At 37.0% G+C, this 55,548-nt stretch overlaps 1 protein-coding gene across 1 annotated transcript; it reads right to left on the bottom strand.

Moving 5' to 3' along the window:
• Positions 1 to 22,704: 22,704 nt before the first annotated feature.
• LOC143614289 (protein HOTHEAD-like) lies at positions 22,705 to 28,220 on the bottom strand. Its single transcript, XM_077087773.1, has 6 exons — positions 27,952 to 28,220; positions 27,025 to 27,406; positions 25,003 to 25,313; positions 24,318 to 24,703; positions 23,615 to 24,183; positions 22,705 to 22,991 (listed from the first exon to the last, which is right to left on the bottom strand). Exons 1-6 carry the CDS (start codon positions 28,034 to 28,036, stop codon positions 22,931 to 22,933), a joined length of 1,794 nt encoding a protein of 597 aa, XP_076943888.1. The 5' UTR covers positions 28,037 to 28,220; the 3' UTR covers positions 22,705 to 22,930.
• Between the last annotated feature and the right edge of the window lie 27,328 nt (positions 28,221 to 55,548).

Raw genomic sequence — 55,548 nt, 5'->3', positions numbered from 1 at the left:
GGCTTCAAGGTATTATCCCAAGCTACCCATTTGATTTTCCGTTTGTCTCTGAAGCCTCCCCACAAGAATCTCCTTCTGATCTTTTCAAGCTCTTCAATCGATTTTAATAGAGTGTGGACCATGGAAAGAAAGTATAAAGGCAAGCTGCTAAGGACGGCTTGAACGAGAGTGAACTTTCCCCCGAAGAACAACGAGGTAGCCTTCCACTCAATAATCAAGAAAATAGGTGATAGTGATTGATTGAAAATGAGAGAGCTTTTTCACCATCTTAAAAAACACCCAAGTTCAACATGGGGATGACACCCTAATACAGCACTAATCGCATAATTAAAATCTTGTAAAGTTGGTTCGTTAAGTTAAATGAGTTACCATCACAACAAATATAACTTAAGTAATGGCTCTAGGCTCAAATTCCATTGAAATGTCAACTCAAGGCTACAAGTTTTGCCACTTGTCACTCTCGTATTAAACCTCACAATTTTAACAAATTTATAATAGTAAAATAATATTTACCATTCTTAAAATTTATACTTCAAAATTTGTTAATTTAATATTTAGAGCATTCTCAGCCCGTTCCCTAAAAATATGTGAGGGGGATTTGTAAATTATATGGTATGGTTATGAGTGGTTGTGAGTAGAGGAGAGAGAAAATGTTATATGAGAAAATTAAATTTGAGGTTTCACTGTTCATATCGTATAATTTTTAATATTTTCTAAAAATGGTTGTGAGTGAATGAAAGAGAAAAGATAATGATAAAGGTATAAAATGTATTATTTAATTAAACAGGAGAGAGAAAAAACAGTGATTTTTAGTGTAATTATATGATATATGGTAGGGAATGGGCTGGGAATGCTCTTACTTCCTATTTTTTTTAAATATGATATTTATAATAATCTTTTACTTTGAAATTGTTTTAAAGACTATTGTACAACGACTGTGTATTAATAATGTTTAATAGGTTTATTGTTCCTTGTATATCGATTATTTATTAAACAGTGTATTTTCAATAACTACCCGTATAGTAAATGCGTGGGTCTCAAACTAGTAATGTAATATTCACAAATTCGCTAGAATACATCTTAGACATAAGAAAACAAGCCTGGTTTAAGTCATAATAATCCATTTAACTAAAACTGGTAGCTAATCATTACCTGAAGCTTGTAATAAGTTATAACATGTATAAAACATGTTTAGCAACATATACTTTTAACCAAATATGCATTACTGTCTGTTGGTATATCTACCTATACTAATAAAAAAAAATAATGATGATAATGTGCCTGCTTCATATTTTTTTCTTAGCTAAATTTTCCCGTTCAAATTCCTAATATCTATTTATAGACATTATAAAATCTTTCTATACTATAAATAAAGACTATATATTCTAAATTAGACAATTCTTTATAAAACAAATAACTTGGACAATTCATTATAAAACAAATAGCGTTTAATGCAATTTACATGTGAAAATATAAACCTACAATTGGAATTTAAATATTTAACCAATTCCAATTTTAATTTATAATATGTAATAATGTCATGCATAATAAAATAAAAAAATATACTAATAATAATATACGATTTCTTAGATTACGTGTATAATTAAAAATTAAATATGTTTCCTTAATATCTTAACTTTTTTTAATATCTATATTTTGTAACATAAAAACAAAAACATGTATGCAAATATATTATTTAATTTAAAAATTCTTTTCATATATGAAAAACGAATTTACATAAAAAAAAAAGAATTTTAGGAATTTGTGACATCAGTAGCTGATCAACACAATATTTATTTAATATAACAAAACTTGAATTGTTTCTAAAAATTCTATTTAGTGTTTCTTATTTGTTTCAAATAATTTATTGTATTAATTTGCCCATTGACAAATTCCGTGTAGTACATGGGTTCTAAAGCTAGTAATTATATATATATATATATTTAAATAATCGAAATTTTATATAATTTACTATAAAACGATTACAATAAAGTGGCAGGCAAACGGGCAACAAGCTGCGCCGCAACCCCCTTTTGAACAGGAAAGCCAATCCTGCTAAAAACGAAGCTTTGAGACCTAGAAGCTGAAGAGGTTCCGTGTACGACGCGCTGAACCCTACTCAAAAATTTCACAGCCTCTGGAGCCAGAAAACCAAATGTAATTATATATAAGTTTTAAGTCAAACTAAAGCCTTGTATATCAATAGAGTTTTGCCCATACTTGGAAATTTGAACTAATGACAAAACTATTTGAAAAGTATAAGCTTAAGGCAAGACTTTAAATTATACAGAGTGCTACAAAGTATATATATAGTTTGTTAATCGTTTAAAATGCGTCAACTACTTTAGAAATGATGACTCAAATGATATTGCTTGAAAGTGATTTTTACCTTGTTTACTGGTTCAAGCGTTACCCATTTTAACCTCTTCTGATGTTAAATTGTGAATCTGCCATTGTTTTGAATATATAAATAAAGAAATAGTTAGCTCATTTGTTAATATATAATATTAAACACTAAAGTTGACGACTACTTTTCTAGAACGGCAACACAAACTCTAACTCTCCACTACTATATTGTATTTTTTACAACCACGAGAACTTCCAATCATTAGTATTTAAACTAGTGGATGAAAACCTATGTGTCGTGATGGAGACATAAAAGTGTTCAATTGGTATTAGTTCGATTCACTACACTACTGGTACGATATCGGTGCTCACTTTAGCAACTAAAAGAGAAAACATTAAAAAAAATACAGTAATAATATAACCAAAAGAAGTCGACATGCATTTTAAACCCATTGGAAACTATAGAAACAAAATAAAAGGTAAAATTCAAATTAAAAGAAAAAAAATTGTTTGTACCGATCACTTGGGTGTTTAAAGTTGTAACAATCAATTTTGATGATTTGTATATTAATATTAACCTCGTAAAAAAATTTGATTTCAAAATGTCCATAGAAATAATTAGGACGAAAAGAAAAACAACAAAAAAAAGACAATGAAGCAACTTACACAACTTGTACCTGTGAGCTTCGAAGTGCTTCATTTACTTGTATAATATCAACACATAATTCTCTTTTGAATCAAACTAGTTTTGCACCCGCCGCGTTGCGGCGGTGCATTGGTATGCACTCGATTGTTATGGGCTAAAGTTAGTATAATACTGACACTAATTTATAAAAAAATAATTAACTCGCCAAACACAGAAAATAGTAGTGACACTTTTAGCTTCGTTAAGATACTAAGAAAATTAAATTAGTAAATGTCCAAAAGTTCGTTACGACACCGGAACTAAGACAAAAGAAACTCATTATAGCTTATGAGAAAAATGTAACATACTTAAAATGACTTTTATTCGGTCAGTAACACCTGAGTTATAGTGGCGCGTCGACGCCATTTCGATTGATTTTGGTTTAGTTTGGTACGGTATATGATACAAAAAAAAGTAACATATCTAAAATAAAATGATGTTTATTCGGTCAGTAAAAGTAAAAACTGGGTAAGTTCACGCGAATTTGATCGATTTTGGTTACGCTCATTACACTCTATGATAAAAAAAACATATTTAAAATGACGTTTATTTGGTCAATAAAACTAGGGGTTATAGCGGCGATTCTACGTTAATTCATTTAATTTCAATTATACTCGTTACAGTAACGGAACTAAACAAATTACATATTCCAAGATAAAAATAACATTAAATAAAAAAAATTGTCAAAAAGATGAAATCTATTAAAAGGAATAAGTGTAGTGGTCTAATGGATGAGAGAGTACAAATCTTCAATTGAGGTTAGATAACAAAAGTACATGTGCAAAGTTAGCATATTGTATGATAACAAAATTGTTGCAACATATAAGCATGAAGAACAATTGGGAAAGCATAATCCTCCCAATTTTATTATTATACTAGTAGATAGAACCCTCGTGTTGTGGGGGCGTATGACACAACCATATGAAAAGACTCATAACACCACATTAAAAATATACTTGTACATCATAAATCAGTCTTTTATCATATTAGAACCGCTCAAAATTTGGTGTAAGGCTAAAATGGCAAACAACAAATTAAAGCATGTCTTCCAGAATCTCTTCTATTAGTATTGAGGAAATGTGCACTCTAATACTACAACCTTCATTTAATGGACATGGTATAACCAAGCTCATAAGCTAATCGATCACTTGTGCTAGGTTTATCCACCATGTCATCATTCAAATTGCTAGCACTACATTCAGTTGCTACTTGCGCAGCCAAACCCAAAATATCCACCAGGGAGCTTACAATAAACAAACAACCAAAACAATATACCAAAAATAAACCTACTGAGTTAAAAAACTAAAATTATTGCCCCTATTATGCAGATGCCTACAGCAAGTGACCACCTTTGGAATGCAATTAACATAAAACTGTAGACGAACCTGCGTATATTCAAATTTGTGGAACCATTATCTGTTGTCGTTGCCAAAAGCGCACCAGCTTATTTGTTGGGTGAGATACTGGCCATGCTTCTAATTAATACAGGTACATTTTGTATCATGCAGATGTAAAGTGTGTTAAATGGGATGCTTTGGACTATATCTAATTGGTGGATGTATTTACCTTGAGTTGTCGTTGCAACCGCGGCTAATGCTAAGACATTGCTCCTGCTGAGGCGAACGATCTCTTTTCGCAAGAACCCAGGTTGACGATCATTGTCAAATGGCAACGGCATGTGTGCGCTTAAGAGAACATTTGTCAAAAACATGTCGTATGTAGCCTATCGTCTACCTAAAATCTAAATAAAATGCAAAACGTCAAACCGAATAGCCAGTGTAAGCATCGTTTACCTTTTAAGTCCCAAAGCTAAAGCACTCGATAAACCCAACGTCACGCGGAAGCTGCATAACATAGTACAACAGCAGGAAAAAAAAGAAAAAAAAATTAGCTATCGTCAAATCAATGTTGTCTATTGTATAGCCATCACTATTGTATAAAAATATCAAGGTATAAATATAGCTTCTTTACTAAAACCACATACAAATATTCAAATTATATAAATGACCTCATCCATGAGCGGAGTACAATCTAGTTTAATTTTTCTATTGGGTCCACCTTTTGTGAAAACTCTCCCAGTACAAATGGCTCAATTGCAAATTTTAGTATTCCTTGACGAAAGCCACTAAATTGGAAAAAGAAACATCTTATAATTATTTTTATAACCATAAAGATTTACATTATAAATGCAAAAGAAACCTTAGTGGACAGCAAGAAAAAGTATATTTGATCAAGTAGTTTTTAGTTACATCATCAAAGAGTTCATAAAACTTGACAAAAAAATAGATAAATAAATAAATCAGACAAATCACTTACAGTTTTCCCTAAATCACCTAAATAACGCTAGGTCCTTGAGAAGCCTCATCATCATCATCATCGTACTCAGTATATCCCACCAATAGCAATGCTATGGTAGGGTCTGAGGAGGGTAAGATGTAGACAGCCTTACCTCTATCCCATAGGGATAGAGAGGCTGCTTCCGGTGAGACCCCCGGCTCGATAGTAGTTTTGAATCAAGCCTTGGACATAAGACACATAACACTCAATCATCGGGACACCGGCTGATTGGTGCATGTGCCCTTGTCTTTCGGCTATCAACGCCACCACATGATGCCTGATTAACCTTCCGCCACTTTTAACGTTATTTTCACGTGATTAGTAAAATAACGTCAAAATTAGTGCAATTTTACTTTTGCCCACCCAAGGGTTCACACATATATACATTATATGTGCGCACCGCAAGCAGGGCGTGTCCTTGAGAAGCCTCAGGGGCCTAAATGTACCTGCGTAGCAACTAAAAAAACCAATGATATATGGAAGAATATTACCCGTGCGCTTTGGGCGCCTTGTAACATTTTTATTTCCTTTGTTTTGGTCGTACAAAATGCCAGCATTTGAGTCAATGACTCACCTGTTTTTCAACTGGGTTTTCTTGGTTACTTTCTTCCTCCCATTTGAGTCAAAAGTTAGGTTTGTTTTTAATATAATGTTAATTGGTTAAAATCATCACATACTAAAAGGCAAGTAAAGAACTAAATAGTAAATACAAACCTCAAGATGTTTTATGTAAATACAAAAATCCAAATCCCTACCCCTACCAGGCCATTGCAAATAATGTACAAACTAAGAAGCACAAACAACTTATAAAGCAGGTTGTACAACCTACTGAGGCACAAAACCTCCTGAAAATGTAAATATATAAATAAATGATAACAAAATTTGTAGCTTTCATCAAGTTTGACCAAAATACATTTAAGAAAACATTTAATCAGATGATTTTCCAAACATTAAAGCTAAACACTAAAATCTAAACCGTCCATTTCCAAATCTTGATCCGTAAATCCACCTTGCACTTGGAATTTGTCAGTCGTATCAACCGCCTTAACTCCATTACAAACAACCCTAACATGAGCTTTCTTACTTCCAATCTTCACCTTCACCTTGGCATTCATCTCAACCTTCACATGCAAACTCTTCTTCTCCTTCATGTCTGACTTCAAATCCACATTCTCCCCTCGCACAACCGTCTTCAACGTCGTCGTACTCTTCTTCCCACTCACAAACGCCGGAATCAAACCGTCACCAATGTCTACCTCATTCGAATATATCAACGGGATCGTAGTAAAATATCAACTTATTATTTGGATTACGAGCAACTAAAGTCAAGTTGAACCTAGTGAGATTGAGCTGAGAGATTTGGAGGTTGGAGACGGAGAATGAAGGAGGATGAGGCCGGTATAGGAGATATATAATGGCGGAGATGATGAGTAACAGCATGATGATGAAAATGATCCAGAGGCAGTAGAAGCTACGGCGGTGGCGGTGGGGATGTGGACGAGCAGCAGCATTGTGGATTTGATGTTTGGCGGTGCTTGTGGTGGTGGTTGGCTTGGAGGCAGGGAAGATTTTGTCTGCCATGGAGTTGATGTTGTGTTCTACTGGGAAGCTCTATTTATTTTGTTGATTATTTTGTTTTAAGTAATATTATAATATCTAAAATCTTGTAAATCGAGTTATATATAACATTACAAGTATTTAACAATGTGTTTTAAATAATCAATACTTTTAATAAAATACTGCAATTTTAACTATTGCGTCGCTTCCTTGTTAATCGTTACAAATTACGGCTTCTCTGTGAACACCAACACATTACTTGCCTTCCACAAGGAACAAATAGAAACCAAGGTGATAGTGTGGAAGACCTTGACATCTTCGCCTTCTTCATATGGAATTTTTGTATGTTTACAAAACTTGTCTAGCTTACTGAAACTAAAGAGCTTACGGCTTAACAACATGAACATAAAATTCAAGCTTGAGTAAAAAATCTCTTTATATTTAGTTGTGTGTGGTTATACTATTCAAACTCACATAGTACACAATCAACCATGTGATCATATCCAATTAAACAATAAAAAATATAGACTGCTAGAAACATTTTAGTTGCTCTTAATTAAAATTGAAATATTTTAATATTTAAGTACAGTGGCAAATTAAGAGGGTCTTACAGTTACCAACACTTCGTTAAACTAAAGAATCTATTGTTTTTTAATTGGCTAAAAGAGTTGACTTCCATAAATGCTACAGGTGCTCAAGACATTATAAATTAAAGCCCTTTCACTTTATGATAATTTACAGAAGTAGCCCATTATATACAGTTGATAGAAAGACAACTTAACCCTACAAACCGCTCTCTAACGACAACAAACATGGCTTAAAACGAATAGGGTGTCTTTCATGGGTGTCCAATTTAGCTCCAAGTGCTTATAGAAATACGTAACACTCCCCCAACTTAATTATTTTTATTACACATTTTAGTTTATGTATTAATCATATAGTATTAACACGCTTCCAACGTACAACATAATTGGTTTCGATGAGGATTTAATAGGAGTTAAAACTTTTATCACTTTCAACAAGAAATTCTTGCTTATCAAATTAATTATGAATCCTTTTGGTGAACTAACATATAAACAGGCTGCTTTGTGAGTCTAGTTTGCCATTCACTTGATGGGTCTAAGGGTTTGTCATGGCTTTGTTTAGACCACCAACACCACTACTAATCATATAATCAATAAAGAAATCACGTACGTAGCCATTATTCAAGAATAATATGTAATCATAACTATATAATCAATTCAAGAATCATATTCAAGAATAGCATACTCAATTATCATATAATTTATTTAAATTAAGAATCACATAAGCAGTCGACAATTTGGTGAAATAGTGATTTGAATTTCGTGAATTGAGAGATCGTTTGATTGAGTCATGCTAACTGTTGATAGAGTGAACTGGCCCGCTTTGTATTATGTTCTTAGGTGAATTGGTGATTGAGGAAGATAATTGCAATTCAAGCAATCACAATCAAGCAATGTGATTATTTCAAGCACATTAGCAATCAAACCTTGCAATAAGTTCATGCAAATTAGCTATCGACAGTTGTTTGATTCCTAGGACCTACTGTCTAGCTAATGGACTAACAAGTAATTGGGTTATTAATGGTCAAGTGTATTCTTATTTGCAAAGTTTCTTAGTTTTGTATTTTTTATTAGCTACTGTCCATAACAATAGTATCTTAGACCCAATGTAGTGGAGCGTCATGGGCCTCGAAAGCACCCCATATCGCCGGGAACACCACCCCTTGGGCGCTTTGAGGGAGGGGGGGGGGGAGGTTCACACACAACGTCGACCACACTCTGTTTTTCCTCTTGATTTCTCCACGGTTAATATGGCCGTTGAACCACGGCTAATAAAAAAATCAATTATTTTCCTATATATATAACCAAACATCTAAACTTTCTAAAACAATCTCTACAAATTCCTCACTCTTTTAAACTCTCTCTACAAACTTTCTATTCAAAACATCAACAAAATGGATCCCCCCTCCTCGTCCGACATAATCAATCGATATTTGCAAAATAACGAGCACACGGCCAATGACGAGGCGGAGGAGGAGGCAGTTACACTTGTGGCAAAGTATATTCAATCTATTTATTCTCCTCCTCAACCGGTTTTGAGAAGAGAATATGTTGCACGAGACCGTGAGGATGCCAACAAGCGTTTGATGGACGACTATTTTGTTGACTCGCTGACATACAAGAACCCGAAGACTTTTAGTTGTCGTTTCCGAATGTCTAAACGTTTATTTTTGCGCATTGCCAATGATTCGGAACGCCAGTATGATTACTTTAAATAAAAACGGGACGCACGAGGGCTGTTAGGATTCACCAATATCCAGAATTGTACATCAACGTTAAGCATGCTTTCCTACGGAACCATGACCGACATCAACGACGGGCACTTAAAAATGGCGGAAAAAACGACACGAGATACCTTGGAGTATTTTTGCTCTGGTATTTGTTAAACTTTTAAAAACATTATATTGCGTTTATTTTAAATTTGTTTATTTAATAATACTAATATAGGCATAATACAAATATACGGTGAACGTTATCTTAGAAGACCCACTTGGCACGCCCTACAACGGATTTACTCGGTGCATGAAAGGGAACGTGGTTTAGCCAGCATGATTGGGAGTATAGATTGCATGCATTGGAAGTGGGGTAACTGTCCAACTGCATGGTGATGTCAATATACACGTAGTGCCCAGAAAGTACCAACGGTGAGTCTTCAATCGGTTGCTTTGTACGACTTTGGGTTTGGGTGGCCTACTTTGGCAGCCCCGGGTCTAACAATGACATAAACGTTTTGGAGGCTTTGCCCGTGGTAGAGGATTACATCTCCGCCACCGCACCAATCGCATCGTTTTGGGCTAACAATAACTTCTACCCACACGGATACTATTTGGGAGATGTGATATATCCGGAATATTCTATTATTATCAAATGTTTAGAGACCCGATGGATGAAAAGAGAAACTATTTTAAGAAGTTACAATAGTCTTCGCGAACATACATCGAGATATGTTTTGGGGTTCTTCGTCAACGTTGACATTACGTGAAAAATTCGTGTCATGCATGGACATTGGAAAAAATGAGAGATGCTATGTATACATGTATCATATTGCGTAACATGATTTTAGAAGACGACGGGAGAGCAATATGTCAACATTATATACCGGGGCTTGTCCAACAACAACAACCTCAAGCAACTACGGGGGAGAGGGTGCAAAATGCTTATCGAATGCGTTCACGTGAAATACATAATGTGCTTACGGGTGATTTGGTTCAACATGCTTGGTCAGTTCGGTCAATTCTAGGCGAATGTGAAAACGTATCAAGCGAGGATAACGATGGAGACCAGGAAAGTGAAGACGAGCTCGATGGAGATGAAGATCGCGAAGAATACGAAAACGACGAAGAATACGATGACAACGAAGAAGACGGAGAAGAGTAATTTCTAGTTGTTTTTCAATTTTAATGTAAAATTTATTTATTTTATTTAATAAAATGTTATTTGTATTATTTTAAATAAAAAAGAAAAAAAATAATGATGAGGTAATGATCGGAAGGAGCTCATCCACTACACCCCTTTTAGCCAAAAAGCACCTATGCTGACGTGACGTCACATGTCGCACAATGATCACAAAGGGGCTCCATCTACTACGTATGGTCTTATATATGCTTATTGATTTTAGGATTAACGACATTAAAGACACATTTTGGAGCATTTGGATGTATGTGGATTGATGATTGGAAGCCTATGTTAAACGAGCAACACTTGTGGGTTAAAGGGTGTTTCGGTTTGATCTCAAATGGATGGGTTGGAGGAATTCATAACTAAATGGACTTATATAGGAAAATTAAGTCATATTTGGTGGCTAAGGTGGTGTTTGTTTTTGCTTAAAACATCTGCAAGAGGCTTATGTCTGCGCGCCTGAAGACTGTTTTTTTTTAAATAAGATCTGCAAACTGCTTTTATGGTCTTAAAAAAGAAGCTATTGTTTAACATCTTCACACTTCTTAACATCCTACCAACACCCAATGTCCAACACCACCACCACTCATCGTGCGCCGCCACCACCACCACCCACCGTCCGCCTCCACCACCACCGTCGACCACCACCACCCACCGTCCATCACCACCACCACCCACCGTTCGCCACAACCACCACCACCATCCACCACCCACCACCACCGTCCATCACCACCTCCCACCACCACCACCCACCCACCCGTCGGCCACAACCATCGTCCACTACCACCACCCACCGTCCGCCACCACCACCAACTATTTTACTAGTCTACAGACGGTAAATGACTTATATCTACTGTGATACGTATGATAGATAACTAATTTTCAGCTTATGCAGACGATACCCAGTTTATAAAACAAACAGTATTATATTTTCAGATTGCAGACCTTCAGACCACATCTTCAGTTGCAGACATGAAATCAGATGAAATCAGATTGCAGACAGTTTTTGTCTTCAAAAACAAACAGCACCTAAGTCTTTTTAATAGATAAGTTTTCTTTATTATATTTTGTGTAAGTTTCAAAAGTCTAACTAGCTAAGTTTCTTTACTAGTTAAGTTTTTGTTTGTCTATATAAGTGTTTAGTTGTTGAGATCATCAAGTATTTCTTGTATTGAGTATAAGTTTGTCTTATATCTCTCCTTTCTTGTTTTCAAATAATAAGAAAACGCTCGTGTGTTTGAGCAAATATTGTTCGATCGTGTATTAGGTCTTGGATTTGTTTACCGATTCACTTGTTTAAACCTAACAACCTAGGTGTGCATTGAGATTAAAATGGAAGCAAAACGAGAACAAAATCAGAGGTTGGCATCCTGGACACTAGTTCTAACATCAAGGACGCCGAATGGTGTACTGATGTGGTATTTTTGGCATCCTATATCACACATTGTCGTTTTTGTCTTCGGCGTCCTGGACCCACTTGGTTAAATTCGGGTACGAAAATCGTGAAATCTTCTTTTTGACTAGTTCTAATGGAGTGTTTCATTCTACTTTTCGAATAAAAAACAAATTCTTACACCATTTTTAGATTATTCCACTAATAGTAGCCAAACTCAAAATTCGCAATCTTCGATTAAAATTAAGAAACAAAGTAAAATATAAAAGATAACTTGCTTCAATTTTTCCGTTCTCTTATTACTCTACCTAAGTTAAGGGAAATGTGCCACTAGGAACAACAATAACAAACATGCATGCATAGAAATGGGAAACATGGAAACATGGTTGAAATAAACGTGGGTACAATCTATAACTGGTTGGTTACTGTAACACTCCGGCTTTAAGCGGAATACGCCCGGGTGTAATGTACAGATCACTTATAAGCTCGTAACGCTATGAAAGTGACAATAATTATATTTATTTCATTTCATTAAATCACAAATACACAATTTGACATTAATCAAATAACAATATAATAACCTTGGATTTCATTATGATATGTTTCTAATAATCTAATGGTCCAACTAATCTAGTCTTCAATCCTTAAATTAAACTTCAACCTGCAGCACGTTTAAAATAATATATTTTGTCAACAATAATGTTGGTGAGAATTCATGAAGTTTGGCATATGTATATAGTACGAAAAGTGTAAAATTCACAAGTCAAAATGTATCGTCTCAGTCATAAAGTAAATACATGAATTCCCGTTCGTTTGAAATAAGTCAAATCTACTAAGGAATCCCCGTTCACTGAGCTACTTGGAGTATAGAATATGATAATGATACCGCCATTTGTTAACAAAAGTTGAAAAAATGGACGGCGCAGGTACCTCCCGTCGAACCCTCCCGCTTACGTTTGAGTATGTGTATGAGTCTCTTCCACCGACAAAAACAATAAACAACTAGCACATAATCACATAATTTACAAGCAATATGATACGAAACAAATACATACAAGACACGTGTGTGAATTTTAGCTTACAACACGAAACACTAAATATCAAATAAAAATTAGACCCGTGGTACGAAAAGATGCAAAACCTCCCTTTTTTACGGAACTCTAGGTGTCACTGCCCTACTTCAGTGGTACGAAAAGATGGAGAGCGTTGTCTCCATATCGAGTGCCCTGATGATAAGCGAACCCGATTCACTTCTAGTGTTTTTGAGAAGGGTGCACTCACTTGGTGGGTCAAGGAAAAGTCGACCCGTGGTGCCGAGATTGCTATCGCCTTGCCGTGGAACGAACTGAAAGACCTGATGACCCGACAGTTATGTCCTTCAAATGAACTCATGAACTTGGAGGCAAAATTCTGGAACCTCAAGCAGGAAGGTGGTGAGCGCACTGCTTACACCTCCCATTTCATGTTCATCTTCTACAAAACAAACCCTAGGTTCTTAATCTTTCGATTCATTCAATGTTCGATGAAATTGAGTTAGCGTTTTTGTTTGTTGGCTAAAAACTAATCAAAAGCATATAGAAATTACCCGTAATGGTTAAGGAATGACGGTGAACGATGATGGTCGGAGGACGAACTTAGGCGAACAAATTTGGTGTTATAGAGTGTGTATTATGATGATTTGAAGTTGTGAACAAGTTTAGACGAGTTTTAGTATGCTATTTGTAGGTCCCGAAGGGGGTCGGATCTAACAACGTGTCTTGGATCAACCAAACTTGTTGCTAGCGGAATATCACACCAAGCGACCTTTGGTCTCGGATCTTTGAGAATTATTTTGGTTTTCTGGAGTGAGAGTGAGAGAGAGAGAGAGAGAGAGATTGAACAAAAAGCTTATGTTCTCATGGCATGCTTCCTATTTATAGGAAGCATGCATGAGAAGTTCTTTCATATCATAATGCCCAATGGGCTTCTTTACATGGCCTTAGGCCCAATAACATACAAAAACAACACACTTAGCCTGATACATATATTTCAATACAAAAGACTTAAATGTAAACAAAACGGGACCTAACAATCTCCCTCTAATCTTTAGTATTGGAAGCCGCCCGTGTCGTATTCCAGGATGCCCTCCTCAGATAGTGGAATCTTAACAAGTCTCTTGACGAACTTGTTGAATGCATCAACTATCCGGTTGTCACACCTCAACTTAAGGCGGAAATGTCGAGGCGTGATCCGATTTCATGTTCATCTTCTACAAAACAAACCCTAGGTTCTTAATCTTTCGATTCATTCAATGTTCGATGAAATTGAGTTAGCGTTTTTGTTTGTTGGCTAAAAACTAATCAAAAGCATATAGAAATTACCCGTAATGGTTAAGGAATGACGGTGAACGATGATGGTCGGAGGACGAACTTAGGCGAACAAATTTGGTGTTATAGAGTGTGTATTATGATGATTTGAAGTTGTGAACAAGTTTAGACGAGTTTTAGGATGCTATTTGTAGGTCCCGAAGGGGGTCGGATCTAACAACGTGTCTTGGATCAACCAAACTTGTTGCTAGCGGAATATCACACCAAGCGACCTTTGGTCTCGGATCTTTGAGAATTATTTTGGTTTTCTGGAGTGAGAGTGAGAGAGAGAGAGAGATAGAACAAAAAGCTTATGTTCTCATGGCATGCTTCCTATTTATAGGAAGCATGCATGAGAAGTTCTTTCATATCATAATGCCCAATGGGCTTCTTTACATGGCCTTAGGCCCAATAACATACAAAAACAACACACTTAGCCTGATACATATATTTCAATACAAAAGACTTAAATGTAAACAAAACGGGACCTAACAATCTCCCTCTAATCTTTAGTATTGGAAGCCGCCCGTGTCGTATTCCAGGATGCCCTCCTCAGATAGTGGAATCTTAACAAGTCTCTTGACGAACTTGTTGAATGCATCAACTATCCGGTTGTCACACCTCAACTTAAGGCGGAAATGTCGAGGCGTGATCCGATTGTTCACAGCTCGAAGATACTATCATAATATAAATGTGACAATATCTAATTAATTATTTGATTTCAATTATACACACAATATCCAAATACAATAAACAATTTAAATAACAAATATAAGCTCAATAAAGTTTAACTTGATTATATCCTAAAGTCTTGTCTACGTGTCCAAGCTTTAATTTTCAATATAAGCAACCTGCATATGCGTATAAAATGGAGTTTTGTCAACATAAAGTTAAGTGAGAATATCACCAATTTTGACACAACACAATAAATAAGCATAACGTGATAAATGCGGTAAATATAATCAAAACACAAACAAGTATGTAGACTGTTGCCAAGCGAATCGGACATTGGTCACCAGCAGGAACACCCACTATGAGATTGATTGAATAGTAATTCCAACATACGATTGATTGAATGGTAACACAAGTAAGCAAGTACCACGTATGTTTGATTAAATCACTTCACAATAACATGTATGCATTTGTTTGAATATATATATAGTATGAAATACTAATACGTACGCATATGTCCCAAAACGTTTGAAAACAGTGTATAAAAATGGGAATGATAAACTCACCTGATCGATTAAGCCAAACGGGAATAATTACGACAAGAAAGTGAAAATCACGCTCTTCGAGAATTACCGACAAGGATCCTAATTAAATAATATAATATTATGAATGAATTATAAATGATATAATACGTATAATGGATTTAGGATTTCGATATGATTTGAGTTATATTTATGATTGGGTACGTTATGGATTGAACGATTAATCTCTACGAATTATTATTATTATTATTATTTAATTATAAAAATCATTGTTTGTCATAAAATCTGGTTTACGTACAATTAGTTTAAATAAATATGAGTTGAGATTTATTATAATAAACGTTTAAATACATAATTATCGTAAGATTTATATCTTGAAATTTTTAACGAAATCCGATGGCAAAAATATATTAACATGTTTAATACCTTTATTATAATTTTGTTTAAAACAAATAATAATATATGTATATGTGTGTGTGTGTGTGTGTGTATATATATATATGAGTAAATTTATAAAGATATTTTAACAAGAAACCTCCATATTAGTGTCGGGTTTTAACAAAATAGTGATGGTTCATTATTAATAAGATATATATATATATATATATATATATATATAAATGAAAACTTGTAATGAAATTGATTGACAAGAAACGACTACTCAACGATGTCGGTTTAAATAAATAACATTTATTTGATATTTAATATTAAGTATAATATGTTATAAATCATTTAAAAAAACAAAACAAATAAAAATATCAAAACCGTCGGGCCGGGACTCGAACCCGCGCCAGTGGCCGGTTCACAGGCTTAACACACACACACCAGTCATTTGCGCTTGCGTGTCAGTTGTTTATGGAATGAAAACCAACTTAATTATACAATACTTTTTAAAACCCAATTTGATTAAGAACCCTAAATTATGAAATTGATAGATTCGTTAAGTGTTTGATTTATTAGGGTTAGGGTTATTGATCAGAATATCAAAACAATCTTATACATATAATTAATTACCTGCTTCGATGTTTAACACGGGTTCAATTTGCAGTCAACAGGGCCGACGACGATCCCAAAGAACAGAGCATCACGAGTCGTCAATAATCCAATTAACCATAGGGGTTTGGTTTGCACTAGGTTTAAAGGTTTGCAGACGCAAGCAATTGAATTATTATCAATGTTAGGATATCTAATTGATATTAGGTTAAGACGGTTTGGTTCATAAATAAATTCGTATCATATTTGATCTTGTTTTCTTAATTAACTATGACGGTAAGGCCGATTATAACAAGAGAAAACCCAAAACTGATTCAATTCTAAATTTAGAACGACAATTGTGGCTCAAGAAAGCTAAACGGGTCACGGATATGGTTAAATGGGTATGGATCATGGGTACGGGTTCAGGGTCTAAATGGTTATAAAGAAAATATGCAGAAGTTTCACTATAGTCCCTGGGATTTGATGTGGATACAATAATGGGTAAAAATGCTTACTTTTCGTTGTTTAAAATTTCCCGAACATAAAACGGGTTGGGTAGTAAGTAATAATCAGTACATGGAAAATTCAAGTTGTTACACCGGTCAGTGTTTTGACAGCCAATGTCTTCAACCTTGGACAGGGGCGAGTTGTAAAGCTTCAAAATTGCTTAGCCCCATCAGCTCGTGCTCGTCAAATACACGAAGTTCATGCATATCCTTGCAATGTATGACAGCTTCACCTATTGTGTTGTCGAGCTCCCAACCAATAAATTCTCGAAAAAGTTTTGGAGTATATGGTTCACCGTGACAGATGATGTGACTATCTTTGGGAGCCCCATATCTCCAAATCACTCTTGGTTTTTTGGTAGCTGGGTCGATCTCTCTTGGGTTCTTGAACTTCCTGCCCTTATTGACTTTAAAATCCTTGTAGTCCACCTTGGCCTGATGCTTCAGATGACGCTTGATCCATCCATCCAGATTCTCATAATAGCTTCCATCCCCCACTGCCTTTCTGAAATAATTGATGTCCAGCTTTGGTAGAGATTTCAATTCTTTGTGGGTGAGGTAGTTGAGGTCTCCGCTAACCCTTCGAATGGCCCAACAACTATTTTCCCCGATGTACCTTACATATACAATCAGTGATTCGTCATGGTACGGATAGTTGAAGGAGCGGGTACTGGCACGACTCGTCACAATGTAAGTCTTCCTCTTCTTCTTCTTTAGTGTCTGTGACGAGTTTGCAGCTGGATGAACCACGGGATCAATTTCAGGTACTTCAGAAGCTTGAGTTTTAGCAGGTGGCGTGTCTGTATTTGGCGAGTAGTTGATGTAATCATCGTCTTCAGCCTCCTCCGCCTGATGAGATAGAACTGGTTCAAGAGTTTTCCCAGCTTCTATAAACTCATCAATCAAACCTGCAAGATTACCTGCAGGAAACAACTCGTTATATAAATTTTCTATCCCTGCCTCAGCTTCTCTCACTTTTTTCGCGGCCTCGTATGCGGTAGGGTCTTGATGTTGTTCTTGATTATGTGGAGGTGATTGAGTACTACCTCCGCCTCCACCCCCTCCTGCCGCACTGGCTCCGCCATCACCACCGTCACCTCCATCATTGTCACCATCATCTTCATCGAAACTATCATGGACGTTATCATCCACATCTTCATCGTCTTCGTCATCACTCTCATCATCTTCCTCTTCCTCTTCATCACCACCATGAACACCACTAGCTTGAGCTTGAGGATGTTTGACATGTGTAAGCCCCAAGCTGGTTCCAACAGCACTTCCTTCTTGGCCGACCCGTGGTGCAATCCGACCCACAGTCGCCTCACCTTCAGATCTTACAACTTGTTTAGCTTGCACAGCCACACTTGGACTTGCGGGAGGTTGTGGTTCACCTATCTGTGAAGCATGTGCAGACTTCCTCCAACTTCCAAATACTGAGTCAAGACGAGCCTCGAGCGTGGCAAAATCATCATCACACATACCAATAAGCTCGGAGGCCGCCTTGTATCTTCCTGTCATCTCCTCATTCTCCTTCAACTGGAGCTCGTTTAGACGCTCCTGAGCAGCAAGTTTTGCTTGAATGGCCTCAATCTCGGTTCGGAACTGTGTGTTCTCAGCAATGAGTGTACCGAGGGAGGCGGACGATGGTAACCGTCCTTCAAGCATGGATACCCGGGAGTTGGTAGTCTCCTTCTCAACATCCCATTTTGTTGTGGCATCATCGATCTTCTTGAATAGTCTTTCTTCCAGAATATGAGCTGCTGCTAGATTCCTCTCCAGTGTCTCTACCCGATAAGCTATTTTTGAGCATTTAGCTCTCTGAGAAGCATTTCCTAGCGCTTCATTGTTGAGGAGTTCCTGTTGATGAGTGATACGTGTCTGCAGTTGGTTGATCCAGGACCTTTGATTATCAATCAAGGCATAATGTAATTCTCGTTGCTCCTCCAGGATCTCAACACATGTCACCAACTTAGTTTTCTCCTTGGCATCCTCTAACTCCTTTTTCTTCTGGCAGTACAAATTCTTGTTCAGCCCTTTTTGCATTTGATTCCTCTAGTGCAATGATCCTATCGAGTATAGGATCAGCGTATACTGGAGGTGTCAAGGACTTTCCTTTGGCTATGGGTTTGGGTGAGAGGATTGTGGTTTGTGGAGTTTCGGAGAGGATGGGTGGTATGTTGATTGGAACAGTAGGGTAATGGATTGGGTAGGCAGTGGTAAGGTTGTGAATGTTGGTGGTGTGGTGGCTTCAGGTTGAGTTGAGGATGATGTAGGTTGAGTAGGTGGTGATGAAATGAAAGTTTGTGTCCATAGGCTTGTGGATTTAATAGGTGAACTGAAAATGGGTGAGGTAGGTAATGGTTCGGTGGTTATTGGTTGTTCGGGTGGTGTAATGATTTGAGGTTGTTATTAAGGCGGGGAGTGTCGTAGTTGTCCTAAGAAGGTGGAAATGGGTTGGTCTTGTAGTGTGGGTGAGGGCTCGGGTGAGTAGTCTGGTGAGCATGTAACATGGTCTTGGGTGGTTTGGATTTGGTCTTGATTCTGGTCTTAGGTTTCTTGTAAACAGGAATCTTAATCTTGGCTACGTTTAGGTCTTCTAGGGTCTTAGCTAGGATTTTGGGTGAAGCTATGTGTGGGTCAGGTGTAGAGGAAGTTTTACCTTTGCTGGAAAGCTTGACAATGAGTTTTGAAGACTTCTTGAAGTCTCCAACCCTCTTCAACCGCTTCAAGGGTTGCTGCTCTTCTTCTTCTTCATCGGCTTCCTCAGCTTGACTAGAAGTACCACCAACAGAAGGCTTGTCGGCAGCCTTCCGCTTCAAATCATGTTTCGCCTTTGTTCTATCCTCAGGCGCTTCATCAGACGAGTCATTCTCTTCAGCTTCTACCTCACCCTCAGAACCTACTATCTCCCCACTCTCCTCCTCAGACTCTTCCCCAACATCCTCCGTTTCCTCAAATAGCCTAAACTTAGTTCCTGGCCTCTCTCCTAGATAAATATAACCTTTACCCTTTGTGCTCATCATAATCCCAAACACCGTTTGCTTGATCATGTTGACATGGTAAGGCTCATGCTGTGTCTTCTTACCCTTCTTATCTGCTGTCTTGTGTGGTGGTCAGGCTACATTTGGGATCATATCATCCAATAATAGCTGAACGAACTTGGATACATTAGCCATGTTGCTTCTGTAGTCGCGTTAGCCAACATGCACAAGAAAAACATCCAGGAGTAATTGAACTTCTCCCGGTATGTTAGAGCAAACATAATCCGCACCCAGTCAGCTCTCAAGCTATCAAAACCTCCTCTTAGATCGGACAAACTGTGTATGACCACATGAAACAGAAATCTCCAGTAAGGCGAGAGGTGCTTCTTCACCAAAGACTTCCACTCAGTATCATACCCCATATCTGTCACAAATCCACTGAGCTTGGTCTTGTCTCCCTTCTCAAACAGATAATCAGGGTCATCCTTTATCTTCAGAGCACATCTAATATTACCTTCTGTAATCTTTAACGTCTTTCCAGCCACCTTGGTGATAATGGATAGAGAATCACCTGATACATGTTCAATAAGCTAAATGTTATGCTGGACTTGCTTATGAAAGCAGTAGAAGTTGTTGACCCTGTACTCATTCCAACTTGATTTAGAGAACTCAAATGATTGTTTATTCTCATTCTCATATGAACTACTACACAAGCTACAAGTACCAAAACGTTATCTAATTATACATATATGGAGAAACGTATTCAGTTACCTAAACATACCCATTCTACACATATGTACCGCATACACAAGCGAGAAGTAACAAAACAATAAATCATTATACGTATATATGCAAACGGTTTCAAGTATATAATACCTATAAATTATACACATATATGCTACACAGTATACACAAGCTATAATAACAAAATACCAAATCATTATACACATATGCACAAACACTTTAGGTATATAATACCTACACATTATACACATATGTAGAAATAGTTTCAGTATATAATACCTACACTTTATACACATGTATACAAACATTTTCATGTATATAATACCTCATACATTACACATGTTACCTTTTTTACCACCGACTTTAGCACCAAATTTACCTCCTTTATTACATATGTACAATTAGTACTATAACTCACTATACACATATGTATAACGTACACAAGCTTCAATTACCAAATAATTAATAATGCCTTTTTTAAAAACAAAATGCAACAACGTACGCATATGTTCGTTTTTAACCAAACTAATTGTACACTACCTTTTAAAAAAATAAAAACAACGACGTATATCAATAAAATTAGCCATAATTAAAAGTCAAAATCAACCAAAATTCATATAAATGTCTATACAATTACAAACCATAATATGTCCATAACCTAATTTTAAATGTAACCGTACCCTTATCCAATATTCAACAGAACATCTGCAAATTAGGTTTTAAATGAATGCATTAGAACAATGAAAACTCAAGTGCTCATCTTTGACATATAACTACAATTACAACAACATGAAGACTCATAATCACTATACAAAGAACGAAACATACAAACGATTTTAGTCTGCGATTAACAAACAAAGGCATTATCAACCACAATTAAAGCTCAAAATCAACCAAAACTCCTCTGATTTCACGCTCCATCCCAAAAATCTTTCAAAATAACACTAATCAAAGAATCAGGGTTTGCAATTCTTACACAAAACGCGATGGAGTAACTCGCACATGTGGAGATCGCTTATCGTTGTTCCAATTATTGGAAATTGAAACCCTAAATCAGTTTGTTTGTGTGGAGATAGAGTTTCGAGAGAGACATTGAAATCCTAAAAGTTATTTGATCGTACAGGGGAGTATGTTACGACTTGTTAGACATAAATTGCAAAACTCCTTAATTGCCCCTCCAATCTCCTCATATTTACAAAATTGTCATTACTTTTAAAAACCCCTTGTTTTGTAAATGAATGGACCATATTGGTTCTCATGGTTCTCAATTTCCATTTGGTTCTCTTAGAATTCTTAGCCGAAATCTTTGCACGCCTCCGTTACCTTTTGGGAGGCCTACGCCCCATAGAAAGTATATATATATATATTCGAAAATTTAAAACGAGTCATATTTTCGGGTTTAAAAAATAACGAATGTTACTGTTACGGTCAGGTCATGGAGGATGAATCGTATCAGTACGCACCCAACAAAAATAGGTCGTGCCCTCACAACCCACATGCGGTGTAGTCAAAGTTTCCCACGGCGGTTCTGTTGGTTGTTCAAAAAACAAGAACTAGGGAGTCTTGCAACGGTGCCCCGAATGAAATTTTTCATCACCAAGAAAGCAAATGTCAGCGGCATTCCATGAGAGTGGAGATGCATTCACCATTCCATCAATTATACAAACCAAAATTCATGATGGAGTGTTAATTCACTAGTGTTCTCGAGTGTAAAGTTTGTAAGTTTCTATAATTTATCTCGTGTTCTATCTATTTGATACTTACGTTCATGTAATCCTTAGATACACTACACTCGTGTTTGTTAATTGCATTAATATATTACTGCATTTCTTTATCGAATCATCTAGTTAAGGTTTTTCTTGAACCATTAGCATTTGGTAGGTAATTATAATTGATATATGATTTGTGTTTTGGTTTGTTGAATACATTAATTTTGTATTACATACAATTGTTAGTCAGATTCAATCAGTTGATATCGTCTAATTATGCATGTATACATAAACTACTAGCCAGCATTTCCACACAAAACAAATAAAAATTTAAATTAAATGAAACCCTACTAACTTACATAGTCCAAACGAAGCACATAAAAATAAAATACAACAGGAATAGTAATTAAGAGTTCCCACTCCTTAATGGTCGGATGTACACATTTTCTCGTTAAATCGAATACTAGACGCAAGCAGGATGAATTCGAACACATCTTCTTAAATATATGACATTAAACAAGTGGATTCAAATATCTTCAAACCAAATGCATCTTGACAATCTGCTGCTTCCAAAGAATACTAATTTCTACCTCAAACCTTTTACACAAAAAAGAACGCAAAATCATCACCAAGACCATCACACACTGTTCTCGATTTCATCTCTGCAATCCTTTCGTTTTGTTGAGCCTTTCTCTTAAAATCTTCACTCCCATGTACCTGCATTAATGTACCACATGATAATATATTATACACGCATTACTCGAGATTGATTTGCTAAAATCTCAAACCAAGCTGGACTTATACGAGCTAATCCTTAAAAAACTCATTTGATAACGAGCCTGAGCTTTGTTAGGTTTACAAGCAACGATCCTAAATGAGCCTATCATTTATATAAACATAATAACTTATAATTAATATAATAAATAAATATACACTACGCAATAATAAAACTAATTACATATACTATTTAGATAAACTAATTAATATATAAAAAATAGTTCACCAATAAATAATAAATGAGACTGGCTCGTTAAAAGTAAGTTCGTTTAACAAAAGAGCCCGACTTTTTGTTAGACTTGCAAGCTTCGTTACACCTATTTTTACATTTGATCCACATTTCTTTTTCCTATTTTCGTAGATGTAACTTACATATATAATAGATATTGTTAAATGGAACTCAAGCCTAAACATCTGACAAGTCAAGCTCGAGCTGATATAGAACTCGAAACGAGCCAAGCTTGACTCGTTTAGCCCAATTGTTAAGATAAACTAATCAATTAAGCTTGACCTTTTACGCTGCTAAAATTAACTAAATGCAATATTCATAAGTTATACAATACCTTCCCATCATCATCACCGTGGCTTGAGGATTGGTGCCAGGTGACTCATCCAAAGTCGAGCCATCAATAACCCGAAGCCTATGCACACCCATAACCTCATAATCTTTGTTCACCACCTGACCCACATGGCACCCACCATGATAATGCCATATAGTGATCACTGTGTCTCGACAAAACTGCTCGAGCGATTCTGTGTCGTTTGTGTGTCTAGGTAGCAAATTAACGTTGGCAGTCACACTCATGTTCAACAACTTGTCAACGGTTTTGCTGTCACATTGAGTGAAATCCAAAAAGGGTTTAGACCTCACTAGTTTCTCCATCATCCGAATACCATTAACGCACCCTTGTATATCTTCCGGGTGGCTAAAATAGTTAAACATGACGGATGGGTTGTCGTCGGCGTTGGTGTTGATCAGTTTGAGCTCCCCCTTCGACTTTGGGTAGGCGATTTTTGACAAGATAAAACCTCCATGAAATGCTTCGTATGGGATGTCTTTCTTGTTTCGTTTGTATGATTCGATCGCTTCATGTGTTCTTTGTTTTGGAGGAATCGTAGAAAGTTGCCCAATCTGTCACATTTAAACACATATTTTAGAAATATAATTACATAATCAAACATTATTATTATTATTATTATTATTATTATTATTATTATTATTATTATTATTATTATTATTATTATTATTATTATTATGACACTAACCTCAGCAGAAGTGATACCATGATGACAAGTAATACTGTCCTTAGACTGACCATAACCGCTACTAGCCTCAATGTACACACCCAATTTTGTAATCCCAACCGTTTCAATAAGTGATTGTTTCACTGGTTTATTAAAAGGAACATAAATTGCATTCATAGGATTATCAGACATATCTTTCCCAACAAGTTTGTTGTCGTGCACCACCGAAATGTTTAGTTTCTCAAGATCGGATTTTGGCCCGATGCCACTAAGCAATAGTAGTTGTGGACTTCCAATTGCTCCACACGTAACGATAACTTCACTTCCTTGCCTTCTAGATATAAATGCCTCGTGTTGAACCCCTTTTTCGTCTTTAAAAACCACTCCAACTGCCCGTGGTTTCTTCCCTTTATTTTATAAGAAATAGCAATGACGTTATTTGTTTTAAGCGAAACAATATTTATCTTTCTAATAACACGTTCAATACATAAACAATAACAAGTGGAGATCGTATAATACATTTGTTTGTAGTATCTGACAGTTAGGTGTTAATAAAAGAGTGATGTCAGCAGGAATATAAGCACCTTATACGTCACATTTATTGTAAAATGTACAAATATTTGTACGTGTATACCAATTCTCTGCTTAAAATTGATTTTGTAATGAACGTGTCCCTACCACTAAAATTAATTTATGTATATCGTACCAGTTGTATCAAACATGATCTTCTGAACTCTTGCGTGAATCAAAACGTCAATGTTTTGAGGGTTTGCAGAGGATAGTAACTCAGCAGCGGTGTGTCGACGACCATACTTATCAAATATGGTCCCACCAACCTTGGTACCATACACATGGTCATATGTGAAACCATTATCCGGTGAAACCCCAACATCCAATAGACCATCATGAACTGCTCTTTGCCATGGTTCGAACATGGGTACGTTAACAATTTGCTTCTCGACCCATGGGTATGACTCATTGACTAGTTTCGCATCCCATCCCACTCTTTCAACATAACTTCCAAAAATCAAACAATTACAAAATAATTAGAAAAAAAGTATTAAGTTACAAAATAATAAAAAGTACAACTTATGAATGAACAAAATGTTGTATTATTATTATTATTATTATTATTATTATTATTATTATTAGGGCTGACAATTCGTGTCTTAACGTGTTTAGCGGGCAAAACGACGCGCTTAACACAAGTACCAAACATAAATACGACACATTTAACTACATTATATATGTCATGACTATAAAATAGTTTTAAGTTTTATATACCAATAAGAGAAAATCATGAATTAGCTTAATAATTTCAATTATTTAAGAAAATAAAAAAATCATACACTGCACTTTTTTGTTTAACAGGTCTTATCGTGTCTTAAACAGGTACCCAATTGCCAGCACTAATTATTATTATTATTATTATTATTATTATTATTATTATTATTTATGACATTGAATTGCATGTATACAATTGGTCCAAAATGAATGTATGATCGTTGTCTCACATGTGAGTCTTAATGTTTCATTTAACCTTTGATTACCTAACCACCAACCCCTCGATGCAATAACTAGCGAGTGTGTGGGTCTTGTGTATGTGTGGTGTTTGTGTGTGTGTTGGGGTGGGGGGGGGGGGGGTTGAAATATGAAGCATTTATGGCTGTAACATAAATGTAATATGTACAAAAAAGATTATGATTAATGAATTAATTTCGCGGTCTGTGTTTGTTCAACTCTCGTCATCATGAACTTTATCTACACTTTAGACTTCATAAAGTGGGCCTAGACCATTGTTTTTATGTTTAGAGTTTCAGCATAGCATCGAATTTATGAAAATAAAGCATATAGTGTTAGGTATTTAACCCCTACATTTTGACTACTTTAAAGATTTAAATCATACACTCATGTAGTATCCAGTAGAAGAAAACAAGGTCAATGTGTCAAAAACCGACGTTGGAAGTGTGTGTTGTAACGTGCATTGCTTGTCTATGTGGTATAGCGTCAAGAACGATTGTTAAAATTAATTTTAAGTCAAGTATTTTAAAGTATTATTTTAGAATCTGCTCAAAATCAATTTTACATTTGAACTTGTTTTTAAACGGTAAACTTGTCGTTTTACCAGCTTGTTATGCTAATTTAGTGAAAGTAGATACCTAAAGCAACAACTTTGTGTTAAGAACTTGACATCTAACTAACATTAATATCCAACGATCTTTGTCATTATTTATGTAAATCAACGGTGCACATCTAACATTGAACTTTATGTCTCAAGATCTTATTCCCTACCCAATTCAACATAGTTAAGGAAAGTGGATGGCCCATCTTTATTGATTGATTTTCTTTTGGATTAGGAAAATGACTTTAGACCAAAATTTCATATAATTACTTCAATCTATTCAAGCATTTAAAACCTTCTAAAGAATGTTATGATAAAGAACCTCATAACTTAATTTCAGTAGTTGGTAAGCATGATTTGTGCAAACTTTTGTCGGGTGGGTGTGCTGGTGGTCACGCCGTTAATTAATAATTGAAAATGTTGATTAGCGTGGCATATTCGCTATTTTGAAGACATGACCTTCAATAGTGATTCACATCATTGGCTTTTCATTAGTTTTGCTTGTTCACTTAATAACGATTGGTTTATTTATAATAAGCATTCTCAGAAGGCGCTTTAAATATGATAAATCATAAACGAAGGCAAAGAAAGATAAGACAGTTGTACCTTGCACTCGCTCGAGTGTAAAATCCTGCATTGATGGAAGTACCACCACCCAAAACCCTAGCTCTTGCATTGAAGACCCCATCATTAGACACAAAGTATTGTGAAGCAGAAGTATCGGAAGTGTCCGCAAGGGTAAGATGGAAATTTGACAAATAAGAAACATTTCTATTTGTGAAAGGAACATCACCCCTTTCAAGTAACAACACCTTGTATTTTTGGGACAATGTGGCTGCCAATGGACACCCTGCCGTACCACCCCCTACAACAATGTAGTCATACGCCTTTTTTCTACCGTTGGTTAACGATGATGGTGGTGATGGTGACGAGAACAAGCTTGCCTGCCGGATGAAAGGGTATTGAGTTTGCCAAGCTTTGTAATCACCTGCATATGCGCAAGTGAAGCTACTGATCAATTGCTCCTTAAATTAAGTTTACTAATATATTTTTTCTCAAAGATGCCACTTTTTGTGCCTTTTGGACAAACCCAAAAATACTAACTAAATTCAAGTAGAAACCCACGAATCTTTCTTTCTTTCTTTTTTTTTTACTTTTTAATATCCTAAAATTTTGGAGTCAAAAGCTTACAAATAGTTAATGTTGGTAGTCTAAAACAAATTACAACTTAATTGTTTTAGGTATTTGAGTTACAGCATTTTCTTCATATTACTCCATCCCAGCAAACTTGACATTAGAGTTTTCCTCCAATAGAGTACCAAAAAAATAAAAAAATAAAAAAATAAAAATTTGATGATATTTGAGAAAGAACATTTTCTAATTATGGCTTAGTGGAGTTAGTATCTCTCGTGTTACATCCACTACACCCAAAACTAAAGTGCACTAAACCACACACAAGAAACCACAAATATAACTGTATACACACATATATATAACATTAAGTTTGTATGCATAGAGAGAGGAAACAAGAACCTTGAGAGGGGATGATGAGGGTGGCAAGAGAAGAAGAAAAGAGAAAAAGAAAGAGAGAGAGGTTCTTGTAGTCGTTGATTTTCATCGGAGAGAGTGATCAATCAGCTTCAAATCTGAACTTGAATGGTGTGGCCAACTGTGGTTGGTCTTGTTGTATGTGCAAAACACCCTGCTAGCTAGCTACCTTCTTGCAATTAAATCATGCACCATCACATACTCATACCCTCTTATATATTACACTTGAATAGTGGACATATACACGCATAGACAACTGTAAATTAATATCTTCACATTAAAAAAGTAATTATTTAATAAAAAGTTCGAGAAGCTACTAAACTAATACTATGTTGCAAGAATTTTTCTGTAAAAAAGGAGGAATAATGGCGTCAATAATGTGAGAGAGATGAAGAAAGAGATGCATAGCCATAAATGAGGTTGGGAGAACAATTAATATTGACCGCTCCATCTCCCTCCTACACACATATGATCAATGTTTACAGATGAGTTTGGTGTGGATTAAATCATGCCCATTGGATTTTAAGCAAAGTGCTAAATGCTTTAGGTTTTAAATAAGAGGTAAATTTGACTATGTAATGTTTAATGATGTTGAGTTTTTCTAATAAAATAGATTCATCTAACTTAGACTTTGTGTCATGAGTTGAATAGGTATAAAATTATGAACTAAAATTATGTTAATCTAGACATTAAATAATAATTCTAGACTCTTAAACTTAACTAAAACTACTAACCGACAAGTGAACTGGTCAACTCTAGTACAACTAAGTAAGTCCGGATATCGAACTCACGAGACTCTTTAAATTACGTAAATTAACTAATTAGACCCGAATGAATGACACGACTATTTATTATTATTATTATTATTATTATTATTTTAGGAGGTGGGGGTTAGTGAAAACTAATTTAAACTAATTAAGAAAAACAAATAAAATAAACAAAAGACAATTAAAGTGATTTGAAATCAGATAACGATAAAAAACCACATAGGCTAGAATCTCCAAAGTTTAGTTATCAAATAATCGGAAAATGCTTTGTTATGGAACTGGACCCCTCACCCTTCTCAAGAAGAAATCTATGGATTTCTATTAAATTTTTAAAAACACCAGTTTTAATATTACACTTCCTTACGGTTATCTAATTAATTATGAATGAGTACCTTCATACGAAATCGTACCTTATAGCGCAAAAATCAAAGACAGTTTAATAAATTCATTCGACATTAATAGACAAAGCTGAAAAATTAAGCCTAGACGGACTCCTTAAGAAGACCTAAATCTAGCAATCTTAATCAACCAACACTTATAAAATAACCTATCACCTTGCAACTTTTTAAGTTAGCAGCACACTTTTATTTATTTAATTAATGATATTGTTTCTATGATCTTATTATAAATCAATCACAAACTAGTCAAGAAAGCATGGTAAATGACCTAATAGAATCCTATTATATGACAGACAATCACCAAATACTCTGTGAAACAATATAATTCACCAAATAAAACCAAGCACACATATGTATCGAATAAACAAAATCAAACTTTTACTGATTCATAAACCATAATCAAACATAATCTGAAATAAAATCAAGCATCACAATGGTTCATCACAAGCCTAGGTAGTCTTAAAAGTTTTAGCCAAGCATAATTAAATCAAACAAAATAAGAACGTTTGAATTCATTGTGGGAAACAATAAGGAACGATAGATAAAGGCGATAAAACCTGTTGTCTTCGGTCTTGAATTATAGGCGCTTCACCGTATGATTCCGAGCCTTCCAATGCTTCAAAAACCTTCAATCTTGAGCTTAATTTTCGTCGACAGCGGCTAATTTTCGTCTGATCTCCCCCAGGTTAAGGTTAAACATGATTATAAATCGATTACAGGCCCAAAACCCATAATATTCTAGAAATAAGCCTCTTCGCGTCGCGCGACGAGGAGTAAGACCATGTCCGTGTCGCATGGGTAGAAAACACAAGGGAAGCCCCCCCAAGGGCGCCGCGCTGCGCAACGAGCCCTCCCTTGGGTGGCCACGCAGCGTGGAGAGCACAAAAGGGCACGATTCTTTTGCCGCTTGGACCGATTTTCTTTCTGGTTCAACGATTCTTTGTTTCAGCTTGCTTCCTTCTCGTTTCTTCTTCTTTTTAACCTTTTTTAATGACTAAAACCTACCAAACACTAAAAGGTTAGTAATATATAAATTCTAAATGAAAATTAATTAAAAACTAATAAAATACTATATAAAAATACAAGGGAAACATATATATTTATCATTATATCATGGGGCTGCTTTGGCCCTGGATTAATTCATCCTTTATTATTACATCACATTGTGCTATATGGACGCTAGGATAAAGCTCATGCTCGCTCACTTAACCATGTTGTGGATAAAGCCCCTGCTCGTGAGGCATAAATAACCAAACCTTCCCCTCCAACCTCCCTTAGCGACCGTGAGTGGGATGAAGCCCCCTGTGGAGGCCCTTGATCGCTAGAAGGTGTTATGGTGTTCACGACTGGCGTGGGCAAAATCCCCCGTTGAAGCCTCCCCAGCTAAGCCTCACAACACATTGTCTTATATAAAAAATCACCTTGATGAATAAACTTGGAAGGGTTCTCATTTCATTTGTCACACTCTACAATGGCGAATCTTGGACGAAAGTGCAGGGAGTGTGCTAACCCTTTTGTGAAGATATTTGCCTATTGTAAGTTCGCCGGAATGTGAAGGACTCAAATGTATTTCAACGTGTTTGGTACTTTTGAAGTTGCACCAGGTTCTCGGATACGTAAACAACGAATAGATTATCACAATAAACATTTGTGGCTTAGCGAGTTGGAACATATAATTCATGAAGAAGATTTTGAAGCCAATTCGTTTTGGCAACCATGTTTGCAACCCCAAGATATTTCGCCTCGACACTTGACCTCAAGATGGTGGCTTGACATTTCGACAAACAGGAGACCAAATTAGTGCCCAAAATATGCAATAACTCAATGTGGATCTTCTGTACAACCACCCTAGTCTGCATCAGAGTATGCACTGAGAGACGAAGATAATGAGAAGGCAGTGTGTAACCTGTGAGATGTGGTACCTCGTGTGTAATGTAATATATATATATATATATATATATATATATATATATATATATATATATATATATATATTGTAACACCCCTGCTAAAGCGGAAAAGCCCGAGTGTAACGTACAGATTGCTCAAAACACATGTGACATTATTAAGTGACAATATTATCATTATTTTAATGATACAGGGAAAAAAATACAGGGAAAAAAATAAACACAACTAAAGATTTTGTCCATTTGTTTAAATAACCTAAGTCTAGTGTCTTCATCGAGCTTCATTCTCTGATAACGGTATCTGTAGCATATATATAAAATATGGTCAACTAATTGAATAGTTGGTGAGTTCACACAAGTTTTATATAAGTACATAAAAACCATGCAATTCCATGAAACTTGTGAAAGGTATAACTACAGTGCATGTAATGTCATTTCCAGTCAGTAATAACCAACGTACTCGGATCGGGGGTCCTTTTTCCACTCATAACAAAATAGTCCTCAGTGCAAAGGGAGAGGGGCATATGATCATACTTATTGAGGCAACCATAAGCAAGTAATTCTGAGCAATTAACCAAGTAAACACACAAGTCCATGATATGAATTGCAGATTTATAAGGACTCGATAAACCATTGAATAGATAGGATATATATGCTACCCCAAAATGTATAAAACGTTGAAAATAGGGTGTGAGAAACTCACCTCGAAATCAAAGATAACTTGAAATATAAAAGCCGGAAGCACAATAACGAAACCGAAGCAACCGAACTTCACGAACTATAATTAAAAACAAAAAAAATCTAACTAACAGGATTGTAAACGTAAGAAATTTGGTTTTAGGAATTTATGCATTATTTTAATATGTTTTATTTGCATTTGATGGCATTTTATAATATAATATTATTTTTGAGTTTTAACGAACTTTAATGATTTGTATTAAAATTATTTTAACTAATAATTATTATTACTATAGGAATTTAATTATATTCACGAAGCACGGGTTTTAATCAATATAATTTTATTTCACAAACGATTATGCTAACAATTGTTGGTGCATAATGTCAGTAGTTCATAGTCTAGTGTCTGTAATCGAGTCTGTAATGTTAATTATGTTTTATATATGTCTTAAGCGAAGTTGTTAACAAGTTCGCCTAGGCGAACTTGTTAGACAAGCGAAGTTATGGACAACTTCGCCTGAACATATCAGGCAAAGTTGTCGTGTATTTATATTGATAGGTTACGGCTGAATCAGTTGTTCGTGTTAGTTTGTTCGAGTTGTTACGAGAGCTGTAACGTGTGTCTGTAATAGTGATATCGTATCACGTGTTTGAGTTATTATATAACGTGTGTTCGTTTCGTGTGTTCGTGTGATTCGTGTTCTATACTCGTAACGATCTACGCAGGGATTCCGCACCTGAGTTGATCGAGATATCTCGTGCGATCCGTCCAAGGAACCTACAATTGGTATCAGAGCGTTTGCTCGATTGTGTGGTTCGGGATATTCACGCGGGTGTAGAAATCGTCCCGTTTCGACTATTCGCGGGACGTGTTTTCTGTGTTTTTGAGTCAATCTTACCTCCTACCATCGTATTCAAGCCTTTGCACCGTCAAAAACCTCGTAAAATCCAGATTTCAGATCTGCAAAAACGTCTGTGTTCATCAGGCGAAGTTGCCGTCAGGATACGTAGGGTTTCGGCGAAGATATAAGGTTAAGCGAAGTTATCCACAACTTCGCCTACCTTCTCAAGTTCGCCTAACTCAGCGAAGTTCTCTACAACTCCGCCTACCTCCTAAGTTCGCTTACCTTAAGCGAAGTTAATCATCATCGAAGTTCTTCAGCGAAGTTAATCAGCGGCGAAGTTAAGGCTTAAGCGAAGTTATCCGTAACTTCGCCTACAGTACTTTTCAGAAAATTTTTTGATTTTTTTTCGGGTTTCTTACTTTTCGGGAAAGATGTCGTCGATTAACATCTCTGAGTTAGTGAAGATGGAAGTTGAAGCAGGGTCAGCTACTAAGGCCCCAAGATTGCTGAAGGGAACCGATTTCGTTGCATGGAAGGATCGGTTCATACAATACGTCAAATACCAGGATGCGAAGATGTGGGTATGCATCCAGGATGGTTATATTCCACCAGTTATGGAGTATGTAGGTCGTGATCAAATCAAAAAGTATAGCAAAATGGAAGAAGAAGAAGAGAAAAAGATGTATGAGGCCGAGAGCAAGGCTCATGCTGCTATTACTATGGCTCTTCCACAAGAGATCCTTCATACGTTTAGAAAGTATACGTCAGCAAGAGAGCTTTGGGAAGCTCTTGAGAACAGATTTGAAGGGAATGTAGGAATCCGTGCTTCAAAGATAAAATTGCTCAAAACCCAGTTCTCAGTCTTCAAGTATTTGAAGAATGAATCTTTAGATGATATTATCACTCGATATTACCATCTGATGACTGAATTGAGCAACTATTCAATTTCCTACCGAGAAGAAGAAATAGTTGAGAAGCTTCTAGATGCTCTCCCACCAAAATGGGAGATGTACACTGTGCTGATGAGGGAAGACAAAGACTTTCCCACATATGATCTAGAAACGGCAGTCAACAAGCTCAGAACCTTTGAGCTTAACATGGTCAGAAAAGAGACACCTATGGATCAGGTACAAGATCCAGGTATGTATGGAGCTAAAGTCAACACTAGCTCAGGATCGAAGACTGAATCTGCTGCCTACTACTCGAAGGGAGAGTCGGGCGCAAACTCATCACATGAGGGGCATGTGTCAGTCAACACAAATGGTGATGTTTGCTATGTAGCAGGTGGATCGAGTGGTTCTCAACCCCAGGTAAGCAAGAGTAGTTGCTCACCAAGTATTCCCAGCAACAACTACTCCAAGATGCCTATGAGTGTCAAGTCTGCTGAAGAGCAGTTTGGTCTCTATGCTTCTTTTATTGCTTCCTATGAGAACTACATTCAAGGGAAGATTGTTAATCCAGCTATGTTGGATGAAGATTATGACCAGATTGATGCTGATGATCTGGAAGAAATGGATCTGCAATGGCAGATGGCTATGATAGTGAGAAGAGTGAAGCGGTTTATGAGAAAGACCGGAAGGAAGTTTGTCGGTGGAAGGCCAGGGTTCGACAAGACGAAGGTAAGATGCTACAATTGTCAGCAAAACGGTCACTTTGCAAAGGAATGCAGGAATGAGCGTGTAGAACGAAGTCAGGGCAGGTCTACACAGCAAAGTGGGGGTTCTAAAGATTATAGTGCCATGATGTCCAGAGAAGCTGGTGAATACAACTGGAACCTGCAGTCTGAAGAAACTTTTGAACAGGCCAATTTGGCGAAGGTTGAAACTGAAGGAAATGAGAAGGTTACCGGAGAAGAAAAAGCTTTTATGGCAGATGTTAAAGACCAGCTCTCCGAGGTATGTTCTAAACCTAATTGTTCTAAATGTGAAAACTTGTCTGAGCAATTAGCAACCATAACTGATCAGTATGTCAGTTTGGATGCTGAGTTTAAAACTTTAAAAGAAGATCATCATTTTACAAAAGCAAGAGAAAATAGCTATAAAGTTAAAATTAAAGCTTGTGAAAAAGATATTAAAAGTCTAAAAACAAAACTTGCTGAAAAAATTGAAGTGATTGATCTAAGCTATGAAGTTTTGGAAGAAAAAACAAAACTAATAGCTGATAGAGAAAAACAGATTGCTGATCACCAGGTAAAAGTGGTGGAAATGAATAGAAAACTTGAGCAGTTCAGAAATTCCTCTGCTATTCTTGATCACCTTGTTAGTGATCAAGGTTCCTCTGCTAAGAGGGGAGGAATTGGTTATCATGAGGTTCCACCACCGTATAATCACAATTACACTTTTAATCCTAGTGTTCAGAAATCTGTTGACTTTGAGGTTGTTCAGACAGTTCCAGCTAAAGTAACTAGTAGAGAAAAAGATGTTAGTAGAGGCGAAACAAGTTCGCCTGTTTCAAGTGTTAAAATTTCTGATCCGAGTCCAGTCTCATCAAGTTCGGATAAGTCATCCGAGCCTGGTAAGGCAAAAGAGGAGGCGGTATTGCCAAATGGTGAGAAAAAGATAAGACAACTAAAAAGAGTTCTCCGCTAAACCCGTATGTCCCACCTTATGTGAGACAAACAGGCAGTAATAAAGCCTCGACATCTAAAACACCGGTTGATAAAAAAGTTGAGCATATGTGTTGTTTTAGGTGTAATCAATTAGGACATCTTGTTGCAGATTGCCCTCTGAAGCAGCGATTCAGAGGTGTGAGGCCTACTAAAACTGAGAATAAGCCTAATAGTAATTATCATACTGCTAAAAATGAAAACCATTCAAAATTCAGAAATGTGACTAATTCAGGTTTTCAAAGAAACCGATCTCAGTTTTACACTGCTAATAACCAAACCGTAAGTTATAATTCTTTTAATTCACAAAGGTTTGGAAGGCCTCACAATCAATCTACAATGAGGTATCATAATAGGACTTACAGGAATTATCGAGATACTAACTTTGGAAAGCCAAAGTTCGGGATGTATAGATCCAAGACCAATTGGTCTTGGGTCCCTAGATTCTAATCTTTTGCTTTATTGTGCAGGAACAGTTGAACAGGGCTGCCAACAATCTTTGGGTTGTGGATAGCGGCTGTTCCCGGCACATGACGGGTAACAAATACTTGTTACACGATTTGAAACCTGTTCAAGGAGGGAGAGTGAGCTTTGCCGGTGAAAGTGGAGGCAAGATTACAGGAATGGGAACGGTGTCGAACGGAAAGATGACATTGGAGAAAGTTAACTTTGTAGAAGAATTGAAGCACAATCTGCTGAGTGTGTCGCAGATCTGTGATAAGGAGTACACCGTACATTTTACAAAGGATGAGGCGATTGTGTTGCAACCTGGTTTTCAGATACCAGAGGAGTGGATTGTGATGAAAGCTCCACGTGAGAGGAATACGTATGTTATGGATATGAGGTCGACTGAAATGGCCACGGAAGAATCATGCCTTATGACAAAAGCGAGCGAATCGGAGTCTGAATTGTGGCATAGGAGAATGGGGCACATTCATCTTCGGAAGATGAACCACATTGTCAAGAATGGACTTGTGCTGGGCGTTCCCTTGAAAAGTTTCAATTTTGAAGACAAATGTCTACCGTGCAAGAAGGGAAAGCAGCACAAGAAATCCCATCACACCAAGAAGGTCAATTCAATTGCCAGTACCCTAGAATTGCTTCACATGGATCTCTTCGGTCCCGTGAATGCAAAAAGTCTAGGAGGTACTTCATACTGCTTGGTGATCACTGATGACTACTCACGATATTCGTGGGTATATTTTCTGAAATCAAAAGATGAAACGGCTCAGATGGTGAAGAATTTGATTACCAAAGTTGAGAATGTTATGGATAAAAGGGTTAAGTTCATCAGGAGTGACAATGGAACGGAGTTCAAGAATTTTGAGATGGAGATCTTCTGCCTTCAGAAAGGGATTGAACACCAATACAGCGCTCCGTATACACCGCAACAGAATGGAGTGGCTGAAAGGAAGAACAGAACGTTAATTGAAGGAGCCAGAACAATGCTGGCTGATTCGAAGCTTCCTGTGGTGTTTTGGGCTGAAGCTGTTGCTACAGCCTGTTATGTTCTGAATAGAGTCTTAACTGTTAAAAGACTTGGTAAAACGTGTTATGAGCTTATGCATGGGAGAAAGCCCAACTTGAGTGGTCTTGAACCATTCGGGTCCCCTTGTTCGATTTTAAAGACAAATTCTAAATTTGGTGAAGTAGCCGATGAAGGAATCTTAGTCGGTTATGTTGTTGGGACTCCCAACAGACGTGTCTTTAATACATCGACCAGCAAGGTTGAGGTGGTGTGTAACACCGATATCACAAGTTACCAACCGCCAAAACCAAGCAACGGACCTGCTGAGTTTTTCGACTATGTTAAACTTTTTAAGTCTTTTAACATACCGTATTTGGATATTGCTGAAGAAGAAGAGAGAGTTGCTACGAAGATGATCCTTGATGAGGAAGAAAATCTATTGCAAAGACAGCTGATCGATAAATGTCAACCTTCCTCATCAAATGCTATCGATACCCCTGCTGCCTCGACTGAAGAAGAATTTTTCAATCCATTTCACTCTCAGCATGAAACAACCATTGACGAGCTCTCTTCTAACTTGGAAGACAATTTGCATGTCGGTTCTGTTCCGACCACGAGAATTCATAAAGATCACCCTTTGGAGAATGTGATTGGTGATGTGTCCTCCGGTGTACAAACAAGACGTAGCTTGAATGAGCACACCTGTGTTTACACAAGCATCAAGGAGACAGGGATAATCAACGAATGCTTGTACACTTGCTTTATCAGCCAGATTGAAACGAAGAACTATCAAATGGCTCTAAAGGACAGCTCGTGGGTCGAAGCCATGCAAGAAGAGTTGGCTCAGTTCAAGAAAATGGAAGTATGGGATTTGGTTGAAAAACCGAAGAATGTGCATGCGATAGGCACAAAATGGGTGTTTAAGTGCAAGAGAGATGAGAAAGGGATTATTATAAGAAACAAGGCGAGGCTAGTCGTTAAAGGTTTTAATCAACAAGAGGGGATTGATTATAATGAAGTGTTCGCTCCTGTGGCAGGATTGGAAGCCATTAGATTGTTTTTGGCATTTGCTGCTTATAAAAAGATGAAGGTTTTTCAGTTGGACGTAAAGAGTGCATTCCTAAATGGGAAAGTTGATGAGGTTGTGTATGTTGAGCAACCTCCGGGTTTTCCTGACCCAGACTTTCCAGATCACGTGTACAAGTTAAGCAAGGCATTGTATGGATTACATCAGGCACCTCGTGCCTGGTACTCAACTTTATCAGATTACTTGCTTGAAAATGGGTTTGAAAGAGGAAAGATTGATAGCACGTTGTTCTTCAAGAGAGAAGGAAGCGACTTCCTGCTGGTGCAAGTCTACGTGGATGACATTATCTTTGCTGCATCAAAAGTCTCCATGTGTCAGGAGTTTGAGGCCGTCATGAAGAAAAGGTTTGAAATGAGTGCTATGGGTGAACTAACTTTCTTTTTAGGATTGCAGGTTGATCAGAAGAAGGATGGGATGTTCATTCATCAGACGAAGTATGTCCATGATGTTCTCAAACGATTCAAGATGGAGGACAGCTCTCCATTTGATACTCCAGTCTGCGTCAATCACAAATTGGGTGCTGATTCAGACAACGATGCAGATGTGGACCCAACTCAATATCGGGCTATTATAGGTTCTTTAATGTACTTAACTGCTTCTAGGCCTGATATAATGTTTGCTGTTTGTCTTTGTGCACGCTTTCAGGCAAACCCAAAAGAATCTCATTTGAAGGGTGCGAAGAGGATACTGCGGTATCTCAAGGGCAAGCCGAAGCTGGGGTTGTGGTACCCGAGAGGAGGAGACTTGGAGCTAGTCGCTTACACAGATTCTGATTATGGAGGGTGCAATCAGAGTCGGAAATCAACAACAGGTGGATGTCAGTTTCTTGGTGGCAGATTGGTGTCGTGGCAATGCAAGAAGCAGACTTCAGTCGCAATTTCAACCTGTGAAGCAGAATACATGGCAGCATCCAACTGCTGCTCCCAGGTTCTTTGGATTCAACAACAGTTGCGCGACTATGGTCTGAATTTCTCGCTTACTCCTATTTGCATTGATAACACAGCTGCTATCTCAGTAACTAACAATCCCGTGAAGCACAGTAAAACTAAACATATTGACATACGTCATCATTTTATACGGGATTGTGCTGAGAAGAAACTGATTGTGCTTGAAAAGGTGGATACGCTTGATAATTTCGCTGATTTATATACTAAAGCGTTTGACAAAACGAGATTTCAAAACCTTATTGAGCTGAATGGGATGATCAATCCCGAGTAACCATGCTTTTCATGTTATGTTAAAAAAAAAAAAACGTCACTATCGCTTAGAATTATGTCGGTTGCCTCAGTTTGAAGGACATGTCTTAGGACATGTTTGGTCCTCATTTCTACTTGTAGAATATGAGGATAGCCATTAACCAGATGACTGAAAGTGATCGGGGCGGTTTATGATGAGTTTTCATTCTTTCGCTTAAAAATAGTCGATCACACTTAGTTAGAAGGACACATACAACTATGTGGTCGGTCCAGCTGATCCATTGGATCTTCGGGATAGCCGTTTACCTGAAGACTTTGTTTTGGTCGGGGCGATTGATGTTAAAATTTTTCTTTTAGGGAAATGAAATTATTTTTCAAGTCTACTACTTCGTAAGAAGTTCGTTTGCTATGTTTAACAGAAAATTGATCCAACCTTGGAAAATGATAGATATACTGATTCTGTGTGCTTAACTAGTGAAGTTATTAGGCTTAAAAGGCTTTAGGACAGTTATTGTATGTCATGGTAGCTTTTTATGGTGCGTAAAAGTAGATGTGATACAAACTAAAACTACTCGATTTTACGTGGAAACTCCTTAAGAGTTTTGCATGTCTTCATATATATCTTTTCGAATGATAGGCAGAAAAGCGATTACCCAGTCATACACGAGCCCGTGAGTGTTCTGATTCCCGTGAAGATAGCGTTTCAAGAAACTGCAGTGATCCAGATTCGGGACTTGCAGTTGTTTACTACTCTGAAGTCTATGTAAATGTTTATCGTTAAATATATATATATATATATATATATATATATATATATATATATACCTTATGAGTTATTGAAACATTCTAGAGCTAACAATGTCAAGACTTCTCAATCATGGAGTAAGAAAGAGAACGGGAAGCAGATGAAGAGTACTTACAAACTTAATCAGACACTATGGGTCGAGGTCAATTCGGGGTGACTTGGGGAAAGCCAAATACGCTTTGAGAATAGATAGGAGGCATCATTATCTCTGAGTTGTTGCCCACTTATTTTTTGAGCTTAATTGAACTTAACTCGTATCACAGAAACGATGAAAACCATCTTAAGTTATTTACCTGCCTACAACCTGTTTCTTTATGTCATAATACAGCTAAACACGGATCTATGTGACAGTCGCGTAATTAGTATGACTCCTGTTCGGATCTTTTCTAAAACGTAGTAGTCCCTGTCGAGACTGAAATTTGATCCCTTGTACTTTAATTTTTAAAAGTTTTTCGTACTTAGGTAGTTTATGATTTTATAACTGGTTACTTGGACTTGATCGTGTCACTTAATTCTTTAAAGGGAGTTTTAAAAGTTAATTGCAAAATGTTCAAATTATAATGGTTGATTTTGTAAATATAGGCGAAGTTGTTAAACAGGCGAACTTGTGAATAACTTCGCCTAGGTGAAGTTAACCGTAACTTCGCCTGTATAACTCCGCCCCTATATAAGGATTTTCAAAGGTCAAACTGTTCATAATTTTCAAATTCAGCGAACTTATCCTCCGTATTTATCGGCGAACTTATCCAGTTTTCCGGCGAACTTGTCGTTTTTCCGATTTCTTGTTCTTTTTCTCAGTTTCCGTTACCGATTCAAGGTGTGTGGTGTCGATATTTCGTATAACCAATGTTCTTTATTGTTTATCAAAGGTCGTTTCGACCCGGTTATGGACCTCGGACCTTCGGACCGTTCAATCGGATTTTTCAAACTTGTTTTACGTGGTTCTAATCAGTTTGATCGTCTAAACAACCTTAAAATCATGTGTTTCGGACCTCTCAATCGTCAAACTAACCATGCAACATCAGATTTTTGAATTTGAATCGGCTTACTGTTGTCGATTCAGATTCAGGCGAACTTAAGGATTAGGCGAAGTTATCCGCAACTTCGCCTGAGGATTAACTTCGCCTGAGGCGATGTTGTGAGGCGATGTTGTGGTGAGGCGAAGTTATCATTAACTTCGCCTGGACCTTTTTAACTTATCAGTTATTAGACGAACTTAAAGCTGAAGCGAAGTTGTTCCCAACTTCGCCCCACCTTTAACTTCGCCTATACAGATTTTTTTCACAACTTCGCTCATGGTAACAAGCGAACTTGTGTTATGCCTTAACGTTTATCTAACTTGGTTCGTTTGTTGCAGATATGGCTGCAGTAGCAGGTGCTGGAGGTGCTGGAGGAGATGACGGAGATAATCAGAGGCAATTCTTCCCGGGTCACAATATGTATATCACCTTAGACCCGGAAGCGAACGGAGTTGAAGATTACCGCGAGATAATCACTTTCCTCCTTCGCTCGAGGATATTCCACGCAATCACTACGACTCTGCCGATTTCCTTACCCAATATTGAGGATTTTTGGCAGACGGTGGAATACGATTGCCGCGTTGAGCCCCCGGTTATGCGAGCAACCGTCAACAATCAAAAAGTTCAGACCCGGCACCACAACAAGCAGGAGCATCTCAAGCTATACTTGCTGCTCCTGTTGTGTCACCGGAGGAGGAAGTGGACCTTGATGCAGAATTCGGAGGTCAAGGATTCTTCGATATGGATCGGGTGGATCCAGAGGAGAACGTTCAGATCCCAGTTGAACGTGTCTCGACTGTGCGTGTTACTAGAGCAGCTACGACAGTGGCTGACTCAGATCTTGATGATGTTATGGATGAGGCGAGAAGGATGTTGGTGACTCAAGAGAGGACGTTTGGGAAGAGAAAGAGGACAGATGATGATAGTGAGTCAGAAGAAGAAGAAGAGGATATTCACAAGTTGATCAGACGTTCGAGACGGGAAAGGACAGGTGCAGGTATGGGAGCTGGAGAGACTTCAAGAGTTGTACGTTTCGCTCCGCCCGCACTGTCAGGTATGTCGATTGTTCCTACATCACTACAGGTCACAAGTTTAAGCGCCGCGGAGGTTCCCGTGGTGGCTACATCATCAGCTTTCGGCATTCCATCTACTACTTTCCAGAGGACGACTCCGGAGATTGTGTCTTTACCACCTCCAACGCTTACTCTTTCAGAGGTGGTTGCACAATTTGTTGAGTCGACAGTCGTTGCAACTGCAGGGTTGTCGGTCACGATACCACATGCGGTTACGTCCACAGCTGCTTCTGATGTCCCGGTTTCATTCGAAATCCCTGCTGAGTATACTCAAGACACATCTCACATGAGGTTTGATTTCGATGCAACCCTATCAGACTCGGAGAGAATAGCTGCACTTGAGCGGGTCGTGGCAGAACAATCAAGGGTGAATCTTGTCCAGACCCAGGCTATTCAACGCCTAGTAGCAGAAAATCAACTACAGTCGTCCCTCCTGGTTGAACATGGGAGAATTATAGATGCTATGAAGGAGTTCTTGGCATCTCAGGGGGAGACAGGCTGTAAAGGCGACGAGCTCAGGACAAAGAAGAGGAATGACAGAGACGATGATCCCAATGCATCGAAAGGTGCAGGTGGTGAGTTGCCAAGAACTACTCAAGCTCTTGGGACTTCCACAGCTCAGGGGGAGTCTGCAGGTGCAGTTGGTGGTGATGAGGTGGTGATGGTTGATGATGAAGATGATGTGATTGATGCTTTGAAAGAATTAGATGATGATATGTTTAGTGATGATGTGTTGTTTGATGATGATGTGCTGCCAATTGAGGAGATTGAGAAGATTGGCGCACAGATTGTGATTGAAGAAGATGTTGAAGAAGGTGAAATAGTAGAAGAGAATGTGGAGCATGACATTCCAGGTGTGGAGAAAGCAGATATGGGTAATGAGACAGTAATCGATGAGACTGAATGGGAAGAGCAGCCTAGGTGGAAGGAAGGCTATGCTCAGTGGTTCGTCAAAACGAAGAAACCGGCGGTCCCTACAATGTTTAAGAAGAGTTACAATATTAAAGGCTATGCTGAAGCGAAGAAAGGGATTATTTGTTGGATCTATGATGAGCAGTTGAAGCTCTTTGTGATTAAACGGTATGACGGCGTTTAGTATTTTAAAAGAATGTTAAGGTCGCTGAATACACTGCCGGAATGTGAAGTGAAAGACTTAGCCAGATTGGGGTTAATCAATCGAAATGACGATAATATGGCTAGAGTCATTGGGAAAATTGTATGGAAAGAGAGTATAAAAGAGAAGAAGTTTGAGCTGTTGAAACCGCAGAAGGGAAAACTTGTTGAAGACAATGATAGAGGTTTGAGAGCTGATGGAAAACCTTGGATGGTCATGAAGTATAAACCGATCCGGTGTTTGAAAGAAGTACCGATGAAGCTTATGCCCAAGGATGTGCTTAAAGACCTAAAGTGGTGGTTTGTGGATTGTGAGACAGCAGAGGCAGTGATGGAAGACGAGGATGAACAAGAGCTCCTAAGAGTTTACGATCCGATGCATTTGGTAAACTTATCGCAAGCTGATCTGCAGGTGCTCAATGAGAAGAAAATCTTTTATATTCCTGCTTGGAAGGACGAAGCGAGGAAGTATCAAAGAGTTGTGTCAGTTTGTGTTAGAGAAGGAGTACATGCATGAAGATTACAAGACAAGTGCTTAAAGATCAAGATATGAAGCTACTGCCAAGGGGGAGTCTGTTGGTGCATAATGTCAGTAGTTCATAGTCTAGTGTCTGTAATCGAGTCTGTAATGTTAATTATGTTTTATATATGTCTTAAGCGAAGTTGTTAACAAGTTCGCCTAGGCGAACTTGTTAGACAAGCGAAGTTATGGACAACTTCGCCTGAACATATCAGGCGAAGTTGTCGTGTATTTATATTGATAGGTTACGGCTGAATCAGTTGTTCGTGTTAGTTTATTCGAGTTGTTACGAGAGCTGTAACGTGTGTCTGTAATAGTGATATCGTATCACGTGTTTGAGTTATTATATAACGTGTGTTCGTTTCGTGTGTTCGTGTGATTCGTGTTCTATACTCGTAACGATCTACGCAGGGATTCCGCACCTGAGTTGATCGAGATATCTCGTGCGATCTATCCAGGGAACCTACAACAATTTATAAATATTAACGAAAAGGTAGATAATGCAATATAATAACCGTTTTCTTGTGAAAGCTTTAACAAATATGAAAGTTAGGTGTTTAGAAAAAAATATGATGAAATAAATTCATATTTTATTTTTATATGGCTCAAAATAATTGTATAAAAAATGTTAATAAATTGAATTAAGTTATATATAGAATAATGGTTTAAAAACAAAATAAAAATAAAAACCTTAACTTTGGTCTGACCCGGGTTGGGTCATAATGACCACAATCAGAGTTTTAATCACTGGGCTAGACAGTTCTTTTGTGTTTAGAGTGGAACCAAAAATTATATATATAAATCTCCAAGTTTATCATTTATAGTATAAACCCTAGAATCCCAATATGTTAATCTGCTCTATGTTTGCTCAAACTGAGTTAGTGATTTTGATTCACGGATGAAAGCGATTAGAATACATATAAAAATTACCAGAAATAATGACGGGATGAGGGAGGACGTCGGTTGGCCAGAAACGGTGCTTGACGAACTAATTCGTGAGTATTGAGAGTTTGTTAATTTGATTTGGTGTTGGGGACAGGTTTAGTTAAATGACCGTAATTGAAATCTTAAAAATACTCAGGTCGTTCATCGGTTTATAACACACATTAAAGGTCATTAAACTAGTTATTATTGTTGATTATTGATTTCCGTTAATGGAGATAGGGGTTACGAGCTTTTAATTGCAGATTAAACACGTTTTGATTTATGTTTAAAGGCGCCGGAGAAAAACATTGCGTCGCCGGCCGGTGGCCGAAAAAACGAGGGGGGGGTTAAATAAAATATTTATTTTAAACTTAATTTACATTTTTAACCACCCTCAGGTTTCATATAGTTATTTAAACAGGATTTGAAATATATTTATAAATCAGTCCCTTAACTTACAAGCTATTCTAAGATTGAAAATAAATATTATTTACCTTTTAGACCTTGAGCTATGAAATGTATTTTTATTGAAATAGAAGTTATAAATGTTATAAGGAGTTATAAACTTGGATAATTAACATATTACACCAGCAACGTTTGCGAATTGTTTAACTTTATTAGACACTTTAAATCCTAGAGTTTCGTGAATTGAATAAAATGAAAAGGAATCGAACGAACGATACACACAACTCATCGTGAATATAATATTAATGATGAAGAATGAAGACGAATATGCGTAAACGATAAATCGGGTCGATTTAACGAATTCAATAAAAATCAATGAATATAAAATACATTAAACGAAACGCGAGATGCAAATATTATATATATATATATATAAACTAAACCAAAAATTAAAATGGGTCGGGTTTTCGGGTTTCAAAAGTAACGAATGTTATAGGATTCACAACTTTTAGAAATTTCGTCCCGAAATTAAAATAAAAATAAAATTTTAAAAGAAAACAACTAATACAAGGAGTTGTTTAAAAGTTTTAACAATTTTACGAATACACGATTAAATAAAAATAATAACGTCGATCTTTGAATGACTCAAAAGACGCCACAAATGGTAATATGGAAAGGAAACTTATATATAGAATGTACCAATGGCGTATCCACCATGCCCTTATCATACTGCATTTGTCTCCTCTTTCAAAATCATTCCAGGTTTCGAGTTATTGCACACAACGTACTTATTATGTCTTCCATGCGAGGACTTGGATAATTACGTGTCAACCCATAATTACCTTTATCGTCGGATGGTCCACATAATCCATCCCATTATGTGGGTTTTAAGCTAAAAATAAATTCTTATATGAAAACTTTTTAAATCAAGAACAATAAACTTATAAGGATTGAAAAAATAACAAAAATATATAAACAAGTCCTTGAGGATAAGGATAAGTGAAAACATTAGGTCAAAATAAATAAGTAAAACCATTGTAGTTTACAACAAAAATAACGATGTTAATGAACTTAAAAGGAATGATTAAAACTCTTGAGTAACACCAAAATAATTAGAATGAAAACAATTGAAATCATGAACAACAACATAATTAAACAAAACATTGGAGTCGAGAATAACAGAGTAAGTAAATGTAGCATTGAACCAACAAAAATATGAACGTGTTAGTTGATAAAGCATTGGGTTCGAGAATAAACGAAACTTTAATATCAAAATATCCGAATAGAGTAAATTCTTGGAGTCAATAATGACTCGTTAAACAAATGAAAATAATTCACTAATTAACAAATAACCAAACTCGATATTAACTTCATAAACAACCTTCGAGAGAAATCGATACATAAAATTATTTACATAATGTGCAAACATAATAGCATATTTAGATATACACACACACACACACACACACACACACACATATATACACACACACACACACAAACATGAAGAATGAAGAAAGAAAAATATCAAAGGGTAGCTTGCGACGCTTGTCTTCTCGAAGATGTGTTTGTGGTATGGAAGTTATGATGGGACGGTTCCATGATTTATTAATCGAAACTTTTTGGCGTTGGCAAGGAAAGAAGAATGATTTTTTAGATTCTTTTCAGTTTGTGAAAATCGATTGTAAAAGCGTAATGTTTTATAACTCAAGGAAAAATTATAATAATTTGTAAAGAAATCTTTAGTAAGTGCTAAAGTTTGCGAAACTTTATAAAAATATTTGGTGTAAAATATTTTCTACCGAGTTGTGTCATATGAAAACATTATGAAGGATCGTCAAAAGTTATAACTTGTTGATAAAACCGTGATAGTGATAATATTATATTAACGGGACTCACGAACTTAACGAGTATGAAAACGTTGATTATTGAGTGAAAGGTGATAAAAAATTAATTTATAACAAATATTATTTAATTTAAAAATAATCTTATTTTAAAGATTTTTTTGGAATAACAACAATGATATTAAAAAGAATATTAATTGTAATATTAATAAGAATAATAGTAATAATAATGGCAATAATATTAATCATAGTAATAATAATATTATTAATTAATAAGTAATAATAATAATAATAATAATAATAGTAGTAATATTGATGATAGTACGTATAGTAATCAATAATATCGGTAATAACCCATTTGGTTAAAATGAGATTTTTTTTAGAAAAATGTTTTGATTATACTTTGTATAATGAAATATTTTTGTGAATATATATAGAAATATATATATATATTTGTTAATTGACTATTTAAAATAATCGAGATTTGAGATTTTACGTAAAAGGTGTTTTTAAGAGAATTAAACGTGGATAGATTTGCATGGAAATTTATTTATTTAACAATTTAAGCATGGTTGATGAGTTTGAAAAGACTAGGTATTGGAAATATGGAGTATTATAAGAAAGAAAAGAGCTTTAGGTCATGAACTAAAGTTTATTTGACAGAATTGTCTCAATCTTCATTTCATAATCCAAGCGGGGAGCCAAAGGCTTGGAAGTTCTTCAACTTTTTGGATAAATCAACATCGAAGGGATTTCTCGATATACCTACTGCTGAGTCATACATTAAGAAGGCTAAGGGTGTCATTGATCCACATACAAACAAGACAGTGAAAAATGTGATGTGGCCACCTACTGATAAAGTGAAATTCGTTTCTATCACCAAAAGATTTCCTGAAAGGGCACTGGATTATATGTAGTTTTGGCCTTATAATGGAGAAACAACTTATGTTGTGTAGGTAAATGTTAATACAGAATTATGGATCCTAAAGATTTGTTAAAGTTTGGTGAAAGGTACATCAAGAAGCTTGCTACCTTCCAAATCCAGGCTGATCTATTATACAAGCCCGTTGCCAAAGCATTCACTGGAATGGCTGCATCAATCATTCGTACCAAGCTTTGGGCTGGAGCGTTAAGAGAAGCCGATGCACATCTCGTTTACAAACCTTGAAGGAAGAAAGCTATAAACAAAGGGGAGATTGTTGGGATATAATTCAGTTGGTTTATACTTTGTTTTTGAATGTTTTTTATTTGGTTTGTATAACCGAAATCCCTATGGGATTGGGATTTCGGTGGGCTTATGGGCTTGTAATACCCTATATATATATATATATATATTCTTGTTTATTCATTATTAGGGTTATGCATGCTAGTTTTGGCACTTTTGTAATCGGCTTCTCTCAAGGAAGACTTATGTACCAGATGGTTTATTGATAATAGAATCGTGTGCGTTGAAGTCATAACTGTGTTCGTGTTCATCGTTAATCATATTACTCATCTCTATTATTCTTGAATCATCACGGTGTCTAGATTTCCCCTATTTATCGTGTTTACTTGATATCATATTGTGTAGACCTGATTTTCGGGACTTACAACTCTCCTCCCCAAACCCACTCCACCCTCCCTAAGTAATCACGTTTATTCACAATTTTGTATACCCGTAAACAATACAACTTAATACTTGGAATTAATATTATTTACGAAAATCATAACAGACATGTATGTATATCGGCTTTTGAGGGAAAATGTGAATTCCGGTTTTTAATCAAAGCTCAATTCTTTACTTTTCATATCGTTACTAAATACTGAAGTGCTTTGAGACTTTGAGCCCAAATGCTTGCGTATGGATACTTTTAGAGAGAGGCACTTGTACTAATGTTGTAAAGATCGGCCTAGGCGAGGATCGAGTAGTCGGTCCTCGGTCCCCTTCCGAGGTGAATTTTTTCAAGTCAGCCAAGATTAGTCAGAGGCGATCAAATTCCGAAAAAATTCGGGCTAGGCGGTCAAAAGTCGGCTATGGGCACAATTTTGATGTGAATTATGCTTATTTTGACGTATATATAATATCTAAAAATTAATTTTCTTTATATATACCATGTCCCCTCTGGGTAGTCCCGTGTACTCCAACTCTCCGGTCGACCGCCTAGGGTCCATTTAACGACTTTTGCAACCTTGATCGGTACTGTCATTGCCTATATCAATGAGCTACTACACTCATAAATGTTAGATTACTTTTAAACCTGCATAGTTGTATATGGTTTGTTTCTTCATTACTTGCAATTGGGGTCTAAGGTTAAACTATAAGAAAACGTTAACATTTATACCACCCTTTAATTTAAACTTTTTTCTGTTAGACATTAAATTTACCTGTATAGTTCCCGGACCACGGATGAGTGTGTATAATATATATGTACGATGGTGAGGTGTCTAATGGATGGCATGGTCTCTAAATCACCCATTTTGATATCATTCATCGATTCTCAATAAATGTAACAACTTGCCACATGAAAGAAGCTCACGTTCTTCCTCCTGTCGATCTGTTTTGTGGGAAATAAAAAAAAATATTAAATACAATGTTGCAACTTTAAATTCATAAGTTAAAAAAATGAATGTATGCATGATACATGAATGAGGATATAACCAGTGGCGCAGGTTAGTTGGGGCCAGTGGGTCCCCCCCTGTTTTTCCGGTCGGTAGTGTATATTTTTCGATATTCGGTCGAAAATTTTTATAGGTATTGAGCCCGGCCCCCAGATTGTTTTTATACAGATTGAGCCCGGCCCCCAAAAATAATTTCTCCATAGAATAATACTGGTTCCCACTGATTTTATATTATAAAAACCCGACATTTGATTTTATTTTATATAAAGTCTGTTTGTTATTATAATTTGCTTTTTTTAAAGAAATCTCAAACTTTAAGGGCTTGTATTATAAATATGATAAAGTTAAATCAATAAAATATATCAAATAACAAATGACGGTTTGAATTAGGATTCTGCCTTCGCACCTATGCGCAAGTCTCCAGACTCCAGCGGTATTCCAAACGTCCGTCAAAAGGTGAAACGGCAATAGCTGCAGCCTGCAGTGATCGTCCACAGCCGCCAGCGCCCAGCCCCCAGCCTAAGTGCCACCTCTTCTCGCCACCAACGCCGACCGGAATACCAGAGCCCGACCTTCGTAACCAGTAATACTTAATTGGGTTGAAATTAGAGTTAAATTGAGTTAAATAGGGTCGATTTTGTATGAACTCAGAGTCGAATTGGGTTAAAATTACTAAATTAGGTTCGAATCAACTAACCTGCGCCACTGATCATACTGTTGCTTTTTTTTTTTAACTCAGAATTCGATTTGTATGAACCCAGACTCTACTTGTATGAACTCAGAATTACTTAATTAGTATTGTAATTTAACTGAATCGTGCTGTTGCTTTTTTATTAGGTAATAGGTATATCATTACCCGACCCGAACCACTGAAACTCGAAAATTTTTATATTGTTTGACTTTGACCCGACTCAAACCGAACCGCTGACCCAAAAATTTTTGGATCCATAATTTCGATAATTTTTCTCAAGCTTCGCCACTGGATATAACCAACAAAAAAAAAGCTTGGTTTTTGATAAAACACTTGGTTTGATGGTTGAAACCAAATAAAACCTACAAAATAGAAACAATTTGTGTGTTGACCCGGTCTGCCGGTTTAGAGATATTCAAAATCATCAAATCTTGTAGCAATTTAAAAGCAAGGTTGTTCTCAAAAATCTTTAATAATTTTTAGGCCGATAGCGACAAACATTCGGGCCTTTAGTAAAAAAAAAGGTTTTTTATATTGAGATTAAATAATCAAACTTTTAAATAAGCTTATTGGTTATTATTTGGGTTATGTAAAAAAATTAATAAATATAGGCTTAACTAAATTAGTTAATTGGGTTTAAATATTAACTATACATTTTTTTAATGAAAAAATATATAAAAAGCCTGCTAAACACTTTTGAGTTTTGAGTGAGATCCTATGATGTTTTAACCTCTCTTGTTGGTATATGTTATGAGAGAGAAAAAGGCGTTAATTAGTCTATATTTGTGACAATCGTCAATTTCAGGTTAACTCCGTTAATTCAACTCCGTAAATTCAAACTTAAGATCCTTGAATCTATAACGCACACCTCATTACATTTAAACTAGGGTTTAAATGACGCTTAACACTTACTACATGTGTAGTCTTTCGGGAATTGCACCGAAACGCAAACGAGTTGACACAAACGATTGGTGAATAAACGAAAAACGTCAAAACAGTAATTATGTGATAATTATGTGTTAGACTTATGTGTTATGTGATAACATCGTTATAAACACTAACTCAAGATGTAAACAAGTTAGTTTAAGCTAGATAAGTAATACTTAGAAGTGGAGGGGCCAAAGTGTAACATAATGTTATTATAAATAATAATAATAATAATAAACCCTAACTTGTTATTTCTCTCCCTACACAAACCGATCAGCCCCTCCCCCCTTGGCTCCTTGGCTGCCGTCGACACACACACACATACATACAACAAATTTCAAGCTTTTGATTCAAGATTAAGGTGCTAGGAAGGTATAATCAACTATCCTATGCATCCTTTATACTTAATCTTGACTTTTATTGGGTTAATTACAAACCCTAGATGCCGATTTTTATATGTTAGTGTGTTCATATGATTTTGTTTGATTTGATGATGTATTGATGATGATTTGATAACTAGAATTGATATTTTACATGTTAATTGTTGTGTCTTTGATTTGAGTTCAAACAAAAACCCTAATCATGTATGTAATGTGTAATTGATGTGCATGGATAGTGTTTATGGAGTCTAGAGTGTTATATGAATGCATGATGGTCCATAGATAGTTAATATGTTGAGTTTGGATGCAAACAGTTTCTGGACAGATTGTGTTATTGATGTTTAATTGACTGTAACGAGGTGTAAATGTGAAAATTAGTTGAGATTGTTGATACTACAGTAAACTAGGTTGAGTCTAGTTTCTAAAGAATATAAACTTGTAATTTTTGGACAAGTAAAGGTTAACTTTTATGATTTTACAAAAACATTGTGCAAAGCTGAGCTGTTAGACCTGCTGTTAGGTTGTTTTGTAAATGTTATATCTCATGAACTACGAGACCAATCGGGTTGGTTCCACTTCTGCAAGTTGACTCATTGAGTTAGGAACCTAACCCAAGTGGTCTTGCATTTATTGGATTTTTCGTTTAACGGAAATTTTAAATAACATTCGGTTGCGCATGAATTTGACTGTTATGAGTTTGCTGTAATGATTTGATGATTGTGAGAAACCTATGTGGAATAAAAATATAATAAAATATGTTCTGGAAACCTAAGACATATATGCTTTTGTGATGATTTTTGGTAAATTAATTGAGATGCTATGATCGGTGGAATAGCACAATCTTTCAAGTAGGATTTCTGTCTCGGTGAAACTAGCTGCTGAGTTTTGTGAAATTGCATGAAACATGATACTTGCTATATAATTGTTATGTTTTGACCAAATTGCCCTTGCGGGGAATAATTGCTAATTGATTATCATGATTTGACCAAATTTCCCTCATGGGGAATGATGGCTAGTTAATTGTTATGTGTTGACCAAACTGCCCTTACGGGGAGTAATTGCTAGTGATGTACTTTATGAATACATGACACGTAAATAATTGCTTACACATGTAACGTATCACAAATACATTTGTTAAAGTCACACACAATTCACAAACGAAACACGAAACATGTTATGTGCATAGGTATTATGTGCCGGGTCTAGAGACTCGATAATATTCCGACACTTAGAAAAATCTCTTTGTTGTTTTAGAACGCTAGAGAGAGTTTTTCTGTGACGCGCATCTTGGTGAATTATTTTGGGAATACTTCGCAAACAGTGAGTTTCACTTTCCCCTTTTAAACTTTTTAAACGCTTTTCACTTGGGGGAGATAACATACTCTGAAACGCATTTAAGATTTTGTTAATATAGATTATATATCACTTGTAAAGACTAAGTGGCAAAGGCGTTAACTAAAGTCCTTCATTCACATCGAACCGTTTAATATTGGATAATAGCGAGTCATTGTTGAGTAGTACTACTGGGTTTGACAAACCCCACCCAACGCTAAACTCGACTGGAGGTCGAGTGGGTGTAATCTTGGCTAAACACATACCATGGTCTGGATGACCTGGTGGCAAGGCAAATGATAAACAGTCAGCTTCGGTGTCGAACACTTAGTGATACTTGTTTTATAGGCTAGCTACCTATAGATATATAATTGACATAACACTATCTGGTAACGCAAAACGCTGTAACGCAAAACGCTTAACGCAAAACGCTGTAACGCAAAACGCTTAACGCAAAACGCTGAACGCAAACGCTAAACGCTCTATTTTTATATAACTTGTGAACTCACCAACCTTGTGTTGACACTTTTAGTATGTTATTCTCAGGTAGCCGAGGCGGGCGCGCGGTTTAGGAACATGCATTGCTTGAAACACTTTTAACTATGCAAACTTATTTTTAACTGTTATCATTGGGTTTTAAGTCGTCCTGCGTGACGTAACATTGTTTGCTATGGTTTTACGCTTCCGCATTTAATTACTCGTAAACGTTTTCATGGTTTTGAAACTTTGTTTTATGGTTTGATTATAACTAATGATTCCGATCCTGTTAGTTCACACCCTCTGGCGGTAAAACTCCGTTAGTGGATTTTGAGGGTGTGACAGATTGGTATCAGAGCCATTGGTTATAGCGAACTAGAAGCTGCATGCATACTAGACTATAACCGCGACGACCCATTAGTTATAATGATACGCACTGCATAGATTAGTGTAGTCTTTGTTATCTTATCTCTTTACCTCTTTCACTCATACGCGTGCGCATACACGGCTTACATGTAGGAATGTCGACGCCGCCACCCTCATCCTCATCTGATCCGATGACTCATGCTCACGGGAAGGAACCGCAGTTACCTACCGCATCGCCACCCCGTGTAGTCCCGGAACTCGAAGCTCCCACACCGAAGAGTTACCGCTTATCCGGAGGCATGTACGAAAACGAAGTTAGCTAGGATTGGTACCCTAATATGATCAGACGTATGGTCTATCGCGAACAAGTTCCCCCATTACCCCACCCGAACCATCCTGCTTACCCCAACACCCTACCACCCATAACCGAACCTGTAGAGCGTGTGCTCGCAGCTGTTGTTTCTTGTTTGGAGCGTGACGTGGGTTACATGCGCTATACGAGAGCGAACGTTTTCGGACTATTAAAAGACGGAACCGAGACTAAGGAGGAGATTGCCCGCATGGCAGCGGCAATGAAGGAAATGCAAGAGGCTAGTGATCAACATATGAAAATTATGAGAAAGATGCAAGCCGAGATGATAGACTTGCAAGAGCAACTCCAAGTAGCAAGGACCCGAACAGAGATAACTTTAGAGCGTTGCGATGTCTTACAAATGCAAATTGCTCAGAACGCAGCGGAACCTGAGGCAGAGCCTGAGGAGGATCCCGAGGAGGAACCCGAAGAGGAACCGGAGGAAGAACCGGCTGAGGAGGAGGCACACTCAGAGGTGTCCTCAGACGATGACATCTGAGGATGATAACACCTAGATGGCTGGAAGAAACGCTGGACACGGTCGCGGTAACATCAACTTGACTGCAGCAGAACTCCAAACTGTGCTGAACGACCATGCGGCGGCCGCTCTAGCCGCACATGTCCAGAATCAAGCTGGAGGTCCAATTGGAACGTGCACCTTCAAGAATTACCTTGACTGCAAGCCCAGTTCGTTTAAGGGCACTGAGGGAGCTATAGGCTTCCTGCGTTGGGCTGAGAAGGCCGAATCGGCGTTTGAGATGTGTAATTGTCCCCCCTGCCAGTAGGGTCAAATTTACTGCTGGAACACTTGAAGATTCCGCTCTCACTTGGTGGAATTCGAACATACAGATTCTTGGATTGGAGCTGGCTAACGCGATGAACTGGGAGGAGTTCAAGAACATGATGCGAGAAGAGTACTGTCCTAGGGAGGAGATTGCAAAGTTGGAATCCGAGTTTTGGTCGTTGAAGATGGTGGGTTCCGAAATTGAAGCCTACACCACACGTTCTCACGAGTTAGCTGTGATGTGTCCACGGACGGTAGACCCGGGTAAGAGGATTGAGATGTATATTGATGGGTTAGCACCGCAAATTCAGGGCATGGTGACGTCTTCCAGACCAGCCACGATTCAACAAGCGATCCGATTAGCTCGTAAACTGATAGATCAAGCAGTGACCCAAGGTGCGTTACCACCTAGGGGTTCAACCACTAAAGCCCGTGACAACCCGATTACTGACAACAGCAACAACAACCCGAGCAATGGAAAGAAAAGTTTGACAACACCATATCCTCATCCTCGAACCCCCCACAGCAACAACACTACCGTAAGCCCGAACTCACTCGGGGCTTCAACAATCAGGGTCACAATAACAATAATAACGGTGGCGGGCAGGGTTCGAGCGGATATGCTGGGAAATATTCGAAGTGCAACAGGTGCAACTATCATCATGTTGGGCCGTGTGACCGTGTCAAGTGTCTGAGATGCGGAAAGATAGGTCACCAGGCAAAGGATTGTAGAGGAGACCTGGCGACAAAGGGTGCTCCTAAACCACCTATGACGACTAAGGGATGTTTCGAATGTGGTCAGGAGGGTCATTTCAGGAAGGATTGCCCCAAGCTGAAACAGAACGAGAACAATGGAAGTAACGGAAGTGGCAGTGGTGGTGGAAACAATGGTAAAGGAAGAGCTTTTGTAATTGGGTCGGGTCAAGCCCGCAATGATCCGTACGTGGTGACTAGTAAGTTCCCTGTGAATGATTGTTTTGCTTCTGTATTGTTTGAAACTGGAGCTGATAGGAGTTTTGTG

The sequence above is a fragment of the Bidens hawaiensis genome, unplaced genomic scaffold, assembly GCF_021521415.1.
Source record: "Bidens hawaiensis isolate Kalapana, Puna unplaced genomic scaffold, B.hawaiensis_p1.1 tig00039543_1, whole genome shotgun sequence".
NCBI lineage: Eukaryota > Viridiplantae > Streptophyta > Magnoliopsida > Asterales > Asteraceae > Bidens > Bidens hawaiensis.
This window is presented reverse-complemented; position numbering and strand designations above follow the sequence as displayed.

Coding starts and splice junctions, on each gene's coding strand:
- LOC143614289 (XM_077087773.1), bottom strand. CDS start 28,036: ATGAAAATCAACGACTACAAGAACCTCTCTCTCTTTCTTTTTCTCTTT. Junction 24,704..25,002: donor GATCATGTTTGATACAACTG/GTACGATATACA, acceptor TATAAAATAAAG/GGAAGAAACCACGGGCAGTT. Junction 24,184..24,317: donor ATGGTATCACTTCTGCTGAG/GTTAGTGTCATA, acceptor TAAATGTGACAG/ATTGGGCAACTTTCTACGAT.